The 59487-nt window shown below is 42.1% G+C and overlaps 5 protein-coding genes across 9 annotated transcripts; 2 read left to right on the top strand and 3 right to left on the bottom strand.

The window, feature by feature from the left end:
* The first annotated feature begins 2989 nt into the window (after positions 1 to 2989).
* Positions 2990 to 15746, top strand: tpd52l2b (tpd52 like 2b). 5 transcript variants are annotated; one of them, XM_080853531.1, is made up of 9 exons: positions 2990 to 3212; positions 5178 to 5299; positions 5784 to 5932; positions 6553 to 6612; positions 9001 to 9048; positions 10594 to 10695; positions 12776 to 12820; positions 13443 to 13491; positions 14054 to 15746. In XM_080853531.1, the coding sequence occupies exons 1-9, from the start codon at positions 3194 to 3196 to the stop codon at positions 14138 to 14140; spliced, it is 681 nt and encodes a 226-aa protein (XP_080709657.1). In that variant the 5' UTR covers positions 2990 to 3193; the 3' UTR covers positions 14141 to 15746. The 5 variants fall into 5 exon arrangements, with proteins under 5 accessions (XP_080709657.1, XP_080709656.1, XP_080709659.1 ...); XM_080853530.1 differs by having other exon boundaries at positions 5151 to 5299; XM_080853533.1 differs by lacking the exon at positions 6553 to 6612 and having other exon boundaries at positions 5151 to 5299.
* Positions 15747 to 16780: 1034 nt separating this feature from the next.
* On the top strand, positions 16781 to 19263 carry ppdpfb (pancreatic progenitor cell differentiation and proliferation factor b). Its single transcript, XM_080853579.1, has 5 exons — positions 16781 to 16915; positions 17778 to 17870; positions 17960 to 18037; positions 18327 to 18420; positions 18688 to 19263. Exons 2-5 carry the CDS (start codon positions 17816 to 17818, stop codon positions 18812 to 18814), a joined length of 354 nt encoding a protein of 117 aa, XP_080709705.1. The 5' UTR covers positions 16781 to 16915; positions 17778 to 17815; the 3' UTR covers positions 18815 to 19263.
* A 1932-nt stretch (positions 19264 to 21195) lies between these two features.
* LOC308377527 (uncharacterized protein) lies at positions 21196 to 27363 on the bottom strand. Its single transcript, XM_080854220.1, has 4 exons — positions 27171 to 27363; positions 23958 to 24070; positions 23383 to 23452; positions 21196 to 22461 (listed from the first exon to the last, which is right to left on the bottom strand). The coding sequence occupies exons 2-4, from the start codon at positions 24010 to 24012 to the stop codon at positions 22191 to 22193; spliced, it is 396 nt and encodes a 131-aa protein (XP_080710346.1). The 5' UTR covers positions 24013 to 24070; positions 27171 to 27363; the 3' UTR covers positions 21196 to 22190.
* Positions 27364 to 32634: 5271 nt separating this feature from the next.
* On the bottom strand, positions 32635 to 43572 carry ptk6b (PTK6 protein tyrosine kinase 6b; the record flags this gene model as incomplete). The annotated part of the gene is made up of 8 exons (XM_080854211.1): positions 32635 to 33232; positions 33398 to 33551; positions 33747 to 33928; positions 35807 to 35965; positions 39824 to 39992; positions 41377 to 41537; positions 41824 to 41945; positions 43169 to 43572. The coding sequence occupies 8 exons, from the start codon at positions 43570 to 43572 to the stop codon at positions 33048 to 33050; spliced, it is 1536 nt and encodes a 511-aa protein (XP_080710337.1). The 3' UTR covers positions 32635 to 33047.
* Positions 43573 to 45510: 1938 nt separating this feature from the next.
* On the bottom strand, positions 45511 to 56631 carry srms (src-related kinase lacking C-terminal regulatory tyrosine and N-terminal myristylation sites; the record flags this gene model as incomplete). Its single annotated transcript, XM_080853585.1, has 8 exons — positions 45511 to 45710; positions 45953 to 46109; positions 49065 to 49246; positions 50534 to 50692; positions 51939 to 52086; positions 53658 to 53824; positions 54770 to 54891; positions 56285 to 56631. 8 exons carry the CDS (start codon positions 56629 to 56631, stop codon positions 45511 to 45513), a joined length of 1482 nt encoding a protein of 493 aa, XP_080709711.1.
* Positions 56632 to 59487: the final 2856 nt, after the last annotated feature.

The raw sequence follows: 59487 nt of genomic DNA, 5'->3' as shown, positions 1-59487 counted from the left end.
GATCTCAACTCTTTCAGAATAAGTAGATAAAAACAAGCCCAAAGAGTAACTTATTGATTAAATAGATACTAGTCACTTGTCACGGATATATATGTACTGTAAGCGCTTATGTATCATGTACTATATACAGCCACGGAAAAAATTAAGAGACCACTTCAAAATTATCAGTTTCTCTGGTTTTACTATTTATTGGTATGTGTTAAAGTAAAATGTATATTTCTGTTTTATTCTATAACCTACTGGCAACATTCCTACCAAATTTCAAATAAAAATATTGTCATTTAGATAATTTATTTGCAGAAAAATGACAATTGGTCAAAATAGCAAAAAAGATGCAGTGTCTTCAGATCTCGAATAATGCAAAGAAAACAAGCTCATATTAATTTTTAAACTACACAATACTAATGCTTTAACTTAGAAAGAGTTCAGAAATCAATATTTGGTGGAATAACCTTGATTTAAAATCCCAACTTTCATGTGTCTTGGCATTCTCTCCACCAGTCTTTCACATTGCCGTCGGGTGACTTTATGCTACTCCTGGCGCAAGAATTCAAGCAGCTCGGCTTCTTTTCATGGCTTGTGACCATCCATCTTCCTCTTGATCACATTTCAGAGTTTTTTTAATGGCATTCAGGTCTCGAAATTGGGCTGACAATGACAGGGTCCTGATCTGGTGGTACTCCATCCACACCTTTACTGGCCTGGCTGTGTGGCATGGAGCATTGCCCTGCTGGAAAAAACACTTCTCAGAGTTGGGGAACATTGTCAGAGCAAAAGGAAGCAAGTTTTTCTTCCGGGACAACGTTGTACTTTGCCTGGCTGAGGTTTGTAAAAGACCATAAGGATTGAACCAAAGCTGACTGGAGGTCCCTAAGTTCGTCTTCTCTGATGAGTCCAATTTTCAGCTTTGCCCAACACATGGTCGTCTGATGGTTAGACTGAGACCTGGAGAGGCCTACAAGCCACAGAGTCTTGCACCTACTGTGAAATTGGATCAAGAGGAAGATGGATGGTCACAAGCCATGAAAAGAAGCCGAGCTGCTTGAATTCTTGCGCCAGGAGTAGCATAAAGTCACCCGACGGCAATGTGAAAGACTGGTGGAGAGCATGCCAAGACACATGAAAGTTGTGATTTTAAATCAAGGTTATTCCACCAAATATTGATTTCTGAACTCTTCCTAAGTTAAAGCATTAGTATTGTGTAGTTTAAAAATTAATATGAGCTTGTTTTCTTTGCATTATTCGAGATCTGAAGACACTGCATCTTTTTTGCTATTTTGACCAATTGTCATTTTTCTGCAAATAAATTATCTAAATGACAATATTTTTATTTGAAATTTGGTAGGAATGTTGCCAGTAGGTTATAGAATAAAACTAAAATGTACATTTTACTTTAACACATACCAATAAATAGTAAAACCAGAGAAACTGATAATTTTGAAGTGGTCTCTTAATTTTTTCCGCGGCTGTATGTGTATTATAAATGTTTGTGTAGATGGCCATATAGAAGTAGGAGTTTAAATATGTGTGTACTAATCTGTGTATGGGTGGATCAGTATGCATGTATGTATGTATTACGACTTGTCCGACAGTGGTACAGGGGTTAGAAGAGTCTTATAGAGGATTTGTTTGGTAATCGGAAGGTTGCTAGTTTGATTCCCCTCTCCGCCTTACCAAGTGGGTAAGTGTCCCCCTTCATATTTTATTTATTAATTATTATTTTCATTAAATGGTGAAATATTGAATAACTCAATGACCTGCAATTCCATAAAAGCCCTCTTTAATTGACTAGAACATGGCCAGGGAATGTAATGAACACATCCATACGTTTCTTAAGCGACAAATCAACTTTCAGACAGCACGGCATGCAGCGGTTTTCACTGTACAAAAATGTACCACTCGCAAAAAAACGCAAATCTAACTAATATCGCTCCTTAGTCAATGGGATCTTTGGGGAAGGGAGCTGCCATTTTTTTTCTGTGGGAGTGGCAAGCTTTTCCAGCTCACTTAAGCTGTAAGCCTGCACTGGAGCAGGTTCAAGTTTATTGATGTGTTGCTATGCTGATTTTGCCGAAGTTGCTTAGTGGAATGAAAAGGCGGACTTATGTCATCTTATCCTGAAAATGATCTTGGTAACTCGCTTAGCAAGGTGCGTGGAATAGGGCCCTGGAGGGTCTAGTAGAGGAAATGTTTGGGATAGTTGTATACCTTCACACAATACAAAGTCAATAGGGTGTGGTTGTGACCATCGTCATTTCAATTGCAGCGGATTAGCATTTTTGCACATTCCGGTTTTCAAAACACCTGTGGCAGTTAAATAACTGCTTGAGAGACCCCATATTCGATTATTTTCATTAAAATGCACTTGTATGGTGTTTCTGTAAAGGCCGTAGACCCATTAGCTATATCTCTAAAAAAAATGTCTGTTGCTACCTCTTTGCTTCCAGTAAAAAATATCAGACTACAAGGCAAGACACTTAGCTTAATGTGAGTAGAAGCTACCCATAGTTTAGCATAGCTTAGGTAAACACATGGATTACCTTAGAGTTTGTAAATAAATCAGATGTTTTAGGCAGTTGTAACATTACGTTTCATAAGAAACCGTTGGGTGTGTGTTAAGAGTTGTCTGTGTTCTGTCCGTTGTCCATTATTTTTCTACTTTGGCATATTGGTAGCAACATCTTTGTTTTTACGAATCAAGACAACAGATCGTTAAAGAAGACCAACTCATTTTAACTCACCAAATAATTTGCTGAGGTTTTCTACTGGCGTTGTTTCGGTCACACCCTATTTTCACCAATTTTGCAAAAACCCATTAATTTCTCCATAGGGATTTTTTCTTTGGAACCAGGAGGTGTTAAAATGCTTATACTAAAAAAGTACAAACTTCCCGATCAACTCCCATATCTATGTATTTTTTTCCCCTCCAGTGTGGGCGTGGCTTTGCGCTCTGTCTCTACGACATTCATTTGCGCCGGAAAGGGTGGAAACGAAAGGCTCATCAGGCTGAGTTGTCTCGTCTCGTCCGTGTGCCTGGCCGTGACTGTCTCAGCGAATTGTTGTTGTGGGCAAGTCGAGGGTACAGGAGGAGAGGAAGAGGGAGTGAAGTCTTGGTCATACGAATATTACAAAACCGAATATTTTGTTTATTCCCAGACACCGTTTTCAACGTCTCTTCATTTTTTTCGACGCCATGGACACAGCCAATCAAGGTAAATAACGAACCACACTATAGCTGTCATGTCCGATACATTGTTATCATTTATGGTGGAATCGTATGCGGGGATGGCCGTGCTCAGGTTTCTTGCTGCATACCAGGGCAGCAAAATGGGCCCTGCCATAGCTTCTTCAAGAATACTAGGAGGAGAAAGGAAAGTCAACGGAGATTAAATTACTTCAGAGCCTAATAAAACGAAACAAAATAATGGATGTTTTCCTGCTGGTGAAAGGGAAATGTATGATTGTATTGTCCTTATAATGAAATCTTCACTAAGGAACACTAGCTAACTTAGCCACCATTAGCAAGACATTTTTAAAATGCAAACTTAATATCTAAACGGCCAAATCTCGAGTTCTCAACTGAACCAACCTTTTGCTCACATACATTCTGTATAGTGTACAGCCTGTCAGAAAAACGAACAAAGACCTTCGAACTTGTCGAGAGTAATGCCAGCGCACCAACCTGTCACAAGTAACGTTACTGTGAAATGTTGTTACACCTCTCTAGCTAGCGTTCGCTAGCCAGCCCATGAACTAAAGTGGTGCTTAGCCAACAGTGAATCTTTAATGAACAGTGTTATGATTTACACTGCTTTTCAAGAGAAACCATCCCGTACTCTCTGCTGCCCACATAAACTATGATTATTTATCAGAAACATACTAATGCATCATGAATGTTTACAAGCAAACTGCTTTAGACTACTTGACAGATGTTACCTCTTGTTGTTAGGATAAATAACAGCGGTTAACAATAAGCAATCTTTCGTACTTCGTACGCCCATATGTTTCTGAGGTACTTGTATTAGCAAGCACTTCTTACACAGCGATAAGATGTCCTAGCTACTGCACTCACGGACACATCCGTCAGTAATCAAATCAGTTACCCCGCGAACTTGGTAGACCATTGCATCAGGCAAGTGCTTAGCCTTCTCTGATTATGAATGTATTTGATGACCAATTTGATTGTGTGATGAGCATCCAGCCGTAGATTATATGGAATATGGTGTTGTATTATCGGTGGCTCGTTTGCTGTGGTGTGAAGTGACTCGTACAGTAGAATTATGTTCCATTCCTTTTCATTGAGGGACGAGGCTGAAGTTTAGCCTGGGTGCCATCCGTTTGTACGCGTTCCACTGATTGCTGCCTTCTCGCTGAACAAACGTGTGATCAGTGGAACGCGGACACACGGATGGCACCCAGGCTAGCTGAAGTTAGCTCCTTATTCGAATTTTCTGGTCAACCTTAAGCAGCGCACCTGACTGCAATGACGCAATATCGCCTGTAGGGGCCTTCGACTTCAGCGTCGTCATGCAATGCAATGGTGTTGTGGTAGCATTGGAGCCGGTGCCTCATAGTCGGAAGTTTAATATGTCAGGGGTATTGCGACAGTTGCAGCTATTTTGTACTTTAATATTCAAAGATATAAAGGGGGGCACAACATATGTCTCACTGGAAGAATTTTGTCGAAAGCATGAGCGTGGCAAACTTGAGGAACCTACCTTAAACCTGTTGACAAACACCCATACAGATGTTGGCAATGGTGTGTGACTGGATTGTCCTGTTTTTCCACATCAACAGCTATTGTCATCCCCCATTTACACTGAAACATCACCAATTACTATGGCACACAATAGCTCAGTGTTGCATTGAGTAAGATGGCCAGTCCAGCGGTGACTGATTATATAACACAGACTTATTCTGCCCTGTTGTGACCCAGAGATTCCTGCTAAATACGTTCTGCACTTTTCTTTAATTTTTCAACTCTTTGAAATAAAATGTCAGTAGACAATTTTGTTGTTGTTCAGTAACTATTCCTCTTTTGTCTTAAACAGATGCATAACTCAAATGAACAAGCATCTTTCTTGCATATCTGCACAGTGTGCCTGTAATACAACACATTCTCTTTCTATGTTCGTGGTCAATGATTACAGACATCAATCTTAACTCCCCCAACAAAGGTCTGGGCACAAATGACCTCTCAGATGTCCCCGTTGAAGGAGCAGAAGGTAATGCTGAACGAACGCTGCCTCCTGGCATGACAGAGGAGGAGGCGGAGGAGCTACGCATAGAGCTCACCAAGGTAAGAGGCACCATTACCATGATGCCAGTTGCTTATCTGTGCATGGTGTATGTTGATTAATCTGGTTTTGAAACTACGGCTAAATTAATGTTGCATAATTTATCCAATTTTGCATATGCATAGTCATGGTTCTGATCTCACCAAATTACAGACATTGTTGTCTATACATATCTGAAAAGGTACCCCTTCCCGACATTAAGATCTTTTGAGATGGATGTAGAAGTATAACAATTGAAAATATGTGGAATGATTTGTTTTTAATATGAAGGCTAATAGAAAACGTATACAACTTAAGTAATATCATATAAAATGATGGCAGATCTGGATTGCCCTGACTGTACTAAAAAAAAAAATCAACCTATTACATGTACGGCTACTTCTTATATTGACCTAGATATAAGTTTAAAAGTAAAAGTATGGAAATTATGCTGAAAATAGCCTAGGCCTGTTGGTTAATATAATTCTCGGCTCCTGCTTGTGCTAGGTGGAAGAGGAGATTGTTACCCTGCGCCAGGTGCTCTCGGCCAAAGAGAAGCATTCCACCGAGCTGAAGAGGAAGCTAGGCCTCAGCCCTCTTGTTGAGCTCAAACAGAACCTCACCAAAGGCTGGCAGGACGTCCAGACCTCAAATGCGTGAGTAGAATCTTCTAGAAAGTCAAGTCAGTTCACTTTAGAGGAAGTGATGCATTCCCTTAGTTCAGTTCCTCAGTACGTTTTAGGCTGAGACCACAGATCAACAAATTTTGACATGACCACTCAGGGCCGTCATGACTTTGTTAATCTTCAGTTCTCTCTGCTAAGCTGCTGCTTGCTAGCCCCTCTGATGGCTGTTGTTTGTGCCTGCTGCCTTATGATGCAGGGAAATGCTTTTAATTCCTGTCCCTAAAACCCTTCTTCTCACCGTCACATGTTCCATTTGTGTCCATTATAGAAATCTGTCATTTCATTTTCCCACAGCACGACAGAGATGGCAATGTTGGCTGTCCCTTATTTGAAGCCCTTAGGGCGTTATTGTGGTTGTGTGCTGCTGTTTTTTCACCTGGTGAATGAGGGCAGACCCTCTTGAAAGGCGCAGATATTGAAAGTACTGAATCGGCGCTAGTCCTGTGAGTTCGAGCGCTCGTCTCCCCACCACCGCAGTACATCCGTCGGATTCCCCACAAACCAGTGTGAAAACCACCTACCGTCTCCATTGCGACAGCGCAGTATGTGTTACTTGCCTTTACCCCCCCCCCCCTTTTTTTTCTTTCTAGCTATGTGAGAACCACAGAGCGACTCAGCCAGTGGAATGAGAATCTTATTGGCTGTGATCTGTGAGTCCGTCTGCATGAGGAGTGTGCTGTGCCCTTGTTACCTTGTGCACCGTGGGCCTCTCCCTACCTCTTTATTGCCAGGCTACAGCAGACCGAAACTTTGACTCTGAAAGAATACTTGCTAAATACTTACCTACCAGCGGATCTCAGTCAAACAATTATGTACATGTTAAGGCAACACCATACTTTACTCCAGTGAATTAACATGCCTCCCAGTGCATGAGTGCATGTTTGACTGTAGAGTTCATGGGTATCTGTGCAGGGTTCTCTAGCCCCATGCATAGTGGTGGTGTGGTGTGGTGTGTTTTTCTGCCTTGAATTAATGTCCTCGGCCTAGCCTGCCTGGCCTGTGGTGTTTGCACTAATCCTCTTCCTCTCTGTCTTCTGGACAGGAGTGTTTGTCTTTTGGGTGGTGTTATGGTAAAACAGCTTTGTGCATTTAGTTGAAGTAAACACTCATCTTTCTCTCTCTCTCTCTCACACTCCTTCTCTGTGGAGCAGTGTCTGTTTTCGGAACTGGGTAGTGAATCTGCACATTGCACAGATAGTTTCTTGTGGTGGCTGTGGTAGGAGGTTATGAAATGTGCCCCAGTTCTGTAGAACAAAAGCTTGGTTTTCATATTCTATTGGTCTTGATCTCTCTCTCTCTCCCCCCCTCTCCCTCTCCCTCTCCATCTATCTACCTCTCTCCCTGTCCTTCACTCCCTCTTCTTGCTTTATCTTGTTCATTCCTTTTTTCAGCCTCTGTATTCTGTCCTCCTTCTTTTTCTCTTTTCACTGGTCGATTCATACAGGCTTTTTTGGTGACCATTTCAGTTTTTTTTTACCTTTTATTCTTTTTACGTGTCCTCAGAGCCCAGACTTCCCTGTTTCAGTTGCACATAAGATATGGTCTCTGAGTCAAAAAAGGGACACTTTCTCATCAGCATCAGATTAGCACTGTCCTTGTCCCTGTGTGCCATAATCTAGTGGATCACAGCCAGGAATAATGCACCTCACAGGATTAGTTATCACACCCGTTTAGGTCCTGACTAATGGCAGGAGGGCTGCACTCTTCCTGTAATACCTGAGCTCCTGGAATTTACCGGATGGCTGACTAGGTCAAAAACTGGCCGGACAGGGTTCTTAATCATGAGCCTACGAGAGATCTTGCACCTGCCTCTCAGCACACACGGACACACACACACACACACACACACACACACACTTCATGGGCGCCAGCCCTTCAGCACAGCCCGGCTTCTGATTGGCTGGGGGGCACCAGTGGATTGAGTTTATAGGATGTACAGTAGTATGCTGGTGCTGTGTGTGTGTGTGTGTGTGTGTGTGTGTGTGTGTGTGTGTGTGTGTGTGTGTGTGTGTGTGTGTGTGTGTGTGTGTGTGTGTGTGTGTGTGTGTGTGTGTGTGTGTGTGTGTGTGTGTGCAGTCACATGATTCCTCCAAAGACAGGTTCTGATTGTACAGCAGAGTGCTTGTGCCACGTAGCCTGTGAAGAGGGTGGCACCGTGGCTGGCCTGAATGTAATGAGCATGTGCCAAGCCCATGCGAATAAACAAGCCTAGAGGTCAATACCTCAAATGTACAAAGCACATACGAACAAGGCACCACAAAGACATTGTCTTCATGTGATTCTCAAAAGCCAGTTAAGCCCTTTGGGTGACTTTCTTTGTGGCCGGTGTTAGGAAATAGTTGAAGCGTTCTGAGTGTTGAAACCGAAAGTCACCCAGAGGTGAATCAAGGTTTCTGTAATGTTTTTTTTACCCTCCCCACCCCATCCGTATAGTATAGTACTACTAATGTGACTATGTTCGGTCAAGCCACCACATAGAGCATTGACCAGAGCTAGCTGTCTCCTGCTTTCCGTCACTGTCAACAGAAAAGCTATTTCCCCTGTGAGGGAAGCTGCTGACCGCAGGACATAAACGCATATGCTGTTGGTGGTATAGCTGTTTTATTGTCCTATTGATTTACTGGATTCCTAAACGTGATTCCACGCATACTTGACTGGGCCTTATAGTATTCTGAGTTTATGGATGTTACCTCACCACCAACAGCATCAGCATGCTCATGTACATGCACAGCATATACATGCTCCATTAACTAAATGTTGCCTTTTCATTTGTAAGCTGTGCTCTTTCTCCCTTGGCCAAAGTTGGGCCAAAGTGAGAATAACTGCTAATGATTGGCGAAGCAGAGATTCACCACTAGTTTATTTTCTTGTGTTCGTGTCGTAAGTGTGCTGCATACCCAAGCCTGTTCGTCTAATGTGTGGTTTTATTTTTAATCATCATTGTGTTTAGACAGTATTGTTGATGCATGTGTGTTATTCATTTATAGTATTGTCCATGTGAGATCAGATGTTTGAATTGTCACCCTGTCTGCTTGTAGATATCTTTCAGCGGCAGCAACTCTGGATGACATTGCCCAGTCAGAAGCGTGAGTTGTTACATTCCTCCATGTCTTTTGTTTGTTTTTTCTATCATTTGGCTTCAGTCTGTGGATTTGTAGTTTTCTCCTCCTCTAACAACATGTAGTTGTAACTCTGCAGTATCTGTGCTAGGGTTATCTCAGTGTGGCGGGTTTCGACATTATTCTGCTTCCTTCAGGTGCTTTCATCTCTCCTAACACTAGTGATGGTATTGTCGCTGCTGAGACAGGGGCTGCCGAGTTCCAGGGGCTTGTGGTAGTTTTTACGTGTGATGTGGTATTGTGCCGGGGGAGTTAATCTAATGCATTGGGTGCTGTTCTATCTCTTCTGGGCTGGTAAACAAACCTAAATGCTCCGAGTGAGTGGGCTGAGGAGTCTGTGTAAGGTGTTTCACAGGTGAAGGCTGGGCTGGTGGAGATATTCTCATTCTGGTAGTGGTCATACTTCTCAGGGCTGTATAATCTCTTAGGGGGCTTTGTTAGTTTATAGGCAGACGCTGTTTAGCTCCACTCCTGACCAAAAGAAAAGTCACCCTATCTAGGCTGATAGGAATTAGTCCCATCCAGTCGGTAAGTTCCTCTAGATGTGTGTCAGCAGTCCGACCAACAAGTTCATAAAGTGTGTGTGTGTGTGTGTGTGTGTGTGTGTGTGTGTGTGTGTGTGTGTGTGTGTGTGTGTGTGTGTGTGTGTGTGTGTGTGTGTGTTTCGGTACCAATGTCATTCCAGCTAAAGCACTAGATCAGTTGGCCAGCTGTTCACAGTCCTTGAGTTCTTAATCTGCCCTTTTTAGCTGAGCTACTTTTAGAGGGTGGGGTTGTGTGTTATTTTGGAAATCCAGTTGGACAACTGTGTGTACTCGCCACTCCCACCATCTATACTCCATGCCAGTGTGTCGCATTGTTCGCTCCATTTCAGCTTTGTCCCATCACATCTCTGTTAATAGTGCCATTCTGTCCAGCTGCTGGACTGCAACAGTATCTGTTTATTCCTTTGGAGGGTTGATTTACAGATCGGTATCTCTTGGAGAACCGAGATCTCCCCAACAGCGCTGCTGGCCCACACTGGATTTGGCTCTGGCAAGTGGCTCTGGCAAACATGGTTCACCACACCTAGGTGTACTCAGAAAGCAGACATCCTATTAAGTGGAAAGTCCTGTGGAGCAAACAAGTGCACGTGACTGCATCCTTCCATAAATGGGTCATTTCTTCATCGCTGGGTAACCGCCTCTCAGTGACTCACTGGTACACACATTCACACACCCACACGCTTTAATGTGTCTTGAAGCCTTTGCAGAATGGTACCTATGGAAATGAACAGATGACTGCTTTTGCATTTGTGTCCAAGGACCCTGTGTGTACATTTCTCTCTCTCTCTCTCTCTCTCTCTCTCTTTGTTCTCTTACTACACCCCTTTCAAAAATTCCAAGCAGAGATGGCAAGGGGCAATTTCAAGTACGCTATTGTGTATGTCATGATTTATTTCTGATGTGTCCTCTCTCTCTCTCGCTCTCTTTTTTTCTTTTTCTCTCTCTCTTTTTTTCTCTCTCCCTCCAGATATAAAAAGACTCAGGAAACCCTGTCTCAGGCAGGTCAGAAGACCTCTGCTGCTTTCTCCACCATGGGTACAGCCATCAGCAGGAAACTGGGTGACATGAGGTACCAACAACTTTAGGGGAGGAATGACTTCCCGCCTGACCCGGACAAACACGTTTCCTGTCCAAGCTTACTTTTTGCCATACGCCAACCAACAAAGGCTCTAATCCTTCCTCAAATAGACATATATTTATTTAGCAGCCATTTTGATCCAAAATGCTAGATTTCATCGAAACGTGTGTTCTGAGGAACATCCATGATCTTAGCATAGCGAGTGCCTTGCTGTACTTATAATTTAATTGTGTACCTCCCTACGCCACTATCGTGAAAAACGGCTGCCGAAAGAAATATTGCATCAGGAAACATTAACACTTACATTGTTAGTGTCATTGAAATAATGTTTTGACGTGTCCAGCTGTAATGCATTGAGTTCAGCTGTTCTTAGCAGGCTGTTGCTCATGCAGATTTTTTTGTTTGAGAGTCTTTGTTGGTTGGAAAGTGCTGGCTTCTACTTAGCTATTCTGGTGCTTTCTCGTTAGCTGCTAATAGCTCCCCTGTCCTCACTCTCCTCCTTCCTGCATGTACTCAGCCTCACCCAAGCACTTAGATTTCCTCCACTCTTTCCATGTTAACGAGCCATATGATGGGAATTCAATTAGTCTAAGGAGTCCTTTTCAAAAAGGCACATTGGCTTCATGACATGAGCTGAAGATGAGGTCATTTCTGTAATGGATGTTGACACCGTTCCTCCCCCCCAAACAAAACTGACACTCCTACACTGAAGGCAGGTAGCAAAGCGACCTAAACTGGAGAGAATTGCTCTCTATTAACCACAGCATGCTCCAGGCAACAGTCAACGAAATTGAAAGGGCCCCACACTTTGTGACGTAAGCTAAGCATTTATCCAGGACAGTTCATGTTGGAAAAACTAATGGACTATAACTCCTTGCATTCATTCTCTTGACATGATTGATTAGTGTACAGGCTACATATATCATTAAGATATTTATTCCAGGGTTTGTAAACCACTATCCTACACTGAAGTATAAGAAACTCATGTTCCATTCCCTGCCCCCCAAAAAACCTGTCCCTATGAAATGTAGTTAGATAGCCATGCCATGAGCTATAGAATGTGTGACTACCATAAAAGACCATGGGCTGTCCATGTGACTTGTCTCAGCCCAATATGGTTTTGGACAATTAGTCCCTTAGTGAACAACCAAAGGTCCCAGGGATTGATAAAAGCTAAGAGAAGTTAAAACTGTGTTTCTAAGCAAAATTCTCTTTGCTAAATCTGTCTCGAAATCCTCGAATACAACATCCAAAGATCCTTGCCTGTGTTGATTCAGGACATGGCTGTCTATCTGATTTCAGGACTCACATAACCGAATAACTTACTCATCATCATACTAGTTTTTGTCGTGCATCTTCATTAAGCTGTCCTTAGTGACCCCTAGATCTTCTCATCATCCATCATTGACTCAAGACTCACTGCACAACTGCTAATTCTTTCAACAGTGTTGTGATGTCCTTATTTTTAACTCACTCAACCTTCCAATTTACAGGGCTCTCATGCACTCTCCTTACTACATAAATCCCAAGTAATATTGCTTGCCTCCCCAGTATCTCTGCCTCCCGCAAAACTTGATTGCTTTTGTTTGTTTCCTTTTTTTAAACTGCTGCCTTTTGGCCAACAGAGCTCTACCTTTTGGGTAAGACTGATTAATTGGTCTGATTCATGTAATTCCCCATTAGTCGAGGAAAGATAACTAGATTTTTTTTCACAAGGGGAAATTGAAGGCTTTCAGTCTTCTCTAGATCAGCATGAGGTCAAGCTCTGTCTGTTTTTTTATTAGACTGCCCTTTACTTACACAGTACCTGCCTTGACTAGCTTCTCATGCACGTTACTGATATTGTTGCATAATCTGAATAATGAACACTATTCTTTTGATCTTTGAGGTAACAAATATTTGCTAAGCCTCTTCCAACCACTAAATACATCTGTGCTGGAAGGCTAACAGAACCATAGCCCCATTAACTCTAATGGGTCCTCTTACGGCTTTAAATATCCTGTCTTCCTCATATGTTCCTGCTTGCCTTATAACACGCACACTTCTTGTCTTCCTTTCAATGCACTCAAAGTGGCAACTACTCCATTCGCCACTCCATAAGTATGCCAGCCATGAGGTAATGTACACTGGGGACACCACAGGAGCCTGGTTCCCTTCTCTCAATTATAGCTCGTTCTTTTGTTGTAAATTAGTCTGCCGTGATGTGCGAATGACTTGCCTTGTGATTAGCTCTGTATGACTTGGAGTTAGATGGGTGTAATCTGTTCTTTATTTTCAGATAATTCATTATCTAGTTGTTTTTGACTTGACCCTTTTCATTCAAAGTATAGTGTAGTTAAAGTAAAACAGGGTACATTTGTAGGGGCAGTTTATACAGATCAGGGCTAGCTGACCTTAAAATAAAAATCTGCAGTTATCTAAACCTTGTTCTAGTAGGTACTCATTAAAGGTTTACTTCACAGTGCAGCACAGTATGTGTTGCGCAGCTATACACCAGTGTCTAGAGAGAACTGCATACTAACTCTGCTATGAGACAGTCCCTTTGTGCTCACAGAAAAAGAAGCCTAATACAATGCCCTATTAGCACGTATGGTAGAGAAGTAGATAATGGCAGGCGTGTCATCTTTGGGTGAGCCATCACATTAGCGTGTCCTGGTTCAACGCATTGTTGTGTCTGAGCTCCTTCTTTCTTCCTTGTGTCTGAGCATATTGTAACAGTCAGTTATTCTCTCCCTCAGGAACTCCACCACCTTCAAATCCTTTGAGGACAAAGTTGGAAACATGAAGGTAAGACCTAGAAAATTAGTCCTCGGGTCAGTCTAATCTCACTGATGCAACTGAAGGGTTGATTGAACAAAGTAGTCACAGAAGTCAAATCATTTCATTTGCCTTTTTTTTTTTTTAAAGTGCCTTTTCAAAAACGATAATGTTCCACCTAGTGGAGTGTCCCATAACTACATCAATATGCCTATACAGTATGAGGAGTGTCAAAACAAAATCAGTGTTCCCAATAATGAGAAGTGGATGATGGATATTCTAAATCGACCGTTGATTATCTTTAAAATAAGGGGACATTGAAATGAATGCATAGCAACCAGTTCTTCCTGTCATGAAGTTATCAGACCTTATATACATTATATTAAAGAATGGCAAAATACAAAAAAATTAAAAACATTATGTGGTTCATTTTTAGACACACGCTCCTTTCAAATAGCCGTATCTAGGAATTAACTTTTGTGACACTGAAGGGTTTTGTTTTGACAGGCCTCATATATTTTTTTTCTAACCTTGTCCTTGCATCCTGTTTTCCTCTTCATGCCCACTCCCCCCATCTCTGTGTCCCGTCCAGACCAAAGTGGTGGGTCCTCCGGCTAATGGAGAGGAGCTCCAGTCCCCGAAGGAGACTAACCCCGTACAGGACAATGCCCCCTTCTAGAGCTGCCACGCATGCCTCCCATGCCCCCTCCCCACCCAGACTGTACAGTCGCATCATCTCTCTCCAGTGACGCCGGCCAGCCACCTGTGACCTCCGGCTCCTGGCACCTCCATCCACGCCCCAGCCACCGACCTTGACCTCCTGACCCTCCAAACAGCATGTGCTCATGTCGCCAATCGGAAACAGCACCGCAGGCACCCATACTCACCTGAAAGCATCATGACATGGAATCGACAGATGTAAAAATTAACACCAAAAAAAAGAAAACAGACAATAAAAGATGTTAAACCATTTTGTATTATAAACTATTTTACACTGCTTTGCATAATGTTTTTACATAACTTTTATCTATATACAAAAATATATATATGAACAACTATATTTAAAGTGTACTGCCAAGCAAGATTCATCAATAGGTGAGGGAAATCTGCATAAAAGTAAATAAAAGGAAAAGAGATCAAGTATTGGAGGGGAAATTAAACAATTTTAAAATTCAAACGGAAAAGAGGGTAAATGATCACAGTATTCTTAACTGTTGACCATTCAACTCCAGTCTTTTGTTTTTCTTAAACTAAGTACAATGTGAAGCAATGCTTTGCAGTACATCTGGTGAATGTGGAATCCCTCAGCCTTACACTTTGTCACTAGTGTTTGCTCGATCTGTCTGATTTCTGTGTTTTTTTCCTTCTTTGTTTTATGCTTTATTATTATGTTTATTATGTTTTTTTTTTTTGCTTGCTTCATTTCCTGTCAGCTGAGTTTAAGTTATGTATAGGGAGGGTAACTGTGAGTTTTGTGTTGATAATTTGCCTGCTTTTGTGCCATACCACATGTGGTAATGTTCAGCCGATGCACGCAAGGCTCTCACTGTTGTGTTGATGAGACATCGGAACCGCTCATGCACATGTACACCAGTCACATACTTGTCAGTTGTCAAACCTTACCAGTGAAGGCTGACTTCCATGTACACTAACCTGGCCCTTAAAACACTGAACCCAAACAACCATAATGTTTTTAACTGTGCTGTTGATTGGTTGATTTACTAGAGACTGGACACTACGGCCATTTTGAGCATTGCACGGTCACTTTTGTACTTCAACGATAAGAAGTAGATTGCCAAAATTGGCCTGCCAAAAGTCTTTTTCTGTTTGCCTTCAGTTCACTAACTGTCCTTTTCTGCGGTCGCACATTGAAAGATTTAGGTAGTTTACAGAAATCAAGACGGGGAGGGGGTTAAGGATTTGTATTTGGTCTCCACAAGATTAAACAAAATATGAAGAAAGCTGCCATTATTTGATAGATGTAGGTTGCGTGTCATCAATGATATTCACGTTGTGCTATTGGAAGTGTAGAAGACTGCATACATAGTTTGTATAGAATGAGGGCTATGGTGTTTTTTTGAGGTTATGGAGGCATTAAGTATTCTGAAATCTCATGGGCTAGTTACTTTAGGCTAATCACACTATAGAGCTTTAATTTAGGTATCTGAATTTTAGATGTACAGAGGAAATGTAATTGTTTTGTTTGGAGCCAACTGTGATGGATCAGTTTTCAGTTTATGTTTTTTTCTCTGTTTGGGATATCAATAAAGCATTCCTTAAAATAATAGGTTGTATAGTGTTATCAGTTATACTTTAACCGTTTGTTTAATATTTGTGTAATGATTTTGCAGGTTAAAGTGGGCACCAAATACTGTATCTCGTGTTTGCGTCCTTCATATGGGCCACAAAACTCGGTGACCACTTGGTGGCGTATTTGGACTAAACGCATCTGCAAAACGCCTCTGAAAACAAATGCCCACCGCTGTTCCTTGTGTAAAAGTTAGGTTGTTTTTTTTAGTAAGGATAAATTATCCCAATTTCTGAATGTCATTTAACTACTGATGGGACAAAGAACAAACGTTTTGTTGAAAGCAACTGGTCGGCACATTATTTAATGTTGAGGAGTTATATGCTACGAATGTTCTGATATGCTGTGAGGGTTGCTCCGACGTATAGGAGGGATGAGCTTTGCGCGCGACTGCACGGCCAGCGTAATTTTTCAGGTTTCAGTCAATCACGTTCGCGCATTGTGAAACATTCTGAAGCATTTCGGCCACTCCCCGTGGAGAATTGTGAAACATTTGATGGATGGATCATGGATGAATGAATGGAGCTGAGCTGGCCACAGGGGCCGGGATGAAAAGTTATCTTTCCCTGACCGGGAATCGAACCCGGGCCGCGGCGGTGAGAGCGCCGAATCCTAACCACTAGACTACCAGGGACATATAGGAGCGCACTCCGGAGGATTTTCTCAAAACTGCCAACATAGCCTACCAAAGCAAAGGCACATTTTGCGATCAAGAGAAAACATTGGTCTGAGCTAGTTTTTTCCCCCGATCAATCGTTTGCAGGGGCTCCTTCCCTTATATTCTGAATAGATAGGATAGGCGCTTCTCCTGTATTTCACGATAATGTTTCACATTAACTGGAAAATCTACAACCAAGGACTTTGCTACACATGATAACGCCTTAGCAAGATGTCACTCGTTTTGGTGGGTTTACATGGCCACGCCTTTTCTTGCAAGTTCCTTGTGTATGACGTCACGGGCGTTATATATGCGAGTGCTTCAATATTATTGTCCATATTCTGCTGTATCAACCAGCAGGACGTGGAGGGTTTCAGCCACCCTAACATTTCTTTCAAATGGGCCCCGTCGCCTAGCGTTTACTCCCAAGAGCCTCGCCGACCGAGTTAAGAAGGTGCTTATTTCCATCAGCACAAACGGTTCTAAAGGTATGTTTGCATCAATGGATTCTTAACCGTAACTCGTAACATTAACTGTTTATTCAAGCCAGCAATGCTACACAAGGATGCTACATAGCCATCATATCATAGCTATCTTATTTAGCTGCTTATGTTAACGTTAGCTGTTGACGAGAACGATTTGATGGCTATAGATACCGTTGTTTTTCGAAATGTGGAGGATGACGACGACCAGTGATTTTATTTATGTTAGTTTGGGTTGATCTCCTTCATACGTGGGTACATTTTAAATGTGCATGAATTCTCATTTATCATACATGTCAAACTATCTTTTATAATCAAACGATTGTAGATAACGGTCGTTGTAGGTTTTTAACATGTATCTAGCTCACTAAGGTTAGTTGGGATTACACTGATCACTGAACATCACCAGACAGCCAGTCAGTGTGTAAACATCATATAGCTAGCTGTACATAAGCTAACGTTTGCTAAGTGTTCGGGATTTTTGTGTGCAGTTGCCTGGTGAGTAGGGCTTATCCAGTGTTTTTGACTGTGTTACCTGACACCAGTTTGTAACACATAGAAAAATATACACTGCTGTAGAAATGGCAACTTTTCAAACCACAGTATTTCAATTTACATGGAGATGTTTTTGCTCCCCTGACATGGGGGGGCACAGAACACGTAGGTTTGATGCTTTGGTGATCCCCTTCTCGGAGCCATTTTTATCGCCTGAAGGATTGCAACGAGCGGTTCATTGAAATAAATGTATTTTGAAGACTGACGTTTGTTTACACCAATGACAGACTGCCAAAAATGTCACTCACCCCTGTGCTGCTTTTCCGCCGTCGTCCCATTTTCTAATAATGCACTGCTTTTTATCTTCACATAGGGTTACCATCTAAGGCACTGTTTACAAGGATCTGTAGAATGGCAGCTATTCCGGCAGGCGGCTCTTTGGTTGCAACCCACGACTACTACCGAAGTATGCATCGTATTTATTTTCCACAGATAATGACATTTCATGAGAAATTGTTGAATGGTTTTTAATCTGACTGTGGCCTGTATCAATAGGGCGTATTGGCTCCACATCCAGCAACAGCTCCTGCAGCAGTTCAGAGTACAGTGGGGAGGTCATCCCTCACCATCCGGGTAAGACCTGTTAATACATTTATCGTGATTATTATTAGGCTATGTTAAGTTTTCAATTGTGGACAAAGGGTGCCTTCTGTTTCCGTGCATGGGGAACTGTGGTTCGGGGTGTTGCATAGAGACTGTCGTGTACGCTGCAACTGCGTTGAAACAGGAAACAGGGGTGGACTTGTGTCCTTGTTAATTTCATCCCCATGTTGAGTGATTGCATCACACATGAGTCAAGGAAAGGCCGGTAGGTTGTGGTGTGAATACTGTGTTGAACATTTCTGTTACCCTCTCTCTCCAGGTCTGCCCAAGCAAGACTCTGGGCACTGGTGGTCCAGTTTCTTCTTTGGGAAACAGGTTCAGATGAGTACTCTTGCTGAAGAGAAGCAACAGAAGTGAGTGTAAACACAGCTTGGTGACTGTTTTTGTCCAGGGAGCGCTTGTATCAAGGTGTTTTAAACACAGCATCCGTGAATACATTTTGTAATGCTGAGAAAAAAGGATGCGTCTGGCTTAATAGTTAGCTAACACCTTCGCAAAAGTTTTAAGAATGGTGTGTAATTTTTTATATTGAATTAAAAGTTGATTTTGAAGTAAACACAACTGTTTTTGTATTGCGTCCTATCTTGTGAGCTCTTCCACTAATAATAGGTTAATTGCAGGGCTGGTGTGTTGACCATGACTGAAGGACCAGTCACCTGTGTTGCCAAGGAGATGGTGATGAAGAGGCAGGCTAGTGAGGGCAGTGACTCTGGGAAGGCGGAGGCGGGAAGCCCTCCCCCCTCTTGAGCCCAGTGTCCCTGGGGCAACCAACGCTAGGAGACGGAGACGGCTCCTTACATTCTTTTTTTATTTTATTAGAAGAGGCTGCTTTTAGTGTTTTTTTTTCTTCTTTCATTTTTATCTTACATTTTTTTTATATCTATGATAAAACAAAACTAAAAAAAGGAACAAGAGAAACGTTTTTTTGTATGTTTTTACACATCTGTAACACTGTGGTGGCTTTGATGTTTTGGTTCAAATATTTTTCACGTGATCACCCTGTGTTTTTCAGATTCAATAAAATGGCATCAAGCAGCCTCAACCTCTGTTCCTGTGCCTCTTGATTTTTACCACATTTAAGCCAGGACAAAATGAGAAATATAATACACTGTCGAACATAAAATCAAGTCCGACATATGTGAGTTGTTCCACGGTTAACCCTCTCCTGTCAAGATGAATCAGCTCTGCTGACAGCTGCTTTTTAAAAGTAGGAGGGGAAAAACACTGACCGCACCATTTTTGCACTGAAAGTTCTTTTACCGACTAAAGTTGCTTGAACAGTGCTCTCTATTATAGCCCCAAGCTGGCTGAATGGTGGATTGTACTAGTGCACCAGCGTATGTGTAGGCCTACGTTCCACTGCGGCTCTTTTGTTTGTCAAACGTGCGCTCACACTGCTGCTTGAGCTAAGTAGTACACAATGTCCCAAGTTGCCTTGTGGAGTTTGGCATGTCTCAACAGATGTTGCATAACTCAAACCGCTAGTTCATTCTCCACGCGGTGCAGCGTGTGCTGCTCATCATACAGCCATAAACAAGTGGCGGCTGTGTGTGCCCATCCAAGCCGAAAGAGTAATAAAATGGAGATGGGGCTTTAGCACAGCTCAACAGATACAAGGGAGATGGTAAATTGGATCTCGATGTTCTTTTGAGGGGGGGGGGGGACAAGCTGTCAGAGGACTACTACAGACAGCAGTAGAAGTTAAAGGTTCAGTGAGCCACTGTGAGAAGTACAGTGCCCTCCACAATTGTTGGCACCCTAAGTGAATATGAGCATGGCTATAAAAAAATATGTCTGCTGTTTATCCTCTTGGTCTTTCACTCAACATATTCACAAAATTCTACCTTTTCATTGAAGTAAAAAGATGTTGACATTAAATAAATATTATTCTCAAAAAAATGTGCCACAATTATTGTCACCCCTGGAACATCTTATAATATAAATCTAACTGAAGTATATTTCCAGTGATGTTTTACATTGTTATGTTCACCTGTTTGATTAGGAACTCTTAAGTGGTCAACCATGACTTCCTGTTTCACTGGGCTATAAATATGAGGTGACACAGGCCAAATTCCCTTAGTCATTGATCACTATTGGAAAGACCCCAGAAGACAGTGAAGTTGTGCGACGAAAAGTTGTTAAGCTTCACAAGTCAAGAAATGGACACAAGAAAATCTATACACAGTTGAAAATACCCATTTCCACTATCATGGAAATAATTAAGAAGTTTAAAGCGACGGGAGATGTTAAGATTCAGCCTGGAAGAGGACGGGTGTGTACATTGGCGTAGACAGAAGGATAGCCATACAGAAAAGCACCCCAAATACCCACTGCTAAGTATGGTGGCGGCTATTTGATGTTGTGGGGCTGTTTTTCTTCCAAAGGCCCTGGACATCTTGTTACGATACGTGGTAGCATGGACTCCATCAAATACCAGCAGATATAAAATGAAAATCAAACAGCCCCCTCCAGGAAGCTTAAAATGGGCCGTGGTTGGACCTTCCAGCAAGACAATGATCCGAAGCACACCTCAAAATCAACACAAAAATGGTTCACTAACTGCAGAATGAAAGGTTTTGCCCTGGCCATCACAGTCCCACGACCTGAACCCCATAGAAAATCTGTGGGATGAGCTGAAGCCGAAATCTACAAGCGTCTACCTCAGAATCGAGGGGATCTGCAGAGATACTGTATGTAGGAATGGTCTCAGATCCCGTACCGTGTGTTTACCAACCTCATCACGCATTATAGGAGAAGACTCAGAGCTGTTTTCTTGACAAAGGGAGGCTGCACAAAAAAAATCAAAATTAAGGGGTGCCAATAATTGTGGCACACATGTTTTGGAGAATAATATTTATTTAATATCAGCATTTTTTTTTTCTTTCAATAATTTTACTTCAATGAGAAGGTATGTTTTTTGTGAATATTTTGAGTGAAAGACCAAGAAGATAAACAGCAAAGACATATTTTTTCATAGCCTGTTTTGCTCATATTCACTAAGGGTGCCAATAATTGTGGAGGGCACTGCACTGTATGTTGCCCCCTAAATACAATGGAACCTGTCACTGAGTTTGACTAGTGAAACAATAACAAAGATCAATGTTAAGTTAGTTACCATAACAAGTGAGTAATATTAGTTTAAGAATTTATTTTTCCCTGTATTGAGAGTGCTGATGGGGTACATAGGGAGTTCTGAGAGACAGAGAGCATCTGCCTTAGCCTCTTAACTGTCCAAGGCACACATATAGCAGTGCTGTGTCAATGGGGCCCATAAATAGGAAGGCTGCTGATAAAATCTCAATTACAAACAAATTACAATCAACACAACTGGTGGCCACTGTGAGCCAATTCAAGGGAGAATCCAGACAACATCAATAAAAGCATAAAATAGACAAAACCAAGAATCCCGTACACAAACTGGGCTCACACACTGTCATTTGCCTCCAAGCATAAATGAAGGTAGGCTATCATTCATGTCCTGGGCGTGAGATGGGTAAAGCATTTTCCAACCCCGCTAGCACTTTTTCCAGGTCACTGGGCAAAGTCACCAGTGGCTGGCTGGATGGATGGGAAATGGATGGAAAAGCCTTTTTGCTTACTCTGTTCTTTCATGTTTGCCTCTTTTCCTCCGAGCCTAGCAACAGGTCCTCATCAAAGAGGTGGGATGGGGTGGGGTTGGGGCACCACTCTTAGGAGGACCAGTCGAGCACTCGGATTGGATGCTTCCATTGGATGTTTCTAGGATTTGTCCAAGGGGTCCCAATATGGGGGGATTGAAGCAGTGCAATGGGGATTGGAAAGGGTGGGCGTGGGGGTGGGAATGTGTTATGCAACAGTGATTATTGCACGCTGGCTGCAGGGTTATCTTAAGATGAATTACAAAAAGGGATTTTCATTCATCCCTGTACAAAACACACAGCTGAGGGGGTAGGAGGTTCTGCCGTGGAGAACACGAATAGAAGCAAGGTGCAGTGCTGATACTGAACATCATAGCACGCCACTAAACACACACACACACACACACACACACACACACACACACACACACACACACACACACACACACACACACTGACACATACTGTAACAAACACACACATACTCTAACACACACACACACACACTAAGACCCTCTCACACTCATAGGCTCTTGCAGGCTGGAGTGTCCAGGGCTGGCTTTGGCTCGTGTCCACACAGCTTCGCGGAGGAGGAGCCAGGCGGAGGAATGTTCCCCTGTCGCTGAGGTCTGCTCCTCAGGCTTCGGGGCCCGTGCCGCTGGCCACCCTACTTCACTGCCCGGCTGGCCGGACTGTTCCGCCCAGAGGAGGGAGAGCGGCGTGACGGAGTCTGCAACACCACACTGAACATCCATTCTCTCGTCTGCCCCGGGAACCCTGGGAACGGAGGGAGGGAAAGAAGCGTCAGGCTTGGGCTGCTCTTAAGGGGCATAGAGAAGTGGGAAGGAATGGTGCAGCATTGCCAGGGTCATGGCCTCAGAACACGGAGAGTACACAGAGTACAGTTAATGTCATGAAATATGTAACCTATAAACTGCGACGCCCAGGGGGTTGAGTTATGGCTGTCCGTCAAGGTCTCAGAGTCTTTAAGGGACACTGAAACTCATCACAACCAACTCATCTTCAACAATGTATTTTTTTTTTTTACCTTTCTTGGTCTTAATCATTCAAACAATGACTATGACCCCATTTACACCCCATTTAAATTGGGTGATGTAGTTGTAAGGGTCGGGTTAGGGTTACACTTGCGAACATCTGAACTTTCAAGGGCTTTCCCTTTTTACTGTCAATGGGTTTCCCCTCAATATCCTCAGGTCAGGTCAATCCTCTCTGTTATCCTATTCAGATAGGATGACATAAGAATGTGTGTTTATTTATTTTTGTATTATTTAGACCTAGCCTAGGCCTATGCTAATATGCTATTAATGTGAAACAGAACAGAGCAGAACCCCTCCACATAACAAATCCCATATCAACTCCTGGTAAGGCCTTAAATATGTCAAAAGGGAAGGAAATATATCAAATATTCATTGTAGAGCTCACTGCACCTCCTGCTAAATGACAAAATTCATGTGATAATTAATAGGCCTAGTAATAAGCAATAATGAAGTATTTTCCATGAATTGCTTTCACTTTTGCAGGACATAAATGTAAAGTACATTCCTCTCTTGGCCCTGCAGTAGTGTTTTTGTCATTTTGTAGCCAAATGATGTGTGTAACAGGGTGCTACTGATAAGGCCACAGTGAATATTTACTGTACCTGGATGTGTGGAGGCAGTCACCCAGACAGTCACTTGCCTTTGTTTAGGTCGCTTCAAGCACTCAGAAAGACCATACACTGGTGTAATTTTTGCTGAGCTTTCAACATCTGTGGAACAAACAAAAAAAAGAGAATTTTACTCGTATAACCTTTCCCCCTATTAGCTCTCTCTGGTATTAGCTATAGACACACGTGAGTCAAGATTATGCACAAATCACAACCACAAGCAAAGGCTGGTTCCTAAGAAGGCCATATTTTATCCCCAGAAACAAGAAACAGGTTTTATCATATGAGTGGACATTTACAGTTTAAGATTTATCAAGGACTTGTATGAAAACAAAGATAACCTACTTAAAGCCATTTGGCGAATGGATTCTCATGGATATTATGCAAGTAAGCTATAAAAAAAATGTGGTTGTTTGTCTCACAAATGCCCCTATATGACACAAACAGGACGTTTTGTCCTGATCTTCACCCCACTCACTAATGATCATAAGGTGTTCTGTCTAGAAAAACAAACTTTGGAAAAAGCTCCACGCGCTCTCCGCATGTAGTTCAAGCACTGAGCAAACATGGAACCAAGCCATGTCGTTTAGGAATAGAGCAGACTCACTGCGGTAGAACTGGTTCCGGGCAAGAAGGCAGGCAGGGGAGTTCACACTGGTCATGATCAATTCCGTGGTACCAGGGTTGAAATGACTGGGAAATAGTTCAGGGCTCAGAATACTGAAAGGTGAAAAACAGGGGAAAGGTGGATGAGAGTCCCTCTTAGGTTTTTGAACTCCTGGTCCTTGTTTGTTTGCTGTTTCTATTTTTCTAAGCATCAGGCGCAAGCATTATCAAAGGCAGTAAAGATAAGAGCCGGCTGGCGATGTGGACAGAGGTTCAAAAGAGCAGTTAGTTTGGTGTTTGCTTCCTTAAATAACATTTTCTGAGTCACTCTGTTGTAAGAGGCTTTACAGGAAAACAAGTTCTCCAAAAAACACATGCACCTGTATCTGTGTCAAACCAACATCTGAAAATACAGACCAGGTGTTAAAATCACATCTCTGACTGATATCCAAGTGTGAGAGAAAGAGAGGAATGGAGGGAAGAGGTGATTTAACAGGCAAATATAGCCAAAAAAGAGGTGAATTATATATAGCCAGAAGAGAAGTGATTTAACAGGCATATATAGCCAGAAGAGAGGTGATTTAACAGGCATATACAGCCAGAAAATAAGTGATTTAACAGGCATATATAGCCAGAAAAGAGGTGATTTAACAGGCATTTATAGCCAGAAAAGCCACCATATACCTTATTCACACTCTCTATTCACTGCCCACAAGAGTGTTAAAAATATTGTACCTGTACAATTGTACTGCAGCATGATAATACTTTTCTACAACTCTACAGAAATATAATGACACTACATTCACATTATGACTTTGACTGGACTGAAATATGTTCACATTCATACCTACACTAAATTCAGTTAGACAGGCAGTTTGCTACTACATCCCTTTCAAATCGAGATCAACTGGCCAAGGTCAAAGATGTGTTGGGCTAAATAAAGCTGAATGTTGTTGATTTAACATGAGTAAGTCTGCTGTGGCTGCTGAGAAGCAAAGGTCATGGTATATATTTGTATTTCAGTCTGAGCTTTATCAGCAAACATGTGGCTTAACCTCATGGCTCAGCGAGGTCTCAGTGTTGTGGGACAAGGACTGTTTTATGAGAATGAATAGTATCATTAATGATTAATTACACACACACACACACACACGCATGCAGGCAGGCACGCAGTCACGCAGTCACGCGCGCACGCACGCACGCACACACACGCACGCACACACACACGCACACACGCACACTCACACACACACACACACACACACACACACACACACACACACACACACACACAGATGAGTGGAATTTCCCAGGCTTTTCTTTTAAGAGTATGGTAAGAACTATGTGAAGCTATCTGGTGCTTCATAAATCTATATTTCATTAGGACTATTTGAAGCTATCTGCTGCTTCATAAATCTATATTTCATAAGAAATACACACCTTCATTTGAACAAGCGGATTGGACACAGGCGTGTTTCCACAGCCTGTATCCCAACTCTCATGCAGACTGACGTTACACATATGGAACACAGCGTATGCAATAACACTTTTAGTGTCAGCATTGAGGTTTAAACACGTGTGGAACTTTAAAAGATAAACATCAAATACTCATAGGAGTGGTGAGCTTGAGGGTTGGCTAATCTCTAGCAACACTATCAGGGCTGTTGAACAACCAAAACAACCACATGCCTGGTTTTGCTTACTTAGAGCAAAGAGGCTGTGTGGTGGTTTGCAATCCCATTGATTTTTCCATCAGTTCTCTTTATGATTGGATTATCCCGTCACTTTCAATTATCACCTTTTTTACTCCACTCTGTTGCAACATCATCGTGTTGTGCAACCTACTAGGGTGGTGTATAGCCATCTGAAAGTGTTTACATGATAGCAAGTAGGACAGTGGCTATATAAGCTCCAACATGTGTGGCTGCATTTTTGTTTTTGATTGTATCTACAGAACACAAGGAGAAATGAGTGAAACATATCATATCATGAGCAAAGCAGGTCAAGCACATTGCATCAAGTTATATTTAAAACAGGAAGACATATTGTGAATAGATCTGACTCAATACTTAAAACTCCTTATGTTCAGCCTTTGTGTGCGCACATGCCCTCACTCTCTCTCTCTCTCACACACACACACACACACACACACACACACACACACACACACACACACACACACACCTCCTTGTCTCTCATACCTTCTTGTGAAGCAGAGCACTTCTGCCTAAATAACAGCCTATCCCCTCTCTAAATGTATCTCAAGCTAGTGAGAGACAGAGACACACACACGTACTGCACACAGCAACAAAGTGCATGAGTTTAGTCTGTTGTCTCAAAGAGTCTCTGCCCTCCCGGGATCTACAGTCACTTCACTTGTCTTTGTCTTAATTCATTGCCTTGAATGAACAAACTGTCATTTTGAATCTGTTTGATTGAGTTTGCTTCATTCAGTCAGATGTGAATGGTTATTTCTTGGAGGACTGTGGCCAAAGGACGAGCACTTAAGACTTCAGGTGTGACTTATCCTAGTTGCTGAATATGAGTCTCAAAAACATAAGCTTGGATGAAATCCTTTGTGGCTCAAACATGCCTTGTCAGCAAGTTATCGTGCAACCTCTGAGTCACAGGGTGCAGCAGACACAAAAACACATGGAACATAGAGAGACAGAGACAGAGAGAAAACAGAGAATGAGAGAGAGAGAAAGAAAGAAAGAAAGAGAGGGAGAGAGGTACAGAGAGAGAAAGAGAGAGGGAGAGGAAGAGGGAGAGGGAGAGGGAGAGGGAGGGGGGGGGAATTGGATTAGAGGTCATCAGCTGTTTCTCTGGCATGGTGAATTATACAGCAGGCCCACCAGCCTGGCAGGAGACACTCAAAATACCAGCGTGTTTTTTGCCAGTGTGGAACCGTTGAGAAAGATAAACAACAGGGGGTGGGAGCACACCCAACGACCCAGCAACCCAACCCCACCCCACCCCCCAAAACAAAACATCTTGGCTTATTAGTTGAAACCCACACTGACAATGACTTGCTCATAACAGCCAGATTGCCATTAGACAGAAAAACACATTATAAGCACCTCCTACACAAAACATTAATATCTATCAGCTTTGCCAAAACTATAGGCATGAAGCTTAAGCTGTATAGAATCTATACAGGTCTGGATGACAAGATACCGGTGAGTCCACTTAGAAGGAGCAAAGGCAAACTCACTGTTCCGTTCTCCTGGTTCTGTTTTGTAATGTTCCTGGTCTTGACTTGATAGTTTTGTCACAAGAGCGCAGTCATAAAACCAGCGAGGCAGACAAACCCAGTGGAGAGAGAAGGAGGGAGGGAGAGAGAGAGAGAGAGGTGGTGGTGGTGGGTCGGGTAAACCAGAGCAGAAAGCACCCGCACAGGAGTTCTACTCAGCCAGACTGGATCTTTATATCAGCAATTTTACTCATCTGTGCCACACGGCAATGTGATGCCCCACAGCAGCTCGCTATTGGCTGAGAAAGCAGATCTGCCACCCCCCCTGTAACCATACACAACACCCCAGCTCCCACCCGCCCTTCTTGACCTTTTTGGAGTTAGTCTGGGTGGGGGGGAGAGAGCAGAATGAAGCAACAGGATGCAATAGCTACCACTATGGTTTGAGGATATCTCCCTGTCTGCACTTTCATGCTTTACTAGTTTAGCCACAACTAAGTCATGCAGACATTTTTCATGATTACAGGCCAGCTCCAGGGTTGTGGTCATATCTCCATATTCACAACTTCACCAAAGGTAAATACAGAATGGCGGAATTTAGTTTTGACCTAAATCTGTCAAGTAACAATGATGGCGTCTTGTAAAACTAACCCAAAGCCTCTGAAGGTGGAAGGACAGAAAGAGCCCAGACTCCAGCCCATGGATCCCGGCCCTCCCAGTAGGAGGAGCAGAGAGCCCTGCTCAGCCCTCTCCTCCTTTGCACTCAGCTCCAGTCCTTGAGAGGTTACTATGCACAAAGTTGAGCTGCACCCCGAGGCACAAAGGAGGAGTGGTGGGGAGACTGAAAATCTGAAGGAGGAGATGAGGAGGGAACAAGCCCCTCTGGGCGGTCGGTTCTCACACACTATTTAAGGTGGCTGAGGAGGACCCATGTCTGAGATCTGAAGTTGTTATGAGGAATGTCTGTGTGAATATTATATTTGCGAAGCCATGTTGATGTTGGGTGTATGGAATTGGAACAAAGGTCATATGGAAATACAAAGAGGCCTGGGGTGATTTAAACCACTCCATATGTGCCAGTAATAAAAACTGTTAGTCTTAGTTTGCAGCATTGGAATGCTACGCATTTTAAACGTTGATGCAAGTTAACTGAGCACATTTCAGACAAAACTCTACAAGTTGGGCTCCCTAACGATGGAATGAGAGCTAATTGAATTGTTAGGTTCTCGAGGCTACAGCTTGATTATAGAGATCCCATGATCGGCCCATGATGTGGAGAGTCTGGTGATGAGGAATTTCTCAGGAGCGTGTAACATTGTTACAGTGGCTAGTAGTCAGCTACACTGCCGACTCAGGGGCTGGGAGATGAGGAGGGAACGAGCCCCGCTGGGCAGTCTGTTCTCACACACTATTTAAGGTGTCTGAGGAGGACATATCTGAAGTTTGTTATCTGAAGTTGTTATGAGGAATGTCTGTGTGAATATTACATTTGCGAAGCCATGTTGATGTGGTGTATGGAATTGGAGAAAAGGTCATATGAAAATACAAAGAGGCCTCAGTGACTTTCCTGACACAGTGAAGATATAGAGTGATTAATAACCACTCCATACGGGTCAGTAATGAAAAGCTGTTGAACCTTTTTACTATAAACAACTCCACGATACACATATTTGTATTTTAAAGTTCCATAGGGGCTCATCCATTCATACGGCAAATATACTCAATGGGAATGAGCAATTTGTTTGTGTAGGAGTTATTCACTTTGAACATAACAAAATCAAAAACAAAGAAACATGACAAATTAATCAGGCTAAACTCACATTTAACATCAGGGCAGGAGCTTAAAAAGAGAGGAAATTGCTTTCAGCTGCTCTCAACCTGTCATTTTGATGCAACTGGTCAGTTGCAAACTCTGTTTTATTGTTAGTCTTCATTTTTAGCATTGTAGTATTGGATTGCTACGCATTTTAAACGTCGATGTAAGTTAACTAAGCACATTTTCAGCCATTCTACAACTGGTGCTTGGGCTCCCTAGCGATGCAATGAGAGCTAATCAGATTTGTTAGGTTCTCGAGGCTAGAGCTTGATTATAGAGATCCCATGATGGGCCAATGATGTCAAAAGTCTGGTGATGAGGAATTTCTTAGGAGAGTGTAACATGATTACAGAGGCTAGTGGGCGGAGGAACAGGAGGGTGACAGGCTGTGTTCTGAGATAACAACAGCCCAACATTAGCTAACTCACTATCCCATAACCCTTCATATTTACCAACAGTAGGTCAGAACGTCTGGACCCATCTAATCTCCAAAAGAGGTTCTTTTCACACCCAATAACCTCTTTTAAAGTAGCCAAAATGAAGACTCTGGCCATCTGCAGGTTATTTCGACCAGACCTGGCCTGTGCTTCACTGATGTCATAAGTCTACCAGTCAAGAATTTCTCAGGGTTCTATAACTAGCCCATAACACAACACAGGCAGCTTCACATCCGCTCTGTGTTTACAGTTGCACCATGGAAACAATGATCCAGTGCTGTCATTCCTTTGATGGTCAGAGATTGTGATAGTTCCAGAACTAGACTAGAGCGTCTTGGAAAGTTCCAGCACAGCTCCCACACGACCAGTGTGATATGAGAACAGAGTTGTAGATCCACTGGGTCAGTCCTGACCACCATCATTCTGTAGTTACAGTATCCAGTTAGGTGAATCTGTAGATAGTAACAGACACCTATATAGCTACACTGCCGACTCAGGGGCTAGGAGAGCTCCTGAGCTGTGAGCAATGTGATCCCTGGGAGTATGTTACAGCACAGTGCAGGCACCGTGGGTCAGGGCGGGCTGTCTCTAGCTCTCCTGGGTCATCATTCAGAATGCTTTCAAAAACAGCTCGTTTGATGCTTAACTGGCTCCTCACCAATGGTATACATGTGCTTATCAGACAAGTTAAGAAATGTGATGGGATCAGGAATAAGCCTGGGGATTACCTAAGGAAAACCACAACAATTTGAATAGCTTAACTCCACAATTGCAACAATGTGCTTTTTGTCAGAAGGGAGACACAAAGCATGCCAATGTTCTGATACCAAAAGAGGGGACAAAAAGGAGTACAACCAAGGACAATTTTCAAAATGTGGCTGGGTTGATCACAATAACAGTATTGAAACATATTGTGTAAATCTAACCAGTGTTTGCACATGCATGTAAGTAACAATCACAATAGATTGTAGGTTTGTGTTCAAGGCCATTGGTAAGGTGGTTAGTGGTTTTCCATCACCACAGTTGCAGTGGTACAGTAACCAGTCGGTCATACTCATAAGCTAATATACCATTCTATTCACTCTGCTTTTTTCTATGGTCATGTTGGTAGAAAGCAACCAAATCACTGACTCAAGGAAGGACTCCCAGGCAGCTCTGCAGGTGTTAAAAGGACAAATTGAGACGAGAGCAGCCTAGAGCATACAGAGTCTTGCAGACAGACCAGGCTGGCTTTCTGCCATCCTGCTGCTGACTTGGGTCGTAACTCAGGACACCCAAGACGGCCGTGACCTTGATGAACACCCACTGAACCAGCCCAAGGGATATGATCTGGTTTATGTAAGAACATCTGAAGGCATCTCCCCCCTTCCTCTACTACATATATGAGGGGTCATTCAACATGGAGATGCAGGTAGGCTGATACACATACCACAGTCTCCCTTTATTTAGAAACTAATGCGCTCTTCCAGGGGCAATAACACCCATGCCAAATAAACAGCCTGCACTGTGTTCAATAGTGACCAATGAAACAGTGTCTCACACACACACACACACATTTGTCATAAATGCATGCGCAAGTGCAAACAACAGTGTTATCACAACCTCCCCCCCCCCCCACCAGCATCATACCCATAAACCTGAAAAGCTTAGACATCTCTCCTGAGTGGTCAGGTGCAGTTCTATTTCTATGGCCTGACCTCTTTTGACTGCATGTGTGCTCTCCTGCAGCAGCGTGCCTGCTCTCCCAGGCTCAGTGTGTCACACAGCAGGGTAGGCTACGCCACAAAAAGCTGCCTCTGTGGGCCTCTTTCTCTCTCTCTTTCTCTGGGATGGGTGCCAAGCTCTGGGGCCTGACTCTCCACTTGCCGGCCGGATTGTAAGGAGCTGGCTGTGTGCTGTGTGTCTGAACATGGACTGGATGGAAGCGGTTTTCCTCAGATATGCTGCATCATCACTCGAACGGTCTCGTTCTCAGCACACAGCAAGCACACACACATACACTGTCGCTCACACACCTCTCTCGTGGTCTCATTGTCACACAGACAACAGGGATTAGGGTGGCAGAGGTTCTAGTGACTCAGGAACACCATTCTGGGCAGCCCCTGAGCGACTGACCCATTTTTCTGTAAGTAGACCCGGAGGCTATATCCAGCCACTGACACGGAACTTTTGTCATGTATTGTTGAAAGCATGTATAGGCTATTACGACAGAACACACAGATTAACACACCAAATCGACAACGAAAAGAGTAAAACTAGTCCAACACAACAGCATAAAATGTGCATTTCATCAACCATGTGTTTGAACAGTTTGTATTGTTAAAAATACATTATAAATAGCTGCCTTCTGCTGCCAATACACTCATGGCGTGACTAACATGGCGCTGGGAAGTGGGCCAGAGGTGAAAACCTTAAAATATCTCACTTCCAAAATGTAGTCCCTATGTTTGCTGTTATGGCATGTGATCAGAGAACCTTAGTAGCCTAGCAAACAAGTAAGATCCAGATTAACAAGGCAAACACAAACAACACAGTTGGCACTCATAAAAGCTTGCTAGCATGCTAACTGCTGTTGGCGATATAGTTGGAAATGTCTTACTGTAAAAGCTTTTCTGATATTTTTTCACGGGGTGGTCCACAAGAGATACATAGTAGGCTACATCACCTGGGCGGCTGATGGGAACAACAGGTCACATGTCCATATTATACCATCAACATTAATTTGAAGATTTTGCCAAAATGATCTGTCAATATAAACATTAGCTCAAAAAGTTGTAGATTACTGTGTAGTGTTGCTTCAAGGTCTTAAATGATTGGATGGAACAATTCATAACCGATTAAATGGTCCAGACATGGAGCTACATTTAAAAGATATTCAACAAAGTAGGTCAAAGACCATAATCTGAGACAAAATATTTGTAATCGAAATTTATTTATATAACCTGAGAAGGAGAGTTCCGCAAAACTACAGTAATTTCAAAGTGTTTTCAAAATGTCTAAAATACCGTGTTATAACACCAGCACCCAGGATATTTTTTTTAATAATAATAATAATAATAATAAAAAAAAAATTGTGGTTACAGTCCTTCAAGCGACCCCCAGTGGCTATAACTAGCAAGGTCATGTTTGCAGACCTAAGGAGCAAAAACAGACCCTTGGCCATGGACCAATATGAACAGTTTCTAAGTCGGTTAAAGAAATGAATGAACATGGTTAAACCCAAACACACTCAGTATGGGTTTATCTTTCAAAATATAATACAAAACCTGTCAGATATTCATTGATATTTATGGCAAGAATTAACTGTGGGGCATATTTCACTGCTTATCAGGCATCTGAAACAGCTTGCACAGGCAAACACTGATACACCATCAAATGGCATAAGCCTCTCAAGTCTTCAATACAAAATTAATAACACACCTCACTGTTCTTTTTGGTACACCAGGAAAGAGAAACTCAAACCCATGTGACTGTAACATAAAACACAGATTTATGTTACTAATCACATGGAACTCGGTTTCAAACACACAGGAATGTTGAAGCTTTTCCTTGACGTATGCTTTAAACTTTCCTATTCCAGCGTGCAACTTTGTTGCCCTCTAGTGGTGTTGAGTGGACATTGCATCCCAAGTCTTTTAAATATACTCATGCCAGTTCATAGCGGTTGAAGTTCTCAAGGTCAGGCTTCAGGTCTTTGAAACTCGGTCGATGATCTGGATTGGCACTCCAACAAGAAAGCATGATGTCAAATATGTACTTGGGGCATTTTGTGGGTGCGGGCATCCGATAACCTTCCATGATGTGGTCGTACACTTCATTAGTGTTGAATCCTAAATCATACAAAAATATCAAGATCACATTTCAGCCATTCATACTACAAAAAGATGAACACACCTTGTGGGATTTCAATGCAATTTAAATGTAAATGCCACCAGGATTTTGTACCCATCACATTGGACTACAGTACATATTAGGACAGAAGTTGTCAATTTTACCTGGATAGGGCACTCCACCATAGGACATTATCTCATGGAGGAGGATACCAAAGGACCAGACATCTGACTTGTTGGAAAAGCGCCCGTGGCTGATGGCCTCCGGGGCACACCACTTATAGGGGATCTTCTTATCATCTGACAAGTAGAAGGGATCCTGCAGTTGGAATGGGACAAGTCATTGGTTGAAGATAAAGAGCAAAATAGAATGGAGGACAATTTGCTGAAATTAAACATACAAAGCTGACACACAGAAACCGGAACAAATAACAAATCTACACAAGGCCAGCTAGCGACTGAAATACGTGGCAAACATAAGCGTGCCACACCATAGTTAACTACACCAGCGGACCTTGATGATCCGAGCCAGGCCGAAGTCAGCCACTTTGCAGATGTTGTTCTCTCCCACCAGGACGTTGCGCGCTGCCAGATCCCTGTGGATGCTGTTCTGCGACTCCAGGTAGCACATCCCGTCAGCCACCTGAGCTGCCAGGTCGACCAGACACGCACAATCCAGCGCCGTCCCCTCTTTACCTGTAAGGATGGATAGGAGAGGGGAGGAGGGGTGAGGGAAGAGGAGAGGAGAGGTTGATCACAACTGACTTCACACCCTAGGCTTAGTTCTAAATACTGCATGGGCATACTTCCTCAAACAATGCGTGGGAATAGTTCTACATACTGCGCTTTTGGTTCCCCTGACTAGAAGGTTTATGAGTTTAAGAGGGTTGTAAACTCATTTGCCAGCTGGTTTGACACCACTGAAAAAGTGTCAATCGACAAACCTGGATGCCACCTAACAAGACTAATATTTACATATGGACTGTGGCTTAGATATGGCTTATCAAGAGGAACATGTAGGATGTTTTCATGAAACATTTAACATTATGTCAAAGTATGTTACACAGTTGATGCCATTATCATCAAAAAAACAAATGCATTTATAGCTGCTCCTCACAAAGAACTGTTTATCAAAGTAGTATTGTAGTAGTAAAGTAGTATTTGAGTTTATGAAAAAGTTACCATTTAGGTACGGCTGTCAAGCGATTAATAAGATTAAACTAATTAATGACATGCTTTCTGATTAATGATTGTAATATCATCGCATATATCAATTTGAACACATTAATGGCAAACAACAGATACTTTAATGGACTTTAGGCCTATTTAATGAAGAACACATTTTCTTTTTTCCTGACTTCCTGATTGTTTGTCTAAAACCTCAGTCAAATGGAATGTTTTGTCATAAATAGTGTCACTTTGCTATTTTGATCATGAACTGCTGTCTACTATAAGGTTTTTGTTTTGAAGTATGCTAGTTTAGAGGGTTTAAAGGTAGCCTATGTTTTATAGTGCGCCAACAACAATTTGGATTGTCTGAGGGTGCTTTACAAAGCCAAGAGCCTGAACCCTTGGCAAGGAAAAACTCTCTTTAAACAGGAAGAAACCTTGAGCAGAACCCAGCTCGTGAACCCACTTCATAAGGTGAGACCCATCTGCTTGGGGCCAGCTAGGTAGAGAAACAGAAAAGGGAGGGCAGGAGGGAAGGGAGGAGTGAAGAGATGATTGATGAGATGATCCATTAGTCAGGATAAAACATATTAGCATACATTGATTGATAGTGATAGAAGATTGATAGTGATGAAAATGGAGAGAGAATGTAGAACAGCAAGGTGGGTATACAGTACTCATAAGGTCACGATTACAAGGATAAGCAGAGCTACGGAGCAAAAATCTATTGCAATGACAGCATTTGTTTACATCACAGATAAATAGACACAAAATATGAGATGTAGCATGTAGCATAAGCAGAGCAGTAATTGTGCATAACAGTTTGGTGGGAATGGGCAGCTGTAGGCAGAGGGCTTTCCCCCCCTCAGTTTCTGCTTTTGCATGCTTGATGAGGAAAATAGTATATTGTATAGTTGAATGGCAGTTATGGTTAGAAATATTTGACAAATTATCTTCGGTGATGTATACAAATAATTCCAAGATGAAGCTGTAGACCTAACATCTAAACATTGATGCTTGCTCCACGTCAAAAGCGTGCCATGGGAGAAATATGAACTGTTACCACAACACAGACTGCCCACTATCATACACAGTAAAAGAAGGGCCACTATTCAAATCCATCCAATATGGCTGATGCAGAGTGGTTTACGTATGGGGCCACAGGGCATCATAGTTATTTTTCTATAATAATGATTTCGAAATGAACGCTTTATTTTGACAAACCTAGTTTTAAGAAAAACTGATTTTTTTTTTAAATTTCCCAATGATTCCATTCCACTTTTATAGATAATAATAGAACTCCCAATACATAGATAATAATATAAATCCCAATACATAGTATATACTTATCACTATTTGTCATGCACTGAACAGAATCATTGGGTGGGGTGGACACTAGCTTACCTCTGAGGAAGTTCAGCAGATCGCCCTTCTCCATGTACTCAGTGATGATGTAGTATGGCTCGGAGGAGGTGCAGATGGCGAAGAGGGAGATGAGATGTCTGTGCCTGAACTTCTTCAGGATCTGCACTTCCCTATGGAACTCCTGCTGGTTCAAATTCTCTGAGAGATACGTAAATAGATGGAAAAAAAGAGGAACCGAGTAAGAGACAGAGAGAGAGGGGGGGAGAGGGTTAGAGAAAGAAACAGAAGACATTATATGAGAAAATGGAGGAGCGAGGGAAAAGGAAGAAGAGTATTACTAGATTAAATTAATAGATTAGATGGCGGAGGTATGCATCTTGTTTCTTTGAAAATACATATGAACAGTGTGTGTATGCATGTGAGTGTGTGTGTCTGTGTCTGTGTGTGTGCATGTGTGTCCGTGTGTGTCTGTGTGTGTGTGCATGTACATTTTTGTGTTTGTATTGTCTTGATATGCGTGTGGACAGAGAGAGCAGACTTCCATAGGCGAGCAAGAGGATAATCCTCCCTGTCAGTGCTAACACAGAGTGTGGGATTAATGTATGAAGAAGGTAAAAAGGTCCCATCCCCTGTTCAGAGTCCTTAATCTCCTCTCCCAAATCCCAGGAGATTAGGTTCCATTTAAGACTGTAAAACAGGCATCTTCAGGGACTGTGTGTGTGTGACTCAGGATGTCACTGTTACAATTATCTGACCAATTATTAGGGCATTTATTGGTCTCGGAGAGCTGTGGATTTGTTGCTCAGATTTCACTTACATTTGGTACACTGGGAAAAACGTATCCCATTTCACGTTCAGCATGGCAAGTTTGCATTTTTGTACATTATTTAAACTTCTCTGGCATTTATAGTTGTAAGAAACATATATGTACAACCTATGGAGAACATTAGATCCTTGGCTTCTGATTATTTTAGTGGAATTATGTGTTGTTTCAAACCCTACTGGCTATGAACCATACTGATTATTCTTACATCAGTGCTCTCATTAGGAAGTTCACATCTGAAAATACAATAAAAATTACCCATGGGAGAAATGTTGATCTACACAATATTTGTTAACAGAGAAAACCTGTCCAATTACCAGAAGCTCTACACTTCAGACTACTATACTACTACTAAATACACATATAATATTTACTACAACTACTCTGCACTAGGGATGCGGCGGTATAGTGGACCCACGGTTTGGTATGTATCACGGTTTTTGGGCCACGGCAACAGTGTGTTTTTGCTATCTTCAAGACGCTGTGCCTCTCCAAATTTGCTTCTCTCTGTCTAGTGGTACTCCGTGGTCAAGCTGGAGCTGAGACCATTTCCTTTCTCTTCTCCAGCTCGTATTTGCATACAGAGCGTTGAGGGAAATTCTAACAGCCGCCAGAGAAGAGAACGCAGCCAAGTAAGCAAGTTTTGAAAATGATATGAAATTGACAGTTGTATACTGCAGTTCACATTTGCATATTGAACTATAGTGGGCACACCGAACGATTGAACAATATACATTTACCGTTGCATCCCTACAGCTGGACATAATAGACCACTGCCTCTCAATGATTCTGCTCTGGGTAATTCTGTTAAGACAAGTACATATTGAATAAATGAAGACAGGCAAGGTAATCACTATCAGACTTTAAAGGTGAAAAGAGTAATTTTTGCTGTTTTGCTGAAAATGCTTCTGGACTTACAATCAGAGGTGGGTGGAGTAAGCGAAAGCTGTCAATGTAATTACTTGAGTAGGAGTAAAAATGTATGTCATTAAAATGAGTACTCAAGTAGAAGTACTGAGCAACTTCATGATGATATTTTTTACAACTAGGCATATGCTCTAAATTTAAAAGTGGGGTTATGCCCAAAATATAACATTCTAAAATGTTTGTATAATAAACACTATGCAACATAGCCAACTGCACATTCAAGTATATCACATTCCAAATAAACAGAATAAAAAAGGAAATAAACTACAAAAATAAATTGTAGGCTTAGGGCTGCTGCTGGCCATTTGTATGCCCTACGCAGAATGGCTAAAGAAAGAAAGAGTGATTCGTTTTATTAAATGCTATAAATGTGAATCTTTTGTGTACAAAAGGCTGCTCCCCCAGCTGCATCTAGCTGAGGCACCCTGCTGTTTGGGCCCTCACAGGACCTGGGGTGATAACCAGGTCAGACCAATCAGACCATCCCTAGGTTCTGTGGGGATCATAAACAGTGGAATTTCACACCCCACGACAGTTTCAAGGCAGCCCCCATACGTTTGGGGACAGTTTCGAGTCTCCCCCTGAGGCATGTTCTAACATGCCTCTCAGCCCCTCTCTGGCCTATATAAGGCCAACCCTTCTCCAGCCATTGTGTGGGAGCAGAGCTGGAGGGAGGAGCATCAAGGAGCTGGAGAAAGGAGCATCATTCAGAGACATTCAGAGACATTCACTTGCCGTGCGTCATAAAACCACAGAGTCAAGGGTGGATATGAGTCAATTACAATGATAATCATATCCATGGTTCAATCACTGATTCATAGTTGAAAACGAGTCCTTTTACATGGATAATCGTAGTCATCATTCATTCATCAGTCTTCTATGTCCATCCTGCCATTCAAGGCTTGAGTGTGTGTGTGCAATAAACATCAGTCAACTTTGGAACTTTGGCATCAGCAATTCTTGTTCTTACTTGACACACCTGTGGCGATTGACACTCACTATTCAGTTTACCAGCTATACAGTCCTTTCTGGGGATTCATCAATATCCCCTATTTTATATTTTGCATACTTTATATGCAAACAGTAACACAAACGCCAGTCATACAAATGCTAAGGCAAACAACTAAAGAAAATAAAAGGCCTTTACCTTACGGGATATACAGGTATTGTATTATTTATTCAGCTGGAATTGCAAATAACACAGTTTGCTCATCCTTACCGTGTATCATTTTTTTAAATATACAATTTAAAAAAAATGTTGCCAACTTGATGCTGTTTGATGATGCATTGATTAATGGTGTATTGCCACTTTAATGTTTAGTTTAGGCTACGTTCCCAAATTCTGACTTTTTACCAAGATGATAAATGGAAGGACAGTTTTTGCTGTGTATAGTTGGGACATAGTTGAAGTGATGTGAATAGGCTACTACAAAAGAATGATTGCACTAAACGAAATGGAGCTGTGTTTATTGAGTTCAGTAGTACTAAAAGTCATGCTATGACTGAGGAATGACAGATCAGATGGGATGCTAAAGTTACATCTGAAGCAGGGGCCTATGTGTTAACCAGTCTTATAATATACCACAAACTCGCAAAATCAAATGCTGGCCAGCGTTAGCTTTTTGCCCCATAGACTAAGCTAGTAACAATACATTTAGTTTAAGCTTTCTAACATCATTTAAACTTGGACGTTTCTTGACATTTCTGGATCCAGTCCTACAATGTGCACACCGGCTTTCAGCACATTTTCCCAACGATTTCCACTCAAAGACTAAGGTTTTGGGGTTGACTTCCATAGATTTCCCTTGCTCAATATAGCTCTGCACTGACCTACGAACCATTTATGTTTATGTAGCCAAAGCAGTCGATTTTGTAGGCTAGAATCTGTGCATGTGTAAATACAAATAACTTAATATAAGAGTAGCGAGTCATGTGTAGTCTAATGTACCCATATACTAAACATACATTTTTTTATCGTAAATGTACTCGAGTAAGAGTTTAAAGTATTCCACAATAAATGTACATTAAAGGTACATGTAACAATGATGACATAACCCTTAAGGCTTGATATGTCCCAGTATTTTACACAATATTATTGTGTACTTCACATATTTGGTTTTCTGTTTTGATGCATTTTGATGCATTTGATGCATTTGTTTACATGCCTGCTTAGTGATCAACAAATGCATGCCTCAAATGCACCTGCACCTTTAATCAGGGACTCTGCAGGAGAGACATGAGAAGGACACACAACACAGAGATTCCCTTAGAGACACAGACAGGCACCTTCAGCACCCCCCACTCACCATTGTTCTTTAGGATCTTGATGGCAACATTGATGCGATTCTTCCACTTTCCCAGGAAGACATCCGCAAAGAAGCCTGTGCCCAGTCTGTCCTCCAGGGTGAACTCCTCCTTGGGCAGCTCCCACTCGTCCACAGTGGTGTGGGACAGGTCCAGAGGCTTGGGCTCTTTCTGAAAAGTAATGAATAGCCATGAATTCAACATTCACATGCTCATACATACACAGGCAAACTAGCAAACTGGTGGTAAGATAGACAGAAAGGAAATTAGGGTGGATGTTTCACAATATGTGGTAATTGAAGGCAGTGAAGCAAAACTCAAATGCACTCAAATACACATGTGTACAGACAGACATACAGTATTTTAGGGAGTTGAGGATGGGTAGAAAGAGTCAGCTTTTTAGTGAGGGACACTGCTTTCTTTCACTGTTCAAAGTCCAGTTCCCTATCGATGGTGTATGAACCAGTCTAGCTATAAAATGAAATGGTCACCATGGCAATACCGTTACCACAATGTGGAACCACATCCTGTTTTTATTTCTCTTTTAAAATGTACTGAGAGAGAAATTCCCCGGAGTGGAGAAAGAGGATAGAGAAACACATTCATTTAAAAAGAGATAGAGTGCAAGAGGATAAAAAAAGAAAACTTTTCTTCTCCTTGGATTATTTAGAGCTGAAGTACTGTTCCCCACATACAAGATGGCACTAGGGCCCCTTGAATTACAGATGATGTGTCCCAATGTTTAGAATTGAAAACTTTCAGAAAGTGAGATAATAAAGACTATTATTACTTTGATGCTACAGAACCTGGTTACCTAAATTGAATTACCGGAACTACGTCATCCGTGGTTTAATGACCATGCAAAAAGTTTGTTAGAAAGACAATTCTATAAATGGAGACATTTTCTTATGCAACAACATGGGGCTAGGTCAAAATGAACATGGGCTTTTAGCAGAGCTGACTGTGCAGCCTCACATTACCACAACACTCAGTATGAAAACATGACAAGCATGACTCTCTCACTCTGAGAAAGAGAAAGATGGGAGGAGCAACCGGGGAATAGCAGAAGGCACTGGTGTAAAACACAAACACTTTCCCTCAACTTGGGGATAATTTTGTGTAAAGTGGAGTCTCTAAGGATTCCTCACCTATAATAACCTTGATTTAATCTACGTCCCTAAAATCTTATGAGCCATGATGAGGTGCACTTTGAATTGTTGAATTACAGCAACTATTAACAGTGAGGAAACCTGGGACTGCAAAGGGCCCTCGTGGACAGGGTTTTAGGAAGAATATGGGTTTTAAAAAGTGTTTGAAGCATGCAAATAACTTTGGCTATCCCACAGGATCTGCCAGCGTTGAAATCCCCCCCTTTCCCTGTGATGTGATGCTGATTACAGAACCCAGAACATCCCCAGAGATCTCAGGTTTTCTGTCAAACTATCTTTTTTGGTAATGCCTATCAGGATTTAAAGTCAACGATCTAGTACACCAAAGTACATTATTTCCAGCAATACAAAGCTGAATGCAGTAGTATCATGACTCCATCACTCACCCTCACACAGGCCTGGCCCAGACGTTCCACTGAAGCCAGTCGGTGGCTCTTGTAATGCTCCACCAGCTCTTGCAGGCTGGGGAAGCTACTGGTGCGGTCCATGTAGAACTGCCCATCCGTTTGGTAGATCTTAAAGTGCCTTGCACAGTTGTCTACCTTGACTGTGTATATGGACAGAAGAGAAAATAATAATGAAGGGGGTTTTTAAATAGGTTTTTCAAAAAAACAGCTTTTGTCATGAAAGATTTCAAAAGTGGAAGTGGTAAGCTGGCATGAGAATCTCTACACTGGCTGTATTTTCTTCAGTTTTTGAGAAATAGAGAGAGGGCAAACCTAAATTGACACATATTTCCTTCTCTATTGTTTCACCAACAAATGGCACATAGATGACACACACACACACACACACACACACACACACACACACTCGCTCCAGTAATCCCACACCTGAAAGTACGTGGCCCACATTGCCAGTTTCACTGAGGCGAATGAGGTAGGCGCCCTCACTGTTCTTGTGTGACATCAGATGATTGAGTGCATCGAAGCGGCTCATCTTCCCGTAGAACCACCTGAGGAACACACAAAACAACAGTCATATCGTACACATATGTACACATGAGAAGTAATATTCGTGCACCAGAGCAAGAGAAATTCAAAAGAATAAAAGGTGCGGAAGGAGATGGTAGGTAAGATTACTGTTAATTATTAAACTCAAACCATATTGTACATTTCATTGGTGACAAATACGATTTGGTTCTATGTGAAGTATGACATGACATAGTACTGTTCAGAAGATCAGAAACAAACATGTCAAAACAAAGAACAACATTTTTTTTTTTTTTTTATGTTCTTCCTTGATGAATAATTTGTCTTGGAACTCCACTCTCCTATACTAAGCTTGTGCTCAGACATATCATATTACACCCACTCTGTCCTGTCACATCCAGCTAGCATGCCAGCATTGCATATTAGTAATTTTGAGAAAGAGGGAAAGATTCTATGGAGATTCTACTGGCTCCAGGTCAGGCAGTCCCCCAACCCTGGTACATATCCAGGAGGATCTGGGATTTTGTGACAGGACAGCAAACTCCCAGATGCACCCAGGTCTCCATTGATTAATTAATAATAGAAAAAATAAGGAGCCAAAAAGGCAGCTGAATCTTACTCTATGATCAATGTTTTTGGCTGTACTGACAGTTGGATGATAGGTACAGCTTCATATTGGATTTTTTTTGTTGAATATATCACCTTTTCGAGAAAGATAATTCCAGAACTTCAGAAACGCTCGCACAAAAACCTCTCGAAATAGGCAATTTGTAACATATTTCTAACCATTACTGTATGAACAAATTGTTGTTAAACTATACTACATAAAATCATTACAGTTGACCTCGAGTAATTTAGACTCATTTAGCACAAAGCGTGTAATTAATTCGATTAATGTTTTGAATCGGTTGACAGTCCTGATCTAACACATCACATTTCAAAAGATAGTTGGAGGAAGTCGTTTCCGCAACATAACAGAGACCACTATGAAACCAGTGGTAACCAGTAAGCAGATGTTTGCGAAACAGTAAAAAGTCTGACATGGAATCTGATACATCAGGAACGTTGAGTCTGACAAACTCCTGTAATGCCAATGTCACAGCAACTTTGAGCGCAACTGACGAAATCCCTCTCATCATGTTTAACACCATTTAAAATGTTCCGAAACTGTGACAGAGCCCATTAAAAGACGAAGAGGCCAAATGTAAAGCCAATTAGGTGCGTTTGGATGAAGTCAGGTACTCACGGCTGGGCGTCATCGGCCTCTCCACTAGCTAGGTAGTTATGTGGCACAATGCCCGTTGCCAGTGTGCATCCATTCCTGTCAACTTTTCGGGCAGTCCACCACTCGCCCGTGGAATCGATGACTTTGAATAGATCACCTTCACTAAAAGATAGCTCATCCTCTGCCCGCGCTTCGAAAGACCAAAGAGCCCGGTAGATGCCAGTCTCCGGACTCAGGCTAGGTTGAGGGGCTCCATTGAAGGAGTGCGTCGCGTAACGCGAGGTATTATTCACCGAGTTATCCATGGTCCTGGAATCCGTGTCTTCACACTTACTGGAACTTCTTCCGTTGTCTTCTGATTTATTAAACATTCGAGCCCATAATGCCTGAAGGCACGGACACATTTTTAGGCAGGTTTCACCCATGTGATAGTCCAGCCAGTAGGCGTAGCGCACTAAGGAAAATAAATAAGAACAACGGAAAGAAACACCTGCTCATCGGGTTAAGCGTCCGAGGCATCTGTGGAATGCATTTGGTAGACTGTCAAAACTTCCTTCTGTCAACCCCGCCTACATTGACATCTCAGCAGGAAGTGTTAAAAGGCATATACCGTATAGCCTGCTGCTGTAATTGTATTAAGCCTGATCGCTCTGAAACCGCACACAGACCATTTTACATTCTAATAATATCAAATGGTATATATAGATAAGTAAGTTATGGCTCTTAAAACTTTTTAGGCTGTGTAATTTACAAATAACCTGGTCACTCATCAATATCTTCCGGACAATGACAAGAAAATACACTATATAGAGGTACTTGTTGGTCAACATTTATTGAAAAATATTATTTTTATATTGACAACTCATGACTTGCTTCAGAAATTCGATGGCAAAAGCAAAATGTATTTGACATCTTCAGGAAGACTAAAAGTCATTTTAATGACACTGGTTGCAACTTTGGAAAAACAACAAATATAAGGAAGAATCTGATTGTATGGCTCCTGTGCTTCCATTAATAGTCCACATACATGTACTTTCATTTTTAACACATTAGCATTGCTTCACTGATTTCATTATTCATTAGTAGATATAAGTTTATAAAACCCTAATAAGGGGTCAATTAAGCACTTTCACCACCATATGCAACCATGCACAAACCAACATGCCATATTCAGCTACGTTTCCTTAATGAAGTCTCTAAATGGCTAAACTCCTGCTTTCCACCCCAACACAGAAGAGTGTGAGTGTGTGTGTCTGTGTGTGTGGTGAGAAAGTCAGTTGGCACGTGAGTTCTCTGTAAACATTAGCTCTCTTCTGATGACCTGTCTGCTGGCCTTCAATGCTGAGTGGAACAGGCAGAGACTTCGGCAGTGTAACACTTACGCTTCTGCCTGAGGTCCTCTCTGTGTTCAAAGGTACACTCCAGTACTAATGGGGTTTTTGAGTTCCACGCCAAGCACGCCACTGATTACAGCCACAGAACTACAAATTCTGTATGTCGAATGCAAATGCCAAACATCTTCCCAAAATGCCCGGCTGTATGGCTTACACTTGCTCACTTCTTTCAGTCTGCATGCAACTAAAGCTACTCTAGTGATGTAGCAGTGTGCGGTCCGGTCCAGTCATTTTATTTGCACTGAAAATATAACACCACTTCCATTAAAAGCACATTTTCTGTTCAGGAAAAGTCATGGATTACATGTAGCTGGAGTGCACCTTTAAAACCTCAATGAAGCCAGGGATTGACGGTAACAATGACACTAGGGTGTGAGTCTAAGCTAACTTTGGAGTTCTGCAGATCATGTCCAAAACATCTCAAACCCAGACCTACATTAAGAATAATGCCTTGCAAGCCTGGTTGTATTGAACTGGATGCCAGCTTTGCCAAGACCACCACTCCAATTAGACCCACTCCCATCCCAGGGTCACTCCTATATCCTTGGCTTGGTTGAGAGCTCTGTTCTGTTGACCTCCACCTTTCTCTTGACCCCTGCCTCCATGGGATAAAGCATGGAGTAGCTGCAGGCTCATTATTGCACATAGCGTCATTTAAAAACAAATGAATAAAATAGAAGCTTGGAACTGAACTTTAGGAAACACAAGAAAGTGAAATATCTTATAAAGGTAAAAATGGACACCACAAAGCCAGTACACAGTGTCCATTTGTGTTCATGTGGTATAGTGCATATACTGGTGGTATAGTAAATCCATTCAATTCCTCTCTCCCTCCCTCCCTTTCTTCTTAATATATCTTCCTTTGCCTTGATCACTCTCCATTTCCATTCCCTTCACCCCCCTCCACTGGCCAGCTACCCAGGTCTTCTACACCTCTATGGTTTTGAAGTAGAGTCTTGAGTAGATCTTCTACACCTCTATGGTTTTGAAGTAGAGTCTGGAGTAGATGTTGTCCAGCTGGCTGTGCAGGGCGTGGAAGGATGGCCGCTTGGAGGGCTCCGGGTTCCAGCACTCCAGCATGATGCGATAAATGTTGGGTGGGCACTTGGGTGGGCTGGGTAACCGGTACCCCGATGCCAGGATCTCCAGCACCTCCTTATTACTCTTCCCTGAATGTGTTGGTGAGTGTGTATGAGAGTGGGAGAGAAAGAGAGATAGACAGAGATGGGAGTGACACCAAAACACATTATTGAAAGAGGAAGAGAGAGAGACTTGATGCTTCCTCTGGAATTATATTTCATCAGACAGAAAACACACACACACACACACACACACACACACACACACACACACACACACACACACACACACACACACACACACAGACACACACAGACACACACACACTGACCATCATATGGCATCTTCCCTCGTGACATCATCTCGTAGAGTAGCACGCCGAAGGACCAGACGTCTGACTTGACGGAGAATCGCTGGTAAAGGGCCGCCTCGGGGGCCGTCCAGCGCACAGGAATTTTTGTGCTTCTGCTGGCTGTGTACACACTGTCCTGCAAATCAGCAGCATGGAGGAGCTTTAACATGGGCATCCAATCAGCAGCATGGAGGAGCTTTAACATGGGCATCCAATCAGCAGTATGGAGGAGCTTTAACATGGGCATCCAATCAGCAGCATGGAGGAGCTTTAACATGGGCATCCAATCAGCAGCATGGAGGAGCTTTAACATGGGCATCCAATCAGCAGCATGAAAAAGCTTTAACATGGGCATCCCATCCCTTAGCAACACTAAGCCTAGCCATCAGGGCCTTTGCCAGCATGACAAGAACAATAACTAACTACTAGACCGAAAAATGGCATTAGAGCAGTAGATAACCTCTTCTTAGGCTGGGGCTTCAGATGAGGTCTGCATTAGTCTATCATGGCAGACATTTCAATTTATTAATAATAATAATACGTTGTATTTGAATAGCGCCTTTCTAAAACACAAGGTTGCTTTACATGGCGACAAGAACTATACAGCAACCACAGCTATACAACATAATTGTCAAGGAAGACAGCATAACAAACAACCGCAACAATACGATAAGTGGAGAGAGAACATCAGAACGTAAGTAACAAGGAGTGTAGGACTATGAGTAGTGTAAGGCTAATAGATGTATTTTCAAGTGTGCTTTGAATAAGATGATGCTTAGCAGTCATGGAGATGTAGTAGGGCGTTCTAGAGTTTGGGGTCCATGGATACCACAATGTCAAGATAGAGATCAGTGTGTTTTTAGATTGTGGTTTTGTGGCCTACAATGCCCTCCAGAATTATTGGCACCTTTAGCGAATATGAACAAAACAGGCTATGAAAAAAAGCAGTTTATCCTTTTGTTCTTTCACTCAAAATATTCACAAAAATCTTACTTTTTCATTGAAGTAAAATTATTGAAAGAATTTAATTTAAATATTAATAAATATTTTTCTCCAAAACATGTGTGCCACAATTATTGTCACCCCTAGAAAATTGTATTATTAAAATCTAACTGAAGTATATTTCCAGTCATGTTTTACATTTTTTAAGTTCACCTGTTTGATTAGGAACTCTTAAGTGGTCAACCGTGACTTCCCGTTGCACTGGGGTATAAATATTAGGTGACACAGGCCAAAGTAAGTCTCCAAAACTACCATCAGACGCCACCTACATCATCACAAGTTGTTTGGGAGGGTTGCCAGAAAAAAGCCTCTGCAGTCAATCAACAAGAAACTAAAGCACCTACAGTTTGCCAAATGTTACTGGGACTTTCAATGGGACCGGGTTATATGGTCAGATGAGACCAAAATAGAGCTTTTTGGCAACAAACATCAAAGGTGGGTTTGGCGTAGACAGAAAGATAGCCATACAGAAAAGCACCTCATACCCACTGTGAAGTATGGTGGCGGATCTTTGATGTTGTTGGGCTGTTTTTCTTTCAAAGGCCTTGGACATCTTGTTAGGATGCATGGTATCATGGACTCCGTCAAATACCAGCAGATATTAAAAGAACTAAAGCACCTAGTTTGCCAAATGTTACTGGGACTTTCAATGGGACCGGGTTATATGGTCAGATGAGACCAAAATAGAGCTTTTTGGCAACAAACATCAAAGGTGGGTTTGGCGTAGACAGAAAGATAGCCATACAGAAAAGCACCTCATACCCACTGTGAAGTATGGTGGCGGATCTTTGATGTTGTTGGGCTGTTTTTCTTTCAAAGGCCTTGGACATCTTGTTAGGATGCATGGTATCATGGACTCCGTCAAATACCAGCAGATATTAAAAGAAAACCTAACAGCCTCTGCAAGGAAGCTTAAAATGGGCTGTGGGTGGACCTTCCAGCAGGACAATGATCCAAAGCGCTCCTCAAAATCTACACAAAAAATGGTTCACCGACTGCAGAATAAAGGTTCTGCCATGGCCATCACAGTTCCCCGACCTAAATCCCATTGAAAATCTGTGGGATGAGCTGAAGAGGGGAGTCCACAAGCGTCACTTTGGAATCTGAAGGATCTGGAGAGATACTGTATGGAAGAATGGTCTCAGATCCCGTGCCATGTGTTCACCATCACGCATTATAGGAGAAGACTCAGAGCAGTTATCTTGACAAAGGGAGGCTGCACAAAATATTAAAGGAAGGGTTGCTAATAATTGTGGCATACATATTTTTGAGAAAAATATTTGTTTCATGATATCAATAATGTTAATTCAATTGGAGGTTAGATTTTTGTGAATGTTTTGAATGAAAGATCATAGGGATAAACAATAAAGAATTTTTTTACACATATCGTTTTGCTCATTTTTACTAAATGGTGCCAATAATCCTAGAGGGCACTGAATCAGTATGACTCCAGTGTTGTCAGTGTTAAGTTGGAGGAGGTTCTTGGTCAAGAGTATGCAGGGTGTGAATGAGGGGGGCGAGAAAGCAGTGGTCAGTTTGAGCTGACATACAGCTGCAAATCATCAGCAATACATTAAAAATGGAGACCATGGTGACGAATGACTTGACCAAGGGGAAGTATGTAAATGATAAAGAGGAGGGGTCAAGGAACGGATCTTTGGGGAACACCCTGTGGATGATTTAAGCAAGATAAAGGCGGTTGGTAATGGGTTTATAGGTGATAAGTGATGATGCATCTAAATCAGGTTTCTTGGGAATAGGTGTGACAGTAAGAGTTTTGAAAGACTGGCAGACAAATGGCATGTGGACTAGGTGTGAAATAGGTCAGATATGTAAGGCAAACATGCTTTACGCAAGAGAGTTGGAGCAGGGACAGATATTATTCCACTGCCGTTTAGTCAGCACTTCTGACAAAGAAGTGAGAACACAGAGGCTTATAGGTCTGGCATCCTTGGCCTCTGGCCTACTAGCAATTAACTGAAGGAATCCTTTGATTCTTGACCCCTGATGAATGAGGTGTTTTCCTTCCCAGCAGGACTAAAGACTTGGCACTGCCCCACCCTTTCCTGTTCCTTCCAGTAATTATCACCTTTATGATGCGGGCCAGACCAAAGTCGGCAACTTTGCAGATTAGGTCTTCCCCGACCAGGATGTTTCTTGCGGCCAGGTCACGGTGAACAATGTGCCGGTCCTCCAGGTAGGCCATGCCCTCAGCCACCTGACTGGCCATGTAGATAAGGTGGGCTGAGGTCAGTATCTGACCCTCGGGGGCTGAAAGCAGACAGCAGACAAGATGAAGGCTGTTAGCAATTGCACTGTAAGATTGACCGGTGTCTGCCTTGAAAGATCAGAGATAACGAAGAATAAGAGGTCATACATGATAGAGTTAATGTGGTAAATTATTAAAAGATCTAACTCTGAAAGATCAGAGATAACGAAGTATAAGAGGTCATACATGATAGAGTTAATGTGGTAAATTAAATACACATTAACTGATATGATGAACAGCATTGGTAGATATTTATACCGGCAGTAATATATGGTGGGTGATGTAGCTGACCTTATTACAAACCTCATATTTCCTTTTGCTGAACCACTAGGTGCTTTTTGGTTTATGCAGGTATTAATACATTAAACTATGACAGGCATCTCAGGCAGAAAAGTGGACACCAGGCACATACAAACAGGACTGGCAAATCGGGCAAAGTGCGGGATTGGAGATTACTGGCTGACGTTAGTGGACAACTTCAAGTTCCTCAATATTTGTGTGTCTGCTATGAGATCAGACATGGTGTGGGCTACAAACAGCAAGGTGTTGCGGCTGTCTCCAGCCAGTTGTGCTCTTTTGTTGTAGCTATGGTTGGGTTGTTGTCATATTGGTTAGGTTGCTGGCTATGAATACTTGCATGTGATAGGACTGTGGAAAGTCCCTAACCAATAGCAAGGAATCTATTCCTGTGTATAACTTAAACTGTTTTAAGCTCGTGTCACTCATCCTCTTATACAGCACTGTGATTCCTAATCATTTACAGAATCTGCTCAAGACAGTACAAAACCCACCCACTTTGCCAAAGACTGAATTGTGCAAGGTGGAGACAGTCATAAATAATTTTAATGGGGGTCAAAGCCTACAGTAGCTGAGGGCCTACACATACAGTATGTAACCATTGCTGTTCATTTCAACCTAATCACGGGGAGGCAGTGAGACAGAGGATGAACAGACACCAATCATTTACTCCTGTTACAACATATTTGTTTGTGTTAAAGAGAGGGAGAGTTTTTTAACTTTGACTTTTAATCACCTTATTAGTGTATTCAAAACATTTCTTAGATCAATATGTGGTGGTCAAATAAGTCATCAACAAGCACTTAAACACAAGTGCTCCCAAATAATGTATAGATACAACTGCCTCCCCCACCCACCAGTTCTCCAAGAACAGAGCCACATTGTGGAGAGTGACATTGAGAGAGAGAGAGAGAGAGAGAGAGAGAGAGAGAGAGAGAGAGAGAGAGAGAGAGAGATTAGATAAGATTCTATAGAAGTTGTTTTGTACTCACTGGCCAGGTAGGACTTGAGGCTGCCCTTGCTCATGAGCTCGGTGACGATGTAGACGGGCTCTCCGCGAGAGCACATGGCCAGCAGCTTGATGAGTTTAGGGTGGTGCAGGTTCTTCAGGGCGTGCACCTCCTTTATGAACTCATCCTGCTTGGTGTCCTCTGGCCAGCACAGACAAGGAGAGTGATCAGTCAGACCAACAGCAAAGGCACGGATTTTTCCAACCATTGTGATTCTAACTAATAGTCCATTCAACAATTTTGAAACTAGCGTTTATTGAGCCAAGGGAAAATGTAGAAGACCTCTTTATGTGACCAGGAACTGACAGTCATGAAAAAAAACAGAGCATGTTTGCAAAACCACAGGAAACTACCAAAAAAAAGCACAGCAGTGACCAGAGCGTGCATTCATCACTGACACAGCTGTGATTCTTCTGTCGTCTCTCTTTATGCTAAGTTTCAGACCCCTAAAATGGCCACCTGTTATTCCAAGTGGAGGTTCAGTTCAACAACTAAAGCAAGAATTTCACTTTCTTACACAAGACATCTTATGGGCGTGTATCCATTTTAATGATATGGTTGGACTGATGAAAGAAGACATGCACAAGTTACAGGAGAGTGTCATCATATCTCATGGACAGACTGATGCTTTCTCATTTCAGGGCATTTTAGCGCAAGCTGTGCAACTGATTCAGTTCGCTGGCATCGCATTCAAGGAAAAGAAGAACCAAGAGATACTTTCTTTCAACAGGGCTAACTTCCTCTTTTCTGAAAAGCCTGTCTGTCAGCTGCCTTGGTCTAACTTGGGGAAAGGGACATGGAGCAGCAAGGTGTCTGGTGGCACCCAAAGTGGTGGTTCTTGCTGCAGGCGACATTTTACTCCAATTTACTAGGGCAGCAAAATCAGTGGAAGGCACACAAATTCATAACAGAGGGTTTTCTCGCATAGGGCTAGGTTCCCCCAGCCATAATCCAGCATGGGATTGGAAATGCAGGGGGCACTAAATGTTTTCAACTCAAATGCCCAGATTGCGGCTAAATCAGACCGGTCACACTTATGATTGATGCTACATACATTCATAGAATAAAGCGCTGTCGTTTCCAATGTGTGGCCTATGTGCAGAGTTCCAGGAGGGTGAGCAGAATTCAGCAGAATGTGGCTATGCACTGAAAAAGCTATTCAGTGGGGAAAAGCACATCACACACATTTGTGCTCTTTCTTGCTAAATTCATCCAAAACAGAGGAATAGGAATGTAAATAAGAATGTGGGTTCTATAGCATAGTATTTTACATATCATGAATGAACAGGATAGATATAACAGGCATGGTTGTGATCAGCAAGCCCTGCACAAAATGAAATGCCAACATCAAACATTCCTTCCCAGGTACTTCTATGCCTATACCTACCTTGCTTTAACATCTTGATGGCCACCTTCTGGTTTTTGCTGCTCCATGTTGCCTCCCACACCTCTCCGAAGTGCCCCTCCCCCAACTTCCTCTGCAGCTTGAACTCCTCCCGAGGCCGCTCCCATGGCTCCATGTCGAACAGCTCCCGCTAGAAACCAGAGAGACATCGTTATAGCCCACAGCACCATGGCTGCAGCATGGAAACATACAGCTACCACAGGTGCAGTCATTTTCAGGAAGAGTCAATTCTTTACCTGTTAGTCCCATATTTTGACTGCTCTCCATTACAGGGTTACACAAACACACAAAACTGAATTCACATATACTTCAGTTTGTTGTTACTGTACGTGTCAGTTAGGCATGATTAATATACCTTGAGCAAAGTTCATTACAGATAGAGATAGGACATATATCTATGTTGAACCGATGAGCTCTTGTGTGTATAGATTGCACAGTAAGGAGGAAGGGCAAGGGGGATATTTACAGTGTCAGCAAAGGTAAAGGTGAGGTTATCACAGATAAGAAACACGCATTCAGCACAATAATGGCTAAGGGGGATCAAATGGACCAGTGCTGAAGGGGTTAGAGTCAAAGGACATATACTCTCTGTGCGTCTGTGTGTACGACACGTATTTAAACAAAGGGCCACAACAAGCACTGGGTCACAAAATGTTGGGAAGACATCTGGAAATTTATTTTAAAAGAGTGAAGTACTGAAAATTGAAATAGCCTTGGACTAAAAATAAGTGTTAGAAATAGGTTACAAATATTTAGTTTGCTGAAGAAGGTTGTGAAATGTCCCCATCATTTTAAAAAGTGCACAACAGAGTACAAACTATGCATTGTTATTAAAAAGTACATTAGCTTTTGTATGCATGTCATACAAAACTATTATTTTTTTCAAAGTGCATCTCAAAAGCTTACTAATAGAGAAATGATTGGACTTGATCATAAGGTCTTGTGGAATATTATATACAATCAATTTCAATGCGTAATTTCCATAACCTTAAACATCTAGCACAAATCAGAAGTGTGTTCAAAATTAATTAGCTCATACTTCCCCAAAATTCCCTCATATAAAAATATTCAAATGCCATAGACAAAAATCAGGAAATGAAATGCTAGAAATGATTAGGCACGAAACACAATCAGTTGCATAATTTATGCAACAGTAAGTGACAAAGAGAATGAAACTGAATATATATATATATATATATATATATATACACACACACACATTCACACACACACACATATATATATATATATATATATATATATATATATATATATATATATACATATATATATATATAATGTGTGTGTGTGTGTGTGTGTGTGTGTGTGTGTGTGTGTGTGTGTCTGAGGAACACTCTGTCCACTCTCTCAGTGACTTAGTCTTAGCGACTCCGCTGGAAAGGAAGAGAGAAGAGTCTGGAGTCACGACGAGGCCTTGAGCCAAATTACATAAATAAATAAAAAACCAGACTGATCAATAAATACATTGCGAGGGGGACAGCAGCATGGCCCTGCCCTAACATGGCCGCCTTGACCCCAAAAGATAAACAAAAATGTATGCTAGAGTCAAATTGTTTTCCCTTACATTTAGGTCTTTTGGCCATAATTTCCCTTCATGTCCATAACCTACACACCATATATGGATCATATACATGTCGATACACATGTATAATACTGCCATACACGTGGGTATATCTGTACCTGTTGAACACATGGCTGCTCCAGAGGGCAACCCAGACCCTTGCTGTTGGTCTGGTAATACCGAATGAGCTCATCCAGAGTGGCAAAGGAGATCTTCTCAGACACAAAGTAGGCGCCGATCACTGACCGCCGGATACGATAATGATAGACTTGACCTTCATTTCTGCCTGTTGGGGGATAAAATCATAAAAATTAGCACATTTTTGGGTGTTGATTGATATGGCATGTGAAGGGAGGTGTGTATTTATTGGCATCCTCCCCACCACAGCCGGTTTAGTATGGCCTTGGCCAGAAGAACCCCCCCCAAATGCTGATTAACTGATTTTCTACCCCCCTCTAGTGGAGAAACAGTGTAAGCACCTAACCTCCTTAGGAGCTGTAATACGCTCATTGTTCTTGCTGCATCTTCCAGTCAGTTTTATCCAATACAATAATTCACTGGTTTACCAATGTCAACCAACAACACTCATGCACACTACATTCTGAGGTGGCCTTTTTTAAATACACCAGGCTCTTCTAAAGGACCACTCCTTGCTCATCGTAGTAAGACTGGGCTTAACAATGTGAGAATGGCTGGTAAATGGAGGCCAGAGTGACCTACATTTCTGAAAGAGAGAAAAATGAGACTCCGGGATATGGGGCAGTAGAATAAATGCCAGGGTGAGCGCAGATGGGAGGTTCACAGCGGAAGAGAATCACTTGGATCTAAGTGGCAATGGAGGAAAAAGGGGAAAAGGCATTGAGGAGAAGATGAAGCTCACAAGATGGGTACTGCAGAGGGGCAGAGAGGAGATGCAAGGATGGAGAGAGGAGAGGGAGGAGTAAGCAATACTGATGTGTATTAAAACACAGTACCATTCAGATTGAATATACGTCAGTGAAGAATTAAGAGTGGAGTGAGAAAGGCAATGAACATGCAATGAAATGAGGCGAGAGAATACCAAGGCTCTAGAATCGTATACTGAAGCAGGAGACAGTATTGTAACCGATTCCAGTGGGACTTCCTTCAATGATCAGTTCTGATGTCTTCACCAACCCCCAGTATGATACACGCCAAGAGAAACAAAGATATAGAGATGATGACAATTTAGAGACAAGAAAGGAGCACTCACCTGAGATGGTGTATTCGTCGCTGTGGCTCTCGCTGATACGCACCAGGAAAGAGCCATTCTTGTTCTGTGGGGCCAGGAGAAGCTGCTCAGCCTTCTGCCTGTTGATGTTCCCGTAGTACCATCTTCAGGCACGGGCACACATGCAGAGAGGGACAAAAACAGCCTTAGACACACAGAGATATATGAAAACGCACACACACCCAAAGGTACAAGCGCAACCTTAGATGCTATCAGTTGATGTTGTGTAGTACTTAGTGTGTTTATATGTTTTTATGTTATGTGTTTACTGTATGCACCTGTGCACCAGAGCAAATTTCAGGTAGGCGCATACCTACTTGACAATAAATCTGTTTCTGATTTCTGATAGTAAATATTATTATTTCGCAAAGATCCTTTACTAAATTCATATGTATAAATCCATTCTCAGTGTTGAGAGTCCCTTTGAATCACGTGTCTAAGGTTCCACACGTAAATTCAGTGATTAACTTACTGCTTCTAATGGAGCTGCCTAAGCTGATAACAATATATTTGATCTTGCTGATATTCTGATAGTCTGCATACTGTACAAGTCTCTACTCCCAGTGCAATGTGGTGCCATGGCAGTTGTAAGCCCCTAAAGCATTTCCATGAACCCTTTTTTTTTTTTTAAATAAAACAATAAATAAAAAGAAATCCTTGCTCTGAAGACCTCACCCTTGTTGTATAAATGTAAGGTAAAAGATGGCTGCTGTGCATTCTTTTAGATTCACCTTGCACCTTGTCACTGTCTAAACCTGGGCGAACAACCTGATATTACCTGTGTAGAGAGTAAATATGGGTGTGGCTTAAAGCTCACGCACACACCCCTATTTTTTGCAGTCTCAATGACTCAAGTTTCGCTGAAACTGCAAGATGCAGGTAAGGCTCTCAAGCCCATGACCAGCTCTCTGCTTACATTTGGCATCTTAGACTGATTTCTGTGACCCCTGTCAGACAATAGTGCAATTTTGAAATGATAGCCAGAAACATAATCCTGACATCTTTGTAGTGCAACACAATGGTATATTATAAGATGTACGAGCATTGAAGGAAAGATGCATGGCTGGCAATCAAGTAGCCTTCCCTCTCCAATATTATATGACAAAAACACAGCCTGCCTCAAATAAACAACGCAACTTTGCATGTAGTAAACTTGATCCGTGGCTACTCTTCAGATTGGGCAACATTTTGAACAGGAACTTAACCTTCTGTAGCATCATACTCCCTCCTCCATCCATACCAACACTAATTGGCATCTCAATTCAGATACTCGGCGGTCAAGAACTTTGGAGCTGCGTCTGATTCTACTACGTGAATTACACAATTTGACGGTTACGTTCTGAAGACTGGTTTATGTTTTGGTCGAAATTAATGTAGGTGACAGGTGAATTTCAAGAATAAAAGGGCAAAACACATGTCCTGGGCATTCATTGGAGACTGCAGAACATTGAAAGAAAACAGCATGGTCTCATAGGCCTACTTCAAATTACTACTCACTTGTATTTTGCAAATTCATCTTGAACCAAAGCTACATAGTTAGCCGGTAGTAATCCTGACTCCAGTGTGCCGGTAAGTTTTTTGGCAAGCACATAATCACCCCGCTTTTCGATGACCGACAGTTTGTCACCTTCTTTAACAGTGAGCTCCTCCTCGCTCCGGGCTTCAAAATCAAACAAAGCCGCATAAAGCTGCGTTGGCTTTTTCTTAGGCGCTGGTACACTGATATCACCTGAGACTGTCCGGATTTCTGCTGGCCGAGTGATGTTAGGATAATGAAATTCGGGCCATACCCAGTTCCATAACCTACTCAAACATGGCATACAAGTGCGACAACAGTCCTCCATCCCAAGCCGATACCTCGGGCTCTCGCGGCAACGGCGGGGGTATCCAGAGTATGCGTGGGCTGGACACGACGTTAAAAGTAAAAATGAATGGGGTCCCTTACAGTATCTCCTCAGATTGCTGAACGTCGCTACACAACACTACTGTAATCTCTATTCTTCGTCTTTTCGCAGAGCACCTCACAGCAGTAGGGGATCAGGTGGAACCGGTTCTGTGTTTTGATAGATCACATTCACAGAACTAAACGCGTCGTGGGAATGCGGAAACGGCATGTTGTCTGGTGGAGTAGCCTATAATTCCGAGCAGCAGATCTGAGAAATACATTTAATTGAGCCTGCCCGGGGAGGATACTCACTGTGGTTTGTCCTATGAACGTCATCCTTAAAGACATAGGCAAGGACTCCCTGGGGATAACCTGCTCATTTACTAACCACTGCAAATATCGTCATTTTCAGAGCTGGTGGTGACGGAGGATGGTAGCCTATGTATAAGAATGTCTTTGGCGCGGCTTTTTGCCTGCGCCTCCCACCGCGTCTGCACCTGTGCGTTATCATGCGTTTCATCCAGTGTAACTAAAACACAAAATTCACTATCGTAGTTGTAAAATAGAGCTCTAAGAAAGTCTAAAACACGAAATTCACTATCGTTGTACTAAAATAGAGCTCTAAAAAAAAGTCTATTAGATATGGCGTTGTAAAATGCGCAATGGTCTAAGTTATTCACTTCCAGTCATTCTGTTCATTCAACACAAATTATGCCCGATTTGTCTTGTCTGATTTTTGCTTCCATCGTTTGTGGTGGGCACGACTGATAAATCATTCCAGAAGACTTCTACCACTGCTCAACACTCAACTGAAAAAGAAAAGGCACAGTACATCCAGGGATCTGTTTGATATATAGCACACGGTTTTTATTAGTATATTTAGCTTTGTGAGGTACAGCTTGGGAGCGAAAAAAGAAGTCACAATTGGATGTAATGAAACATTTTTACCTAAGCCGTGACATCACGATGAAGAAAGCTTAATTTCAAATCGCTGGCGTCTTCAGTAATCAAATTGATATGTTAGGTAAAAGAGCCACCCATGCTGTTCTGCATTGAAACAAACAGAAATGGAGTTTTTATCTTTTTTTCCTCAATCTTTTTTTAGTTGTTTCACATATATATTCATCAACACTTTTTTTCTAAAGAATTTAAGTATTCAGCCACATGTACTGGAAAAAATATCCACTGTTAACACAATAAATATAAAAAAAAGAATAATTATTTAATATAATTTAAATGGTATCAAAGAGGGAAATGGGCCTTCAATAAGACATTAATACACAAAAAAAAATGTTCTCATTTTCCTGAGGTTTTTATAGTCTGCTGTTTACAACATGGATTAATTGTATTTAACACTAGAAACCCTGTATGAGGGTGTGTAAATGGCTTATACATTATTCGAATAGCAGACTCCAGAGTATTGGCGAGTGGTAGGCGCCTGGCTAGTTTAAGGCCACAGCACCCAGGCTATGTTGACTGAGGCAGGAGCGTGTCTACAAGGCAAGGACATCCAGTGGCTCAACCCTGATCAGCTCAAGTCCTCATCCCATTGTGGTGTCTATGAACCAGGTTTCAGACACAGCTAGTCCCATTTCCCTTCAATGAACAAGGAATCAGATTTAAATTAAACAAACTGGGGTCATTGAGGGAAAGGAGTTGTATGCGACAAACAAATCCAAACAAACCTGATAAAAGAAGAGAGAATTTCAAAAATCTGTACATGTAAACATCACACTTCCACTGAGTCCAAAATGAAGAAAGGGAATTACATTTTTTTTCTTTTCACATTGGTATTAGTTACAAAATCCAAAACAGAACCCAAACTGTTGGTTTCTGGTACAGTAAGGTAAAACAGGGAAGGAAAATAAAGAAAAAATAAAACAAAAGTAACCTACAATACCATCAAATGACGAAAGACAACAGACAATGGTCGGACAACCATTTTGCGACAGGACTGTGGCTATACACTGCCCTTGATAGAAAAATAAAAAGTTACATTTCTTTCTCCGTTGTGTATGTGTTTTCCTGTTTATCTTTTTTTGCTGAGCTACACATCTGACCAAAGCAGACTAATTAAGAGTGTGTGTTCACTAGCAGGAGTCCAAACAAGCGACACTCCTGCATGCACCTCCTGAAATGTCTGGGTGGACAGTCCCTTCATGTGTGTGTGTGTATGTGTAGGCCCTGCCCTGATCAGGGCTAAGGAGATTAGATAAGCTCCATGGCTCCCTGGTGAATTTCCTCACCTGCAAAGCACACAGTAGTTTGAGTGGGGACATCTGTCCATAGTTCTTCAACATGTCTCTAGAGGGAGCACTGCTTCACTAGGAGTCCCCCCCCTTCCCCCTCTTATGATGGGAAGGAGTGTGTATGTATGTGTATGAGTGTTTGTGGTTTTGATGGTGTAGTAGCTGGGCCAAATTGCAAACCTCTAACTGCAATAACATCTAAACATTTTAGTCAGGTCAACGGTTTTATGTGGTGCAAATGTCATCTGTGTGCTTGGAGGGGTCTGTCCACTGATGTGCAGCAGGCATGTGACGCTCTTCTGGCAGGCTGCTATGTGTTTTGACATCCTTGTTTGGAATGTATATAGGCATACAGAGTAACGTCACTTGTGATGTTGATATTGTACAAAATATTTCTGAAAAGACCACTTACTTGCAATACAAAAAAAGTATTTATAAAATAATAATAATCGTAATAATAACCGTTACACTAATAAAAATAGAAATCAGGTTTAAAAAGGTGTCGACAGTGGGGCCAACTATTAGTCCTTCAGAGGTCCTGAAGAGTCAGAAATCTGAGTAAGAAT

The sequence above is a fragment of the Sprattus sprattus genome, assembly GCF_963457725.1.
Source record: "Sprattus sprattus genome assembly, chromosome: 16".
NCBI lineage: Eukaryota > Metazoa > Chordata > Actinopteri > Clupeiformes > Clupeidae > Sprattus > Sprattus sprattus.
Note: the sequence above shows the minus strand (reverse complement) of the source record. Positions and strands in the feature narration are given on the sequence as shown.

Bases quoted from the DNA above. Each gene is read 5' to 3' on its own strand.
- ppdpfb (XM_080853579.1), top strand. From the start codon at position 17,816: ATGGCAGCTATTCCGGCAGGCGGCTCTTTGGTTGCAACCCACGACTAC. The intron at 17,871-17,959 runs GTATGCATCGTA...CTGTATCAATAG, and splicing joins AACCCACGACTACTACCGAA to GGCGTATTGGCTCCACATCC. The intron at 18,421-18,687 runs GTGAGTGTAAAC...GGTTAATTGCAG, and splicing joins GCTGAAGAGAAGCAACAGAA to GGCTGGTGTGTTGACCATGA.
- LOC308377527 (XM_080854220.1), bottom strand. From the start codon at position 24,012: ATGACCAGTGTGAACTCCCCTGCCTGCCTTCTTGCCCGGAACCAGTTC. The intron at 23,453-23,957 runs GTGAGTCTGCTC...TTTGTTCCACAG, and splicing joins CCGGAACCAGTTCTACCGCA to ATGTTGAAAGCTCAGCAAAA. The intron at 22,462-23,382 runs GCAAGTGACTGT...CTCCGTTCCCAG, and splicing joins TTGAAGCGACCTAAACAAAG to GGTTCCCGGGGCAGACGAGA.
- tpd52l2b (XM_080853530.1), top strand. The intron at 10,696-12,775 runs GTACCAACAACT...ATGCACTCAAAG, and splicing joins AGGAAACTGGGTGACATGAG to TGGCAACTACTCCATTCGCC. The intron at 13,492-14,053 runs GTAAGACCTAGA...TGTCCCGTCCAG, and splicing joins ACAAAGTTGGAAACATGAAG to ACCAAAGTGGTGGGTCCTCC.